The sequence below is a fragment of the Cavia porcellus genome, unplaced genomic scaffold, assembly GCF_034190915.1.
Source record: "Cavia porcellus strain 051 isolate PalLab524CR breed Dunkin Hartley unplaced genomic scaffold, mCavPor4.1 scaffold_13, whole genome shotgun sequence".
Classification (NCBI taxonomy): domain Eukaryota; kingdom Metazoa; phylum Chordata; class Mammalia; order Rodentia; family Caviidae; genus Cavia; species Cavia porcellus.
In genome coordinates this window covers 47,993,451-48,065,539 of record NW_026947496.1, presented here as the reverse complement: position 1 = coordinate 48,065,539, position 72,089 = coordinate 47,993,451, and the positions used below count along the sequence as shown (strand labels likewise).

General features: G+C 40.8%; 1 long non-coding RNA gene across 1 annotated transcript; it reads right to left on the bottom strand.

Annotated features, from left to right (window-relative positions):
• Window positions 1-40,937: 40,937 nt before the first annotated feature.
• Window positions 40,938-52,866, bottom strand: LOC134478557 (uncharacterized). Its single transcript, XR_010051266.1, has 3 exons — window positions 52,705-52,866; window positions 43,537-43,860; window positions 40,938-41,366 (listed from the first exon to the last, which is right to left on the bottom strand). It is a non-coding gene; the product is annotated as an uncharacterized LOC134478557 (long non-coding RNA).
• Between the last annotated feature and the right edge of the window lie 19,223 nt (window positions 52,867-72,089).

The following is a 72,089-nucleotide window of genomic DNA, read 5'->3' as shown; positions in this document are numbered from 1 at the left end:
GTGCCAAAATAAAGCTCTCAGAACAAATAGTATGGCCAATCTAACATAGATTGTCAGGATTGAAAGGGGGGCATCCACTGAGATCTCCAAAGGTAAGGTCCAAAAATGGGGTGCAGCTGCAAGGGACAATTTGTCTAGGCAGTTAAGAACTAGAGAAAGAAAATCAATGCTGGGAAATGTGTGGATGGTGCAGGACTAGTACTGTCAAGATATCACCTCCTTCACACTAGATCTGTCATCTTACTGGCTCCCTTAACCTGGCACCAAAGGTTATGCAGGTGCCTAGCTGCTGACCTGTGATAGAGGAGAGAATTCTGCAGTAGCCCGTGTCTTTGTGACAATGGATGCTGATCAACTCACAGTCCTGTGCAAGTACATCTCCCTGGACAAAATGGGGCAAAAGTCCCGGTCAAGCAATTGAGAGGTATCTGGGTTTCATCATTTCTGCAGTAGAAAGAGGACTCTGCTTTCCACCCAAACTCACATCACAGGTATGTAGAAAAAGGGAAACCAGAAAGACACATGTCCCATGTTTTTGGATTGACTTATGCCTCCCCAAAATTCATGTGTCAGACTCCTAGCTACTAATAACACAAAATGACGACCGTATTTGGAGATAGGATCTTTACAGAGCTAATTAAGTTAAAGTGAGGTCATTAGAATGATCTCTAATCTAGTATGATAGGTGTCCTTGTAAGAAAGAGAAATTTTGACAGACACACACACATCCAAGGAAGAAAATGTGCAGATACAAGGAGAATATGACATCCTATAGTCCAAGGAGAAAAGCTTGGGACAGATTCTCCATCACAGTATTTAGAAGGAACCTATTCTACCAATACCTTGATTTTGACTTTCAGGCTTTAGAAGCAAAAGACAATACATTTCTGTATTATAAGCCACTCTGTTTGTGTACTTTGCTACAACATCCTCAGCAAGCTAATGTACCCACTCTAAGGGGAGCTTAGAGTTCAAAGCCTGTCTCTTACTCTGAGGTTCAGACGGGTGACTGTGGACTTGGTCCAGAACTGTCCTTTCTCCTTTTCTAGTTCTGCTTTCTTATAAACAACATAGGGAGCCATAATCATAGATTCTAAAAAAGATTCAAGTATAAAAGAAGGAGGAAAGGATTGATCCCTACTACATTGGAAAAATCTTTTAACAAATTCTGATGTGACTTTCCAGACTCTAAACTTCCAGTTAGTATTTAAATCCTGGCCCTCATAAGAACCAGCCTAACAACTATAAAATAACTTGACCTCTTTCACCCTTACCACTTTCAAGGAAATATCATTTAAATCTGAAGAACAACACACAATGTGTAGAAGTTTGAGTGAGTTCATTCCTTTCTCACACATAAATGTAAACTGGCATTATTATCACAGGGCTTAAAGTTGGGTGAAAATCAGGTTGTGATAAAAATAAAGACTTCTACAATCTTGAATTTAAACAGCATCATGCAGTTTATTTGGCCTAGTTTTCCATCTTGGATGAAAAGCCAAAAGTTAAGTAATTTATATTTCATCCAATATAAGCTTTGTAACCATTTACAAACTACAGAGGAGGAGAACAAGAAGCCAGCAAGAAGCCAAGCCCTCCCTGTGAGTCGGCACCATGTACAGGCGGATGCAGGGAGATTCAGATGCCAGCATTTTCTTATGAGTCAGCACCATTAACAGACTGCAGGGGAGGAGAACAAGAAGCCAAGCCTTCTCTGTGAGTTGGCACCATGTGTGGGTTGGTGGGGGGAGATCCGGATGCCAGCCTTTTCTGGTGGGTGGGAGACAAGAAAAGCCAAGTGCCCACCCCTTCCACCTACCCCTGTAAGTGAACAGCTAGCTGATCCAGAGAAACACAGGCTGCGATGATAGCTATTGAGATAAAACACAACTTAGTACTTGTAGTATTTAATATTTCACTGACTTTGCAGGCCTAAAGCCAATAGTCTGATCATCTTATTCAGAGGTTAACAATATGCAATGTAGCACTTATGGGGGATCTCCTTCTGAAGATGTTAGCCATTGTTAATTCCCTATTATCTTGTTTTGAAGTCCTGTATTATTTTCATTGTTTTGTTTGTTTGGATTTTATTCTGTTTTATCTTGTTGATTTTACTATATCCAATGGCATGGGCAGTTATTTCAACGATAACAAGATATATTATAGTAGCCATGTTGGATTTATTATTATCTTATTTTGAAGCCCTTTACTGTATTCTTTGTTTTGTTTTTATTGGTTCTATTCTATACTGTTTTGTTTGATTTTTATTATTTCTGAAGTTATGAGTTGCTGTTTTGGAAACAAGAGGCATTATGGTAACCACTGTTGATTTCCTATTATCTTGCTTTGAAGTCCTGTATCATTTACACTGTTTTGGTTTGATTGGCTTTATTCTGTTTTATTTTTCTTGGTTTTATTCTCTTTAAAATAAAAAAATGACAATTTTAGGATGTTTGAGCCAATCATCCAATGGTTGGATAATTCTTATCCTAAGAAAAAATTTCCTTACATGGTCCTGAAATGTGATTTCATCTAATGGTTTCCTTCTTCTTTCTACATTCTCTAGATAGAATCTAGAGCACACACACATTCCGCTTTGAATAGTTGTACATGGCATCATGCCTCATACTGTGTTCTCTCTTCTCCAGGCTAAATAGCATTCATTCTCTCCAGAGTTTCTTATGTGACACATTCCCACATCCCTCGGGACACTGGTAAATCAGCTCTTGGCATATGGAAGCTTTTCAAATCTCTTGATGATATGTGCCTGGCCTCCGCACAGTAGGGTGACCAACACCCGGGGCAGGGAGATGACAAATTTCTGTTCTGAATACAGGACTTCTAAGAATTAAGCCAGTAGCCCAACAGACTTGTGCTCAAATAATTTGTTGTTTATTCAACAAAGATTGTTGCATACTCTATGTAGATTGCATACTTTGTGTTCAAGGAACACAAAGATGAATAAGACTCACAAGCAATGCAGAGAAGATCAAAAGGCAAATCATTATAAGTACATAGGAAGCTTAGGGGAGGAGACACTGATAACTGTTCAACATCCTGCAGGGGCAGAGTGGGTACCTGGAAATTCTTCCTAGAGAGGTGACAAGATGATAAATCTTTTTTCCAGTCTTTTCCATTATCTGGTTTTCAGGTAATGGAACTTACAAATAGAAGCATGAGTTTGGAACCAGGCTTAGTTGAAGATCTAGGGTGCCATCGGTACCCACAAAACCACAGGATTGATAAAGTAGCAGCATAGAGCAAGCAAAAATGGAATCCTAACTGAAGATCTACCTTGCTCTCCTGTAGCACATCCTCTGAGGAGCCTATGCTTCCTTTAAGACTCTACTGCTGTTATTCTGAAATTCTCAATTTTTTGGACAAGAGGCCCTATGTTTTCATTTTGGGATACATTGAAATATATAACCAGCCATGCTCACCTTCACATTTAGTTCCAGGCAACAGCTACACATAGGAATGGTCCACACCACACAGCCTTTGCTTCCATCAGAGCCTCCTACCATCTTTTACCACCAATCATAGAAGGATCTTTGTTAGGTTTGCACCAAGCAAATCTTTGGCCTCTTCTTTTGTTAGCTTCTTTGTCCAGGCAGCACTGCTGGTATTGTCAGGTCATAACCAGAATTAGAGGATGACTATTTTAGTGATACCAGAATATCAAGTGTGAACTTGAGTGAACCCGTATACCAAAGAATACTTTACTTCCCATATTGAGCACCTTTGGCTGGCTAGGCTAGGCTGAGCTAGTGCCTGGTCCCGAGATTCTCCCTGGTTACAGCAAACTTGAGGCTCCAGAGTTTTTTCTGTGGCAGTTCTAGCCAAGATGTGAGATATAGTTGGGAAAGAGGTCTTACTAAGCCAGACTATGAAATCAGTCTGGCTGGAGACTGTCAACCTTCCCCCAGAGCCCTGTCCTCCATACCCACCACTAGCAAAAGGAAGAACAGAACTCAAATGAAAGGATAATGATTTGGTTGCCTGAGAAAGGTAACACTCCATGGTGATTAGGTTAACTCCTTTCAATTCATCCAGGGGAGATTAGGCAGAAAGTGGTAGAGTTGTTCTTTTCCAGTAAGAATTAAATGGTTGTAAATAAACAAAAATTATTTTTAACATCAACAGAGAGGATTTTGATTTGATATGAAGAAGAATTTCACAACAGCTCAGATTTGGAGCTGTCTATATGGGAAACCAAACCAAAGATAATTTAACCTGCATAAGAGCTTTGTCTAGATGAAATAAAAAGTGCCTTTGTACGCTTGAGAATGGCAGTCCTCACTAAAGTTTCTTTCTATTGAGGCTAACAATGGGCAAGGCAATACCTGAACTTACACATGAAAGCTTTTTCAGGCTATCCCAGGAGATACCATCCACTTTTCCAAGAGCTAGGCTATCCCAGGAGATACCATCCACTTTTCCAAGAACTAGGCTATCCAAATAAAAATCTTGATCTAAATTCACCTACCTAATTTTAAAGAGAAATATTTAGTTCCTGATTCTGGAGTTTTGGTAGCCTTACACAAACAAGTGTAAGTTCTGCACAGTCATAAGTTAAAAAATAAAAAATAAAATGGTATTCCCAATGAGTCTCAGGGGAAAGAGTAAGACTTTATTTGTAATCCAAAACTTGTGAGGAAACTTTAGTTCTGCCTTCAAACAGAGGTTTCCACTGAAAAGGGAACAAAAACATGCAAAGTGGTTTTGCAACAAATAGGCCTCAGCTTGGGCGGGGGGAAAAACTGCAGAGATGTGAAGAAACTCCAAAGAACAGCTAAAAAGAGATTTTTCTAGCCTAGAACATAGGAAATTCAGCAAAGCAAGTGAAATGTGATGCTGTAATCTGTCCTCTCAACATTCTCATTTCTAACCCTTCATCGGCCCACTGGAAGAAGCCAGTGATAGGTAAAAACTGACAGTTCCCTCATATACAATGACTCTTTATTTCTGTATCTTCTTTGCCAAAACAAATACAAAACCATACTGATGGTGTTTGGAGAATGAACAATCAGCTAGTTATTCCGTGTTTCTCAGTCATTATTCACCGATGTAACAATTACTTGTTGACTGTGAGCTACGTGCCAGGTGCTATGCTGTTTATTAGGTGGCAGAACGCCTCTCACCTTCAGTAACTAGTGTAGAACACACACATAGGCATGCAATACACATCTTGGAATTAGAATATCTCTAATATTGGTCCTTGAGACTTAAGGGAGGAAAAAAGATATATGATACATTCATAATTACATAAACTCTATTATTGTACATATGCCTGACAGGCAAAAACTTCAGTTGTGATTATGCCTTAATAGGAACTAGATCCTCCACTTCCAGGCTTACATTTGATGATTATAAGAATTACACGTGGGCCTGCTTCTGGCTCTATACATTTCAAATCTCCTTTTTTCTTCCACTACTCCCACCCCACTCTGAGGCCCGTTATTATGGGATGCATTCATATGGCAAACTTTCCACAAGCTCTACACCCTCATGCCATAATACCAGAAAGTGGCACAAGCATCCATGAATCCATGTCTCCATAAGGACACATAATGCGTCTGTGTACAAAGTGACTGCAAACTCCCTAAGTTAGAGAGGAAATGGACAGCAATCTTCACTGAAGTTAAAATAGGTTAGTTTTACAGTTTCAGAGAGAGAAGAGAGAGACAGAGACAGACAGAGAGAGAGAGAGAGAGAGAGAGAGAGAGAGAGAGAGAGAGACTCTATAAACAAGTTATGAGCCCCTTCCAGGGATTTGGTGGCGATTCTACCAAAGGCCCTAAAACAGAAGCTTGAGCTTGATGAGCTTTATTTTCATCATGGTCAATACTTATCTACAACAAGACTGAATTCTGAGAATGTCTAACCATTCCTGGCTATCTGAGTAGCCCTGACTCACATTTTTCCCTGTGGAGAAAAAGTAAATCTCTCAATTGCCCTAGAGGTTGCACTGGCTTTATATCCAAGAATTATAAACATGCACTTAACTCAGGCTTCTTCATAAATGCCAATAAAGGATACTGTGACACTAAATTTTTCTTCTAATTTTAAATTTGACCTCCTTTCTTCTTCTATGGTCCTCCCCCATTTTTCCCACTGTTTGGGTTTTTTTCTCTCAGGCTTTTTATTCTGTGTATTTTCTACTTCTAATTTTTGCTGTCTTCAGTTCTCTTTGTGAGTCTTCTCACTGTTTTCTGTCTAGTCTTCGCTCTGTGGGAGTGGTGTGTGTGTGTGTGTGTGTGTGTGTGTGTGTGTGTGTTTTACTGACGGATATATCCCAGCCCTTTTTGACTTTTTATTTTGAGACAAACTTTTGCTAAATTGCCTGGGCTAGGCTTGACAATCTGCCTCAACATCCCAGAGTCCTGGGGTGGTAGGTGTGTACTTCCATACCTGGCCAGGCTTCACCCTTTTTAAGACCTTTTTTTTGCCATGTGTCTGCTCTCTTCTTCTGTCTTTTCTTTCCTTCTTTCCCTTTCTCCACACCTAGATCTCTGCCCCTCTCTTACTCCCCTCAAATTTTTTTTTGCTGTGAATCCTTATGTTATCATCTTTGTTAGACTTTGATTCTCTCCATCTTTCTCTAGTCCTTCCGTTTTTCCCCAACTACAACCCAGTATTCACTGCAGCCTTTTCCCCATTTACTTATGAACTACCTAAGAGTTTGTTAGACCTGACACATCTTTATTATATGTTGTTTTTCCTTCTTGTGGCTCTTTTCAAGGACCCTTTTATCTCCAAGTTGTACAAGGAAAAGCCACAATGAGGGAGTTTGTCCTGTGTCTCTAGCTTTTGTGCTATGGGCAGTGGCCCTGAGGGGAAAGTCCCTGGATATACCTTGTATCTCAAACTCAAGAGGAACAGAGACCACATGTTTGGGGATCTCACCTCACACTTTGTTTATTCTTTAATTCTATCTGGGGTTTTTTTCTGACTTCCTACAAATATGTTTATCACTCATTCAACAAATTCTACTGAACAACCTTGATGAGCTATGAAGAACAAAGCGAAGTTCCTGTCATCAACAAGCCAATTTTTCATGGCATATGGTTACAAACTGTCACTATAAAAAAAAGTGTGGGACATATAATATGCAAAATAGTGCTGACTATAAATGTACCAGATCAGAAAAGAAGGAGCCCAAGGCAGTGAAATATGCCTTCACAGAAGAGGGCTAGATAGCTTGTGGGGGAAGAATAAAGTTAAAGAACTAGAAGGGAAGGAGGACCTCTTAAGAGGAATAACAGGAGCAAAGCCAGAGTGATTCAAACCATAGCACTGAGAGAGTGTGTTCAGGAAAACAGAGCTCTGGTGGGTCTTAAAAAATGAGGACTGAGAATAAGTCCTGGATTTAGTGACATGTGGGTTATTGGTGTCCTTGATACAGGCAGATTTGATGGAATAAGAGGAACTAGAGTCTGAAAGACAGCCTCCAAGACAGTACGCAATGATAGCTTTCTTCTGTTCGTCATACCCTTTGGTGGTCTCTTTCCACATGGACTCGAGTTAGTCTACAGGACAAACACAACGTTACAGAAGTACAAGTATATGACATCTGAGATTAGATTATGAAAGACTACAGATTCCAACTTGGGCTCCCCTCCCCGCTCTCTCAGATCACTTGCTCCAGGGAAAGCCAGTTACCTTACTGAAGAGAACTTCAGGCTGCCTATGACAGTCCCTAGTGATGAGAAATGGAGATCGCTAAATAACAGCCTCCAAGTGGCTGAAAGTTGTCAACAACCACATGAGTGAGCTCGGACATGGACTACTAGCAATCAAGTGATGTCAGTTCCAGGCAATAGCACTGTCTCATCCCTGAGACAGGACATCCAATACCTACAACTTGAAAGAGGAGAGGTCTATTCTGGTTCATGGTTATAGCCCAGACTTAGCTGGCTCTAAGGCAGAATCCACAGTGGATGAGCCTGATGGAAGAAAGCTTCTCAGGTCATGGTAACCAAAAAGCAGAGAAAGAAGGCAAGAGCTGGGAGGGAGGCATACGCTATTAGGCCATATGCCCAGTGAACCACCTCTTCCAACCAGAACCCAATTCCAATCAGCGAGTCAGTTACATCACCCCCATCATTCAGTCACCTTCCAAAAGTCCCTCCTACAAGAAGAGTATGAGGCCTTTGGGGGACGTTCTTGATCTGTCACAGATCCTGAGCTACATTCACTCACTTAGCTGAGCCTTTCAGATTCCTAAAACACAGAGCAATAGCTGACCAAAGCAGAGTAAATGAGGCACAATACCTACATTGCCCATCTTCTACTCAGAAACTTACTGTTGTTCTCCTAAGACAGGGATTTTGTTTTATATCGAAGAGTTCTATATTTCATTTCCCTAACAAAAGTCCTTCTTTTTCTTTCAGATATATCTTTGAGATGACTGAAGCAGGAAATTCCTTTGATCTTGTCACCATAATTAAAATCATGATTTCTAATCCAAGGGCATGGAGGGACACTCCTATGACCTTCACCATACCAGGTTCTGAACACCTGCAGGAAGGGAATCTCATTGCTTTGGCTTTTATTAATTCAGATAGTTATCAACACCAGGTGAATTAAATTGATTTGAACACAACTGATGCCACTGATTGCAGCTTTTAGAGGTTCATGAAAATGAGACCACAGTGAAAATCAACACCTTTCCTTTTTAAATTTATAACTAAAGTATAAAGTATAACTAAAGTATGATATTTATATTTTTTTATACTGTATCTTCCTGGACTTGTGCAAGGCAGGATCTTCACACAAAAGAAGAGAGGCAGTAGATAGGATGTGGCTAAGGTGGCCTGGTGAAATCTGCCAACACATGCACAGAACCATTCCCAAAGCCCAGTATGTGGACCTCTCATGAGAACTTCAGCAGGTTTTTAATAGGACAACCTGAATGTGACTGCAGGACAGGAAATAATTTTTTATTAATCAATTTTATTCATTGAAATGTAGATTATCTTCCAAGAGAACATGGCGGATAGATAACAGCAGCTATGGAGGCTCTCTGAGATAGCCAGCTTAGATTCCAGGAATGGTGCGGTGTGGGGAGTCCTAAGCAGGGGGAGATGTACCCTGCCGACCCAGGAATGAACTAAGCTGAGAGAAACCAACTGGAAATGCAATCCTAGTGCTACGACTGGAACAGCTAAAGTCTCAGTGCCGAAGCTGGAACCCACATCTCTGGAAACCATGGCTTGAATTTCCTGCTGCTGCTGCTGCATCTGAATCGGTGAAAGCTCTGAGAGTGGGAATTGGCAAACCGAATTGATAGCAGAGCTGGCAGGGAGCCCTGCATTGTCCTGCAGTGAGTGAGAGGAACGGGAACCCTTCCATAGATTAGGAGGCTCTAACAGAGGACATTCTGGGACTGGGCAGACTAGTCAGAACAGGACGCTGCAGTGACTTCAGTCACATATTCCCTTCTCAAGCGGGATTAGTGGGGAGCACTTGACCTGGGTGACACCACGGACTAAGACCCAGTAGGCTAGCCCAAACCAGGTCCCTGAGCCTGGCAGTGCACCCTAATGCAGTGAAGCCTTCAGCAGGTTGACGGACCTGGAGGGGCGGGCCCAGCATAGGCTGCCCAGGTCTGTGTCTCCCTATTACACTGCAGTGGGCAGGAAGACATAGATTGTGTGATTCAAACAAACTGTAACTGACAAAGAAAGAAACTGGGCCTCCTATATGTGCTTATATGGAAGGAAAACAAATATGGGAAGAGGGAGCAACAAGAAAGGGTCCTCAGTCCCCAATCCTGAGAACACTGATCCAGGAAAGGTAAGTGCAAAGGAGAATGAGGATAGAAAACATGCAATATCAGGCACAGCACCAATAGACATAAAGCAATATCTCCGGGACCTCATAGATGAGTTCAAAAGTGAAGTATTTAACCAAGTAAAGCAAGATATAAGTACAATAGTTAAAGAAATGCTAAGAACCTCCCAAGAAAAAACAGATGGTGGAATGGAAGAACATAAAAAAAGAGGAGAATTGTTTGATGGAGAAAATAGAGAAAATGTAGACTCCATAAAGCAGGTTCAAAGAGATTACCAGGAAACTAAAAACTCTATTAAAAGCTAGCATAACAGCTTGAAAGAAACTAAGGATAGATTATCTGAACTGGAGGACAGATTTGTAGTGTAGGAGCATGAAAGGAAAAACTTCTTAAAAACAACAAGGAAACAAGCAGTAACAATACAAAGGCTAGAAGGTGATAAGAGGATCTATAACTTAAGAATTAAGAATGTAAAGGAAGAAGCAGGGATACAAACAAATGAACTGCAAAGGCTATTCACAGAAATAATCAAAGAAAACTTCCATAATATGGGAAAAGGTAAAGATACTCAGATCTAGGAGGCATACAGGACCCCAGTCACCTACAACCCAAACAGAACTACACCCAGGCATATAATCAAAATTCCAGAAATCCAATATAAGAAAAGAATATTAAAAGCTGTCAGAGACAAGAAACAGATCACGTACAAGGGAATACCCATCAGAATTACAGCAGACTTCTTGGCACAAACCATCAAATCACGAAGCATGTGGAGTAAAATAATTCAAGCTTTGAAAGACAATAAGCTCCAGCCAAGATTGATATATCCTGCACAACTGTCCCTAGAAATTAATGGAGAAATAAGGTACTTCCAGGATAAAGAGGATCTAGGGGAATTGGCAACCACCAATTCAACTGTGCAGAGAATACTGCAGGACATTCTAAAACAGAACAATGCCAAGATTCCAGAAACAGTGGCAGAGAGGCCACAATGAATGGAGCAGAAAGCGAAATGAAGAAGACAAACTGACAACTAATGACAGGAAAAGAGTTCAACAGAAATGAGGCAGAGAAGGTTGGATGGTAGGGACAGCTATTTTGGAGAAAATAAGACATCATAATAGCTAGTGCTGATTTAATATCATCTTGTTTTGAAGGCCCATCAAGCTTTTGTTCTTCTGTCTCCATCAGTATTAACATGTTGTATCTTATTGGATTTTATTATATGTGATAATATAAGCAAAAACTTTTATAGACAAGGAGATAATACAGAAACCATTGTTTATTTTCTGTTAGTTGGTTCTAAATACACTGTAATACTGTCATTCTCTTGAATGGTTTTACATTGTCTTGATATGTTTGATGCTGCAGTATACAAAGTTATACTCAAAGATTTCAAGGAAAGAGATACTATGGTAACTACTTTTATGTTGGGATATCTTGTGATGAAACACTATTTTGCTTAAATGGTTATATTCTGACATGTGCTGTTTTTTGTTATGTCCTCTTTTATCTCAATCTCTTTTTTTATTATTTATTATTTATTTTTATCTTTTTAATTAAGGAAAAAATAAAAAATAGCAGGATATATTATAGTAACCCACTTTGATTTCCTATTAACTTGATTTGAAACCCTGTATTGCTCTCACCCATCTTGTTTTCACTGATTTTACTCTATTCTGTTTTGCTTGGAAGTACCAGGTTTGAGAGTATAAGCAACAACTGTGAAGACAATAAGATTCATCATAGATGCCCATTCTGGTTTGACTATTATCTTCTTTTGAAGTCTTGTAATGTCTCCAATGTTTTGGTTTTATTGGTTTTGTTCTTTACTGTTTTGTTCAATTTTATTATAACTGATGATATAGGCAATGCTTTTTAAGGTAGCAAGAGACATTATGGTAACCATTGTTGCTCACCTTGTATTTGATTTTTACATTATATACTGTGTCCATCCTTTTGATTTGGCTGACTCTGTTCTATTATGTCACATTAGGTTTTATTCGCTTCAAAAAAAAGTAATAAGAACTGTGAGAGTAATAAAACCCAAAGCATGTAATTGTCATCGTAAAAAAGAGAGAAAAAGAAAGTGCTCTAAGGAATATAACTGCATGTGTATTTAAGCGTATAAGATAGATAACCATATTTTTGTTGGATCATTGAACAGAACTGTTTGTAGTCTGTTTGAATGCCCACTTTATATGCTTTAATTTTGTAACTTGAACAACTATTTCTAAGATGACAATATGTAATGTATTAACTAGTGATTTCCTACCTTTTTTTTGAAATTCTGTATAACGCACCCTTTTTCTGTTTTTTTCTTTTTGTCCTTAAATAAAATTTTAAAAAACCAATTTTATGGGTACACTTTAAATATGCATAACGACCACTTAAACCATAAGGACTTTATGCCCATACATGACTTACCTCAATTCCTCCTTTTATCCCATTCACTTATTCTCCCTTCAACCCCTATTCCTAATCCTTATGTACAAAATCTTTGTTTCCACTTTTTCTTTTTTTTTCTTTTCTCTTCCTTCTTTTCCCCCTCCCCACTCCCTTTTTCCCCTTGAGGATTTTCTTCCTATCTCATAATTAGTATATGTTCTAGTCCTTATTCAAACTTTTGGTTTCTCACATCAGAGAAACAATATGATATTTACACATGTGTTCTATTTATTTCACTTAAGAGTATGGTCTCTAGGTCCATCCATTTACCTATAAATGTCTCTTTTGCCCTTTTTATGGCTGAGTCATACTCCGTTGTATAAAAACCCCACATCTTCTTTAGCCATTTATTAGTTGATGTACATTTGGGTTGTTTTCAAGATTTAGCTATTCCAAACTGTGCTTCTATAAACATGGGTATGCATACAATGCTATGATGTGGTGCTTTTAATTCTTTTGGGAAAATAACAAGAGGGGAATAGCTGGGTCAAATGGGACCTGTAGTTTTAGTTTTTTGAAGAATCTCCACACTTATTTCCCCAGAGGTTGCACCAGTCTACATTCCCATCATCAGTAGAAAAGAGTTTCTTTTCCCCACAACTCTGACAGCACTTGTTTTTGGTTGACTTCTTGGTAATATCCATCCTTTCCAGGGTGAAATGGGAAATATGAAAGACAGACAATCACCATTAAGCGTTTGTAATTGTGTCTGTTCATGGTAGCCTGCCCTGTGCTATAGGAGATATATATATATATATTCCTTTTTTCCTTCCTTTACTTGGCCCAAATTCACCCTGCAGAGCCTATTTCTGCTACCTTTAATCTACTTTTACTTGGTCCAATTCACTCTGTAGAGCCTGTTTTTTCCTTTACTTTTAATGTATGTGAAAATTCGCCACCACTTGTGTTTGTTTCATTCAATTCTTTATTTGGGACAGAAAGTACCTAGAAGTCACTGCTAGAAGGAAACTGCAACATCCCAAAACCCAGTAATACAAGAAGAGTTGGAAATAAATGAGGCTGTTGTACAGTGTGTGCAGTGTTTCTGTCTGGGATGATAAAAAGTTCTGAAAATGAATAATGGTGAAGGTTGCAGAACAGAGAGGGTCTACTTAATACCACTGAATTGTACACTTAAAATTGTCAATTTTTACATTTACTGAAATGTAATTCAAAATTTTTACACATCTATTTATATCTGTTCAACTAAGTAAAGGAAAAATGGGCTTAAAAATTTATCAGCTTTACATTATTTGTTTATCATGAATTGAACAAAATCAACTGAACAAAGTCAAGCAATGCAGGAAGTCCTTGAACCAACAAGTTCACAGTCCTGTGTGGTAAAGAATATATAAAAATATAAGTCTGATGTATAAATACGCCTCAGTCCACCTAAGATCACAGAGAAAGGGCAACTAGTGAGCATAGGATGTTTATTTGTCAATAAATGCTATATTTAGAATTCAGAAGAAGCTTCGAGAAAGATAGCATTACACTGAGTCCTGAAGCATGGTTAAGAGTTCACTGACTGGACAGATCCTATGATCCTTTGAAACGTTATTAGAAAAGTTTAAAATGTGCCCCTTCTGGTTTAAAAGACACCACCAAGCTGGGTGTGGTGGCACATGCCTGTAATCCCAGCATTCAGAAGGCTGAAACAAGAGGATTGCTGTGAGTTTGAGGTCAGTTTGGGCTACAAAGTGAGTTCAAGAGCAGCCTGAACTGCATAGCGAGACCCTGTCTCAAAAAAAAAAAAAAAAAAAAAAAGAAAGAAAGAAGAAAGGAAAAAACACCAACCACAGAGGACAGAGTGGGTTTGGAGGAGAATACCATGTAAGTGGAAGAAGCGCTCGTAAAACCAAGAGACAGATTGCAAAGGAAGCAAAGGAAGGGGAGAGACCACAGAGACAGACTGTGAGTTACCAGGAAGAGCATGGGGAGTACCCATAAAGTCAGCTCAGCAGTGGCCTGCGAATCATAAACAGCCAGATCTCAAAGTTAAGTAATATGGGAGGGAACCCAGTCACCTAGAAGCTCTCGAGCCTTCCTTACACATCCTGTGGCCTCATTCTCTTCCAACCTTGGGGAACGTGGACTTATAAAACTGATAGCCAGGTTGTTGGCAATTTGATCCAATCACCTGTTTCGGGAAACAATCACAAGGCTAACAAAAAGGCAAGTTTCTAGTAAAGCAGACATCCAAGAATTTTTTTTCATCTTCCAGTTGAATCTTTGAATCTAATATCTGTATTTTCACACTAAAAATGAAATTATATGGTATAATAAGTATTCTTGTACTGAGGAAGCCACGAGACAGGAGAATATTTGAAGCTGGAACTTTGCTGAACAATCCAAATTTGTTATGTCCAATGCTACTCACAGGCTCCCACAAATATCTGAGAAAGAGCCATTTATGGAGAGTTCTATCAATAGGAACATTATTCCTTAGGAAAAATATAAATTAAAAGACAGTGAAATCTCACCCCACAGCCCTAGAATGACTGACACGATGATAATAGTACGAAATGCTGGTGAGGCTCGGGGGAACTGGATCATTCATAGGTCACTGGTGGGGATGTAAAATGATGCAGCCATTCCAGAGAATGCGGCAATTACACTCCTAGGCAGCTAAAATATTTCAAAAACATGTACAAGAATGTTTATCCTTTTTTTTTGCTACCAGGCTACTATAAATTAAGCTATTAAATGTTCATAGGTCCAGAAATATAGTTCAGTGGCACAGTGCCTGCCTGGCAAGCACAAGGTCCTGAGTTTCATTGCCGGTAACAAAAAATAAAATAACGTAAAATAAAAATTAAATTAAATTAAAAATTCAGCCAGGTGTGATGTTGCATGTCTGTAGTTTCAGCACTTGGGAGGATTACTATAATTTTCAGGACAGCCTAGGTTCCATAGAGAGTTCAAAGCCAGTCTGAATTACATAGCGAGACCCTATATCAAAAAGCAAAAATAAATTAAAAAAATAAAATTCAATGTTATTAGTATATTTACAACCCGATATAACAGTAGCTACTATAATGTCTCTTTGAAATAGTTGAGCATACCTTCATATACAATAGTATCAAACATAACAAAGTAGTATAAAACCATTCAAGAGAATGAAAGTGTGACAGGGCATTCAAAACCAAGTAATAGAAAGTGAACATTGGCTACTGTATTATCTCATTGCACAGGACATAGTTGTGTTCCAGAGAGTCTTAAGTGGTCTGACCCACAGTCATTGGTCTCCATCAGGACTTGTGAAGCTCACAAAGCACCCCACTTCTTTTCCAAACAAAAATTCATAGAAGGAGCCAGAAGATCTAGGCTCTTCCCCCAGGCCTTGAGCCAGGTATTTTCAGTTTTGCAAAAGTCAGATAAAACTCTGTTTCCTACTTCACTCTGTTGTCCTGGATGCCCCAATGTAGGCACACCCAGATAGAAGTAAGTCTTGTTCAGGACATCATCTTTTGGTCTTGATAGGTGTTGCTGAGCATCCAATCTGTAGGCTGGAGACAAGATGCCACCACACAACAGACACAAAACCCCAGGTGAGAGGTGGGACTATTGTACAGACCAAGCTGATCAGATGCTTTCTCAATCCCCAAGAAGCTGCATATGTCCACTGAAGAAGGCCTGAGTTCTACTTGGCTTCCTTTGACTAGACTTTAAGGCTTATATGAGAGATAAAGATACTTTATTAAATATGATTAGCTGCTAGGTGATTTGTCTCATTCAGTATTGTATGTATATCATGTTATTCTTCATAGCAATCTTCCAGGTAGGCTTTGCCCCCATTTTGCAGATGAAAAAACTGAGATTAAGTGAAGCAAAGGAATTTGCTTAAAACCATGAAGCTAGCAAGCTGTAAAGCATCCAGGTCTCTCTGACTCCAAAGCCCATACTGTTCTTGTTTCATGATGACATCAGGGTATGTGTGACCTAAACCACTACACCCAGGACTACCTAGTTATATAAAACAGTGTGGCCAGATGAGCCCCTGGTCCAGGAAGAACCATGCCTAGCACTGACTTTAATGGCTACTGCAGGGAAAGAGCAGCCAGTGTGTTAAAAGCTTCTGTTCCAGCAGAGGTGGGCATGAGTTGGCCCTCCTGAGTGTGTGTTCCTCCCCCATGCCTGTCACTGGATCCTCCTCTGTTTACTTTAGATTCTCTCCTTTCCTCTTCCCCATAAATCCTTTTGTGTAATGGATTTTCTCTTCCAGTTCAATTTAAGAATTGTGCAGTAACAGAGAGCCCTGGGACTTCTCTCTGGCTGTTCGTTTTTGTTTACAGGAAGCATTTCTTACGAATCATTCCAACAGAAGTGTACCAAAGAGCAGGCCAGATATGCTGTCAGGGGACTGCAAAGATCTGGAGGCATCTAGGGTTATGTGAGCTTCACCTGCAGCTAATAGTTCACTGGTCCTTGCTTTTTCGGGGTGGGTCTTGAGTAGTGGGTAGCCAGTAATGGTACCCTTTTAGTGTGAGACAGAAAGAACAACTTTGTGGGAAGACTGCTCCTCCTTAGATTGGGAGGAGTCTAAGGACAGACCACAGCGGTACAGAAGTGAGAAACACAGGCTGATGAATAGCCTGCAATCATATTCCCAGGAGCCCAACACATCATTGCCAAGGGAGAATGGCAGAAGGACTGTGCTGGCCAGTGGATGGATGACCAGAACACCGAAAGAAGGGGGCCAGCTAGGTAAAGTCACTGGTGGGCTCAGTCACTTGAGGGCCTTTTTGCAAGGATAGCAGAATCAAAGCAATAGCAATTTTTAGCGTTCCTAGAGGACAGACTAAAGCTTTTTCAAGTAGAAAGGTAAAGCAGCCTCACCACACAACACACAAGTACCTTCCCTCTGTCATTAAGCTCTCCCCACAGTGTGTTGACCATCAGGATTGATTTTGACTGCTGGGTGATTCCCTACCTTCCACTTAACACCATCCTAAAGATGCGACTCAAGGCATAAAGAAGTACAAGACAGAATTTCTGCTTTTAAGAAACGTGTGCAAACTGAGCATCCAGGTACAGATAAGCACAGCAGGAAATAGCACAAAGCTCTACACTCTCAGTTGCAAGGTTTTGTGGTTAAAACTGACATAGTATAAGGGGCTTAGAAGTAGGAGAAACTAATGGATGGTGAGGTAAGTTGGTTAAAACATGATGATAGTAAAAGGAGGAAAATATCTCAGCATTTAACAGTCCTGATCGTGGTAATCAGCCAAGGCTTCCTGAAGGTGCCAAGTGAGAGATGAGTGAATCCCCAAGACAATACTGAATACGTGGCTAGCTCCAGGCACTCTAGGTTATTCACATCCTGGGCCCACCACCATGCTCCAATCAAAGTGAAGAGCAGAAATTTCCAAATCCTTGAAGGAGTAGAGATATATGTTTTAGAGAGATCTCTATGTTTAACATTCAATGCAAGTATAACAAATATGACTTCTCAAATGCTGACTTTGTACCAGTCAATCATACATGAATTTATGTAGTTTTTGCAACAAATGTATAGGAGCACCATTATTAGGCCCACTTTACATATTAAAAACCTGAGGCTTATAGAGGTTAGGGAGCATACCTAAGATCACACAGCAGAATGGTAGAGACAGAATTCTGATGTGGGCTTGCGGACCAGAGTTGTACGCATTCCACTGGGCTCATTGCTTTCCTATGCAGGTGGTGGCTGACTGGACTTTACTCAAGGCCAAGTCATTGCAAACCAGCACCTAAGGGTAAATGCTTTTACGCTTACCCAGTCACCATGAGCTCAGATGCTACTTGAACACTGACTTTTTTTTAACCCCTCCTCACCTGGAGTTACTTCTGCCTCCATAAAGACCCTTTGATCCCAGCGAAATCTTTACCAATTGCTATCCTATACCAGGCACCCCAGGGAAGAACAAGACAAAATGCTACCCTCACAGAGTTTATATCCTGGTGCCTAATTCCAAATTGTATTATGAATCTCTAGGATTTCTGTTGGCATGTTTCAGTTTCCCTGATTTCCATCCCTCAGCCAATACACATTCAGGGATCTGGGAAATTTTCTGGAAGGGCTCTTAGTCCTGAGACTGTCTCTCACTACCATACAGACTAGCTCATTGAAGGATTGCTGAAGTCCATGATTTCACTGAACTTGGTTAACAAAATTCATTTGTGCTCACATGAGTAGGAGTCCTGGAACTCAAAAGACATGAACAAAAGACATGGAACTCAAAAGCTGCTCACATCAAAGCAGCTTATCTGGGTAATGCTATGATCCTGCCCAGGCTTTGGCTCTCAGTATATAGTCATAAGTTAAAGACATTCACTCATTATAATGCTCAGACAACCTAATGTTATAGATTCCAAGACACACCTTTTTATATTTTCATATTTAAAAATCTGAAGATACAATACTTTCAACAATTGAAAATATCTTTAAATTAACATTGACTGTGGTTGCCTAGGACGCAGAATGGGAGGAAGAGGAAGGGAGGAACTACAAAAGGGCAACTGAAATCTTCTTGGGTGATGCCTCTGCTTATGTTATTTTCAATGATAGCGTCACTGTGTTTCACATGTGGAAACATCGAATTGTCAGCTGTATATTACATATATGGTTTATTACATATTAATTATATTTCAGCAAAAGACTCTGTCCTGGTATATCACATTTGGTTTTACTTTCTTAAAAAAAAAAAAAAAAAGTAATAAGAAGTGTGGGAGTAATAAAACCCAAAATGTGTAATTGTCATTGTACAAAAGAAAGGAAAAGAAAGTTCTCTAAAAGATATAACTGCATATATATTTAAGTGTATAAGATAGATAACCATATTACTGAGTTTTGTTGGATCATTGAACAAAACTGTTTGCAGTCTCACTGTTTGAAAGTCCCCTCTATATGTTTTAATTTTGTAACTTGAACAACTATTTCTAAGATGACAATATGTAATTAACTAGTGATTTCCTACTGCTTATTTTTTCTGAAATTCTGTATAACTTGTACCCTTTTTCTGTTTTTTTTTTTTCTCCTTAAATAAAATTTTAAAAAAAATGAATTCAAGCTCAGGGCTAGTTAAGGAAAAAAGTTATGATGGCTGGTATATTTTCATGCACTCAACCTGGCAAAGGGCATCTCTTTGCTAGATTACAAAGAACTTTTTCCTTTATCTGAACACCCCTCCCCCAGGAAGGCCTGGGTATCATGCCACAGCCAGAGTCCTGATACCACACAATGTCTTGGTGATTTCACACTCACTGAGCTTTTTTTTGCTCTGTCTGTCCTTACAGGCAGGTAGGGGCTGGGCCTGCTGTGTTTGTTTCTAACAGATAAGGAAATGTAACCAGAGGGAGAAAAATCTCATAAATGTTCACGTCACTTGCTGAGTCAAGGAAGAAATATCTGACCCTCTTCCTTCTCCAGATGCCTGACGACAAGTTCCAGGCCTGGCTTCCTAGCTCCAGAAATGTTCTACCGAGGATCAGTTCCCCCCGTCCAAATGCCCATAACCTCCCTAGAACACACAGGTCTCCTCCTGCAGCTAATGTGTCTGGCAGGGAAGGACACTTCTTTCTGGCTCACTTGCTGGTTTCTTTCCACACAGCTGGGCTCAGTTATACCAGACTGTGGGCATTAGTATTCAGTTAGCTCTGGAAGCAGGACTGCCATGTTCCGTCTCACAGGGTACACACTGCACAAGTGCACAGTCACAGAGTGACCTGCCAGGGAGGTCACAATAACCCTTATGGGACAAATAAATCACAATACAGCTCTCTCTGTACTATTTACAAAAGGCTTAAAAACAAGCATATTTGTCTGTAGTCATTCCTAAGGATCATGGTGTGTGACAACAGGCTAATCCTGATTTGAGAAGCAAGTGACCTGATTCTAGGCTGTTCAACAAGTAACTAGCGGTTTGAACTTTGCACCAAGAGCCTGAGTTGCACCACTCCCAATAATATAAACCATGTGGAAATGTTACAGAAAGGTAGTACGTGTACCACTTAAATACTATGTGTCATTGTTTGAAAAAGTGGTTAAACTTGATATCATTACAGGTCTCTGGGAGGCTGAGGCAGGAGAATCAATTTCAAGCCCAGCCTGGGCAACCTAGAAACTTGGTGAGAACTTATCTTAAAAACATTTTTGGGGGAGAGGGCTGGGGATTTAGCTCAGCTGCGTAAGCGCCTGCCTTGCAGGCACATGATCGTGAGTTCGATCCCCGGTACTGCTAAAAAAAAACACACACACCCTTTTTTCCCAAAGGCTAAGGATGTAGCTCAGTGTGAAGACTCCAGTTTCAGTCACCACTACCACCACCACCACCACCACTATTACTACCACTACTATCCACACTCACACACACACACACACACACGCACGCACACATGCACACATGCACACAAAAAGTACTTTGAGCAAAAAATCACAGAAGTCCCTTCTGACTGGACCATTCTACCCCTCCCGGATATAATTGTTAGGATTAGACGGTGGGGGACGCATAGGTCTGCAGGAAGAGCAAGAGTGGGTGAGGCTTACCCAAACATCTCTAAGAACACGGAAGCAAACACACACCCTTCTGCCGTGTCTGGTGTTTTTTATACCATTTCAGGCCAGGATAAAGAGTCTTTTTGTGCATTTAATGGGGCCTGACTTAGCAAACTGTTCTGTCTCCTTCTTCTGTGTGAGGAAAAAAAAGCCATCTTTCTGTGTGGGACTGCTGGGCTCCTTTGAAGGGCTCACACTCACGATTTAGGCAAACAGGAACCTGGCTGGAACCACCCTGGTAAACCAACTTTCTGGAAGACTTCCCCAAGGCCTGGTCTGTGTGCGGACTGAGGAGGGGGCAGGTGGAAGAGGCCAGTGTGGAATGGGAAGGACAGGAAAGCACTGTATGGCAGGCACTGTGCCCAGCACTTACAGAGCAGGTATTATGGATGGCCCTCTAAGTGCCCGGGGGACCCCTCCCCTACACACACACCTCTGAGCCTTGCACTCTAGAAGCTAATGAAGCTAACCTACATTCACTCATCAAATCCTCCTCTTAAGCGTGTAAAGACCATGTCTCGTCTTCTGGATCAGGAAACCGAGACAGCTGACACCAAGGACTGTGCCTGTGGTCACGTCTGATTCAAAAACCTTTGCCCTTACCATCAGGTTCTGTTCACTCCCCAAAGAGCTTCCAGCCCCAGCTTGTCCCTGCCCCACCTCCAGCCCAGAGTCTGCCAACAGGCAGTTTATTAGCCACGCCTGAAGTCATGATCTAATTACTAGAGGCAGAGTGTCAGCTCTCCACCCCCATACCCACCACGCACTCACACCAAGACAAGGAGCCAGTGAAAATCCCAGCTCCAGCACTTCCGACTCTGGAACCTCAGCTCCAACTCCACACAAAGCTACAGGTTTCACTTTAGTGGAGCCGAAGTAAGTTCAGCCCCCTTCTCCTTGCCCATACTCCATACAGGTACACACACACACACACACACACACACACACACACACACACATACACACACACACACACACACACACACACACACACATGTGCTCCACATAGAAATGTATGCACATGCTCATACACATGGGGAGTTAGCACACACAAGCACCTCCCAGGGGTGGAGAGATCTACCTAAGGGTAATATCTCACCTTGTATCCAACTTCCGATTCACTCAGTGTGACTAATAATGGGTGTAAACTCTGAGGGTGGATGGGGGTGTCAGGGCAGAGGAATGAAGTCAACTTAATGCAACTTCCTATCAATAAATTTCCCAGAAGTAAGGGGGAGGGAAGAAAGATCAGTATATGCTTGAGCCAGTAGCTTGTGGCTTTCCCTCATAGGAAAGAATCTTTGGCAGTGAGTAGTTGTCAAAGGCGCCATCCTGTCCTGAACCTACCAATTTCATGCTGTGTTAAAAGCACACATTCACATATACTTACACACACTCACACACACAGCAGCACTGCCGTACTGGCTCCCATATGCCTTACTGCTGAACAGACAATGACAATACTATCATCGTTACAATCAACACTTACAGATGACATAGTATGTTCTACATTATGCTAAGCTCTTTCCAAGCAAAAATAAAATTTCCACTGAATTTTCATGATGACTCAGAAAAGAAAAACTTTAGAAGGATTACATTTCACAGAGTTTAATGGAGCAAACAGTTGGCCAATCAGTCAACCAACAGTATCAGAAAAGGCTCAGAGAGTGCTGCTGGACACTATGAACCGGAAATAGATATAGACCAGACAAGGCACAGGAAATGAGGCCCAGAAACAGTTTGTTTGGTTACAGCTCCCCATTTGCTTTATTTGAACATGGCACATTAAATGCCTCCTATGTTGGGCTGAAGTTTAGCTGCTTTGATTATCTGAGGCTCAGCCACTTGTTATAAATTTAGACTCCTAGGTAGCCTTTAGTAAGCTTAATACTAAGTTAGGTTGCAGCTCCTTATACAGAAATGCAAAGTATGGAGATGTCCTCAGGCCCAAATTAGTTTAAATTAGCAGTACCACTATTCCCATTTTCTAGGTGAGGAAGTCAAGGCTCAAAGCTTGAGTAACTCCTCCAAGCTCCCACATCTAGGAAGTAGCTGCATTTCCTGGCTGACTTCTGATTTTCCAGGCAGCTTCTTCTGAGGCTGCACAGTTAGGAATGGGATGAGAAATGGAGCAGGACTGTGATTAGCTAAATAATAGCATCCTCCAAGAAGCCTGGGAATGTGTGACCATACACGAAAAAAGAAATTTTGATGATGTGATTACATGAAGGATCCAGAGGTGGATCTCATTTGACAACAAGGATCATTATAAAAGGCAGACAAGGGTCACAGGAATCGGGGTGGGGGGAGAAATGTGAAGAAGGGGCCAGGACCCTAGGAATGCCAGCACCCTGTAGAAGCCAAGCAAGGTAAGGGGACAGATTCTCCCGGAGGTCCTCAGAAGGAAGCGGTCCTGACCATGCCTTCATTGGAGAGTTCTACGCTCTGGACCATAAGAGGGTACACTTGTTTCAAGTCTCTAAATTTGTGGTCATTCCTTACAGCAGCCACAGCAAATGAATCCAGATAGAAAACCCACAAAGCAGGATGCACTCAGGTGGAGAAGACAGCAAGAATTGTAATCCAGGGCTGCCATAGCAAAATAGACTGGATGGCATATACAGCAGAGACTTATTTTCTTACGATTCTGGAACCCAGAAGTCTAAGATCAAAGGTTAACAGGCTTGGGTTCCTCCGAGGCTTCTCTTCTTGATTTGTAAGCAGCCACTCTCTTGCTGCCTCCTCTTATGACTGTCCCTTTGTGCACCTGTATCCAGAGGCTCTCTCTAGATGTTTTCATTTCTTCTGGTAGAGACACCAGTGGAATTGGATTGAGGCCTCTCCTCCTGGCCTCATTTTAATTTAATGATCTTCACAAAGACCTTGTCTCCAAAGGTCCTAGGGGTAGGACTTTGACATAGAATTTGGGGGGATAAGTTAAGTCCATCCTGCTTGCCTTGTGCCATGCTAATCTTGTTTCTAGGAGGCTCTCTCTGCTATTCCAGCAGCTTCTAGACCTCATGAAGGACCCAGCTCAAAACCAAGCATCTTTAGCCAGCTGGAACTGGTTTGGGCTTGCCCAAGGAACTGGTAGAAACAGGCAAGAGAGAAGGTTACTTGCAGAGGAGTCTGAGGATCCCTTGGAACCAGACTCAACCTCCAAGGCAGAAGGATTTAGATACTGGGCAAATCTGCCTGGCTAGTGGTAACTCACTTTGGTGTCTCTTTCAGGCAGATGAGATACCAGACAATTAGCCCTGCTTTCCTGCAGAAGGGACACAGCTGCCCTGAAGAAGCTCAGCAATTGAGACCTAACCCTGTGTGGGTAACACACCAGGGCTTTGTACCCTGGTGAAATGGTTCTCTGCAGTGACATTAGCCAAGCAGAAAGGATCCAGAGATGAGAATTCTCATATTAGTGGTTGCCCAGAACTCTGCAGCTCCAGGAGAGTTGCCTTCCCAATTCCTCTGTCCCCCAACACCACCCAGGTTCCCAGATGTATATTTGGTCCCAGACCAAATTTCCAAGTCAGCTAAGTGACTCAGGGTGCCCTCAGAGTCCCCTCACCTCTCGGCCATCTCTCTACTTCCCTCACACATGCTTGCTCCACACTGACCTCCTGCCTCCACATACCAACACAGCTTTCTCTCTCCCCAAACAGATGCAGAAGCAGGAGTCAGAGCTCAGACAAAAGACAAAGTCACACCAGTCAAGAAAACTTCATGCAAATGCCTGTATAGGTACAAAATTGTTCACTTGTACTGGACATAGTGAGACTTTCTTTAATCCAAGCTACTCCAGAGGCTGAGGCTGGAAGATCAAAGATTTGAAGCCAGTACAGGGCAATTTAGTGGGATATTGTCTTGAAATAAACATTCAAAGGGCTGGAGATGAAGCTCAGTGATAGAATGACACTGGATCCTATTCCCTGGTTTCACCCCGTCCCTCAAATCACTAATTTGTAACTGAAAGGGATTAAAAAACAAAGCATCACCCCCCCCCAAGGTTAAAGAAACAAAAGGAAGAGGGTAAAATAATTAAAAGTTGGAAACTTAGGATCAGGGATACAGCTCAGGCACCTGCCTGGCAAATATGAGGTCCTGAGTTTCAGTCCAGGTGCTGCCCCCCGCCAAAAAGTTGGAAACTTGGAGAAAGTGATGTGGGACCCCAGCATGGAAGAAGTGCCTGATTACTGGTATCTGAAATGGGTTCAAGGAAGTTGCATGTTGGAGAGTGTTGGAAAGTCACAGGTAGCAGGAAAAGTAGTGTGGCTAGCTGGTTCTCACTGGAGCAGAGACAGCAAAACCCCAAGATCTGGGTTTCTATTTAATTTTTTTTATCTGAAAGTGTACAAGTATCTCTATAGGAGTGACTTACAGAGTCTCTCCAAAGTGACCAACCAAAGCTACCCATTGGAGCTTCTGAGCTACCTAGTTCTTGTGATTTTTCCCTCTTCTCTGAACTCAGCACACCAGCCCTCATTCCTGAGACCATGCAAGGACAAGTTTCTCCCTGAAATCGCTCTGTCTTCCCTGCGGAGACCTCTGTCTAAAACAAGGGTTGTAGAAATCCTCACAGAAATTGTAATTCACTGGACACCCTACTCTGGCCCTCTGCCTCTCTGATTCTGACTCTCCACAAATATAAAACTTATATTCATGGTGAAAGACCAGCATCTTACCCTGTGTCCTTCATCCTGTGTGCACACTAGAGCTTTTCCTGATCACCTGCAGAATGTCAGCCTGGTCCCCTTTACTTAAAGCTAAGGGCAGAGGGTGGAAATATCAATAGGATAATAAAAGACTTGAAATGTAGTAAACACAATAATCAAAATCAGGTCCCCAAGAGGACAGAATTTAATGCTGGTATTTAATGAAGGATCGTAACCCACCCCTGAGATCAGCCATTAGTACAAGATCACTCAACCTGGTTACTGCATATCTCAGAGCCCTGACCAACCAGCCAAGCACAGGCCTTAGTATTATAAGCACAGACAGCTGTTTTGGTTTGTATCTAGATGTCCCCCCAAAGTCTCATGCAGTCATAGAGGTTTTTTAAAGATGGCTGAATATAGAGTGTATGATTGATTTGTAGTACAATACAAGGATTAAGAATGTTAGAATTAAGCACTGACTGGATTCCCTAATACCAGTATCCTCCATGCAGTATAAGGGACAGAAAGGATTGCTCACTTCTCCTCTCTTGTTTCATTTAGTATCTTCTGCCACCATAAATTGTAGCTTCTGTGCCATGTGCCACCCTGCCTTGAAGCCAGCCAGTCATGGACTGAAATCTCTACAAACTTTGAGCTAAATAAGCCTTTCCTCCTTTAACTTTGGATGTTGGGTATTTTGTCCCAGCAATGAGACAGCAGCTTTGCACTCTAGGACTTATTTTTTTGTTTGGAGATTAAAAAAAAATTTAAAAAACCTTTTCCATCATGTGTTTGTCTGTGATATACATCTTGGGGGAGATTTACGCTCAGAAAACAAGGTTATCAAAGTCTAGAAAAGCCCAGAAAAGACAATTTCCTGCTTCATGAATCAGGAACCCATCAGGAGACCATGCCAGCTCTAATCAGGATAATTCTAGGAAAGTATAACAAGGGGGCAAATTATGAAGGGAGAAAGAGTTCAGAGAAGCCAACAGAGTCCGGCAGCCTGGCACATACTGAATGCAGAGACCTGGAGAAGTGAAGGGAGAGACCAGACCAGACCTAGAAGAGGAGAAAACAAATGGAAAGAATGCTAAGAAAGGAAGGGGTGTAGGGTGGAGTAGATGCTGACACCTTGCCTCCTGTTTCTGAGCCCTCTGGGTTCCCCATTTATTGAGTCAACCAGAAGCCAGAGTGCAGAGTTATTGCCTATGTGGGACAGTCTCCTGAGGGAATTTTGATACTTGGTAGATATGGAGGGGCAACCAGAAGGCTCTCAAGACACCCCAAAGAAACCTGGACAGCCCCTGGCTTCTGGAGGAGACCCTCCTTTCTGTAAAAAAAAAAAAAAAGTCTCTTTGGAACTGGCAAATCTACCTCCTCAGTGACACAAAGTGTTCTTACTCAAAATGGTCTCAATGAACCTAAGGACAGCTTAAAAAGAGTCTTAAAAAGAATTCTAGAGATACCAGGTGAGTCTGAAGAGCCAGAGAGTGATTAGGGGCCATTCAGTGGAGATTCAAGTAACCTCAGAGTGATCCTGACTTCGAGGCTGAAAACAGCTTCAGGTTTGTCTGGACTTGTCTCCTCTCTCGGCAGATTCATGATTCATCCTTGTGATTTCTACAGGCCACTTTGACATAAAGCCAAACTGAGGTGGTTCCACAGGGCCAGCCACGTGTTTGCTCCCTATCACTGTGTACCAGCAGACTCTTGCAGACCATGAGGCCGCTCTCTAAGATCCCTTTCCTGCAACACATTCAGATACATAAATTACACAGCCCTTTTATTTATGGGGTTCAGCTGCCCTCTAGCCATTTCTTTGAGACCACCTTGCCACTTGCTTCCAAGCTCCCACACACATCACAAAGCAAGCAACATGCCTTCCCTCTCACTGAAGAACTAGCCGTGATGACTGTTATGGATTAAAAACTGGTGGTCAACTTAATGCCAGCAGAATTAAATCACCATGCTGCTGAGCATAGATGTTCCACTTGAGGAAGGTTGCCAGCATAAATGGAGATGTGGAGAAAGAGAAGGAGATGTGTTGAAGCGTTGGTGCGTTGAGAATTGAGGCATTGTGGGTTCTCCTGTGTGCTGCTGTTTGAGCCATTCCAGCTTCTCCTGGAGAAGCTCTGGTCCTCACATCGAGCATTGATTTCTGGATCTGGAGAGGAAGACATGTGCCACTTGGTCTCCAGGATGAACTCGTCATGCTGGCTTCCTGGCATATACTTGACTGTGCTTGTGGTCAGAGGAGCGTAGGGCCTCCATGTTGCTGAGCATGGCTGTGGTGCTTTTCAGGACAGCCCTGGTCTTTGTTGTGAGTATAACTTCTCGGCTCCAGTGAAGAATCCTCAACCTACCAGTACAGCTCCTTCACCCTGCTGGCATAGACTTTCTGGCTTCCACCGCTGACCTTCAGGCCTTCTCAGCATGGATCCGTAAAAAAGACTGGTGTGAGTCCTTCTTGAGGGCTCTAGACCTCCAGATGGACTCATGGGAGGCATTGTCATGAGCTCTGGGTCTTCCTCTGGACTCGTGGGACATTGCTGTGGGATTCAGGCCCTTGGCTAAATATTCTATGTCTTTAGCATTGTAGATAAATTTCCTGCATTTTCTTGTGTTAACTCTGGGTGATCATCATAAAACAATATTATAAACTTCATGTCCTGATTCTAATTGTCCTCATAACCCCTGACTACAACAGTGGCAGAGCCAGGTCCTCATGGCATTGCCTGGTGGCTGAAACAAACCAGCACACCCCCACCATGATTTCCTTAGTGTGTGTTTGACAGGAAAAGACCCCTGATCTGATCAAACTTGAGTGTCTGCCTTCCTCAGTATGCAGGTTGGACCTTCTTAGTTCAAAACCAAAAACAGCTCTGAAGGAAAATTCATCAGGCGTGGCACCAGGCCAGGGAGTTAAACATGGATTCTGATCACAGATCATTTCTGCTAATTAAACAAATATTTTTCCAGAGCTGTCTCAGTTTCCGCTGTTGTCGTTGGCCCAAGTTACTGGCTCATGCAGGGCCAAAGCCAAGCCCTGGAAGGCCATGCAGATCGGAAAGCAACAAGCAAAGCCTTTGAAGCAACAGTAAATGCAGGTCTTCAAACCAGAGAGGTTCCTTGTCCAAATAGAAAGAAGGAAGAGGAAAGAAAACACGCTCTGACTGTCACTGCACCACACACACACACACACACACACACACACACACACACACGGAATGCATAGTCTTTTACCCTCTTCCCTCCCTGAGTCCTCCCACAGACACACAAATGAGGAATCTAGCAGTAGAATAGCAATTCCAAATTTGGAGACTTGTGCAGCTTTTGTTCTTACCGCAGAGGAAGTATAGGGCAAGCCAAAGAAGTTACTTGGAGGAAAGAGCCAGCCAGTCTGGGCACAAGGTTTCCAAGAGACGTTGATTTATAGTGGCCCTTAACCCCTTTGAGAATGTAAGAACTATAAAATCCCTCTTTCTCTAGACTCTGGGTACAGAGTAAAGCCCAGACACACAATGTTTTGGTACAGGTTGAGGAAGTTTGTGGTCTCTAAAATCTGCCATGGGCAGACCACAGGTTCCATGGGTAGACCACCCATCCTTGAGAAGTCAGGAAGTAAACAGTCTCTGAACTGCAAGCAGAATTGTACAGCTTACACTTTATCTCTCTTGGCAGTCCTAAAAGCCCCTGGACTGGAAGTACTTAGCACCTAGAGCTTCACACCACCTTCCCCTCACCTCTGTCTTATCCTTTTAAATCTGAGACCCTCTGGCCTTTCTCAGAAAGTGTTTTGCATCACATTCTCCTCTGGTAGCACTGGAACAGTAGAGCTATCTTGATATCCATCAGGCCTGGCTACAGAAGGGCAATGAGTCCTGATCCAAGCTGGTGCTAACAATCCCACAACCACGAACTCCTCTCCTGTCTTGAGCCCCAGACCCTTCATCTACAGTATGAGACATGTGGATAGCATCAGTGGATTTTTACTGTCCTCAGCTAACATCCCTCTAGAGAAAAATCTCATGACCAGGCTAGTCTACAAAGCAGAGCAGAGAAGTACAGATATCCTGTGCTGAAAGAGAGGAGAAGAGAAGATTTTCATCCATCCCAAGTTCTCTGAGAAGCACAGACTAATAATGCAAGAGTAAGATTCTTACAGTGCCCTGCAGCCTAGGTGGGTCATGATCCTGAGATTTCTCTGGACCTTGGATCTAAACATCCCCTCCCACCAACCTGGCACTCATCACACAGAAAACCAACATATTTGTGGACAAGTTATGCATCCCTTCTTTCTAGATTAGTCTGTTCTAGGTAATCTAATAGATTAAGAATTCAGAGGGTGCTATAGAGTTAAGGAGTCTACTCCTAAGAGTTACATTTGTATGGAAATTGTCTTTCTCCAAGGGGATAATGTTCAAATGTATTTTCTGCATTCTTTTAGGTTTTAACTTTTTTAAGCAATTGCACTGCCACAAAAGCACACCACTTGTAGATGAAAAGTGGTCCTTGCCTCCTCCTTCAAATGCAAGCTTTTGAGATAAAGCAAAATTTGAATAATAAGCATGGTAGTGTCTATATACATAGAAAATTCTGGACAACTTCAAGTCTCAGCTGGATAAGTGCCTGCTCCCCATAGCTCTGGTGTATTCAGACACAGCCATGAATCCACCCCAGTGCGGAATGGAGGGAAATGAACGGTTGCATGGATTCCAGCCCTGGTTCCCTGATCAGGTACAACTCTGACATCTTTAGTTCCTGATAAATTCCCAAGATAAAAGGTCAAAACTCAACTTAACCTACAAGGTAAGAATTAAACAGTAAGTCTAGGTAACCCAAGACTAGATAGGAGTCAGAGTGTCCAAATCATCAGGGTTTCCAAGTCAGAGTGTCCAAATCATCAGGCCTCTTGGATGTCAGCAACAACATTCTTTCCATATGATTCTAGAGAGGAAGGAAATAAAAACCAACACTTGAAGGAGATTTCAGTTTAATAGAACTGACAAGAAATAGGTCTTGGAGTTTGAAGATTGTGATACTGTGGAGTCCTGACTATGTAATTATGCAGTCTCTGCTGAAACATCTTTAGTGATGAAGCTCTCTACCCTGTGTGGCAGGCGGCTGATAATTAAGAAGTCCTTCTTTAGGGGATTCCAGCCCCGGCCCTGCTGCACATGCTCTGGGGGCTTCTACTGAGCTGCCAAGGTATGGAAGCCCACTGTAGACACCCAGATATTCCTGGCTCCAAGCCCTGTGCCTTAACATTGTACCCAATTAAAAACAAAACAAAACAAAAAAAAAACCTCTCATCAAAGAAGGTTTTCGCGTTATGAGGAACTCAGCGTCCTTCCGGAGGGACATTTGCTCTTTAATGACCAGGATTTCCCTTGGAGCTCAGCTCAGCCAAGCTTTTCATCTCCTTGGTGTGTCCTGTTTTCTGGATCAAGGGACGCTGTAGGCACATAGATCTTAAGAGTTGTGGAACAGCCACCAAACAATAGAACAAAGGCAACTTCTTGTGAAGGTAGAGATCATCTTGTTACAATTCAGGAGCAAAGTCAACCTAACATCTCAGAAGGGAATCCCAGTTTGTAGGAGCCTCTTCCTCCTTGAGCTTTTTTTAGTCACCTAAATAAATACTCATACAGTGCTTCAGGTGCTTCATGAAATGTTTTATAGTACCTTTTCTCTTGGGAGAGAGTCTAGGAGTGGATACCCTAGAGGGAGTTCCTTTCCCAGTCCTATACTCTCAGGCTAAGGAAGAGAATCTCAACATGCCCCAGTGATCTGATGGCTGGGAGATGTGTGACCTGTTCTTGATGCTGTGTTGGAGGTTACTGGACATATCATGACCCTGGAAGTTGGGTCCTTTGGGACCTGGATTCTGCCGGCAGAATCAGGACACCCAGCCAGCATCAGTCCAATGGCTCTTCTGCCTTTTGGTATCTCAGAGTGTCTTGAGTGTCCAGTGTACTCAGTAGATGCTGCAGAAGGGGTCAGGAGTCATTTGGAAAGGAGGCAGTTCAAGCAGATCCTGCTGATGTAGAGGATTTGACCTAAAGAACAAGGAATGCAAGAAGAGGACATCAGCCCATTGGGAAATGCTGTAGTGTTGAGGACCTTGAGGTGAGGAATAGGGACACCAGAGAGCCTTCCAATATGCAAATGCACCTCCTAGAGAAGCCAGCACCAGCTGCCTGGAGTGAAGATGGTACCCCAAAGCCAATCTCACCACTGTGTCTTGCATCCTTCTTCTTAGATCTGACTTCAGAGGAAACTGGGCTGAGGCATCCCAGAAGCTAGACAGAGCTAGACACTGGTTGCTCCTAAGCTATCATCCTGAATGTTGGGTTTCTACTGTTGCCCCTGCTCATGACAAGCCCCCCAAGTCTCTTCCACTGTGGGAAAGAAAGCCCTGTCATCTGCCATCTACTTGTGAGTGCTTAAAGGTAGGACAAGGATATTGCCCCACCAAAACCCAAGACAGAGACTGCCTTCACACTCTCGGGCTTCCACAGATCACAGGAAGAGCACACATTTTCCTGCATGTTTACCGGGAAGGCCATTTTCTACCGAGTCCTCTACATCATCACTGGAGGTCACATTCTCTCAGGAGATCTTACAGTAAGTGGGCTGCTCCTAAGAACCTTGAGCTCAAGTGTATTAAGTTCTATTTATCTTCAAATCCCCAATTTGCCCTGGATGGAGCATCCAGAACACAGAAAGTGCTCCCAGATATTTACTGAATAGAGTTTAAAACAAGGAGCACACTCTCTGGTAATAGCAAGGTAGAATTACCAGTTGTCTGTCTATTTCACAATTTAGAAATGATGAAGGTGTCTGATTTATAAATGATGAAGGTATTTATAAATGATGAAGAAATCCTCATCTCAGAATAGGGGAGACCATGGAGGATATAGTAGTTGAAAACTCAAGATTATTGCTTATTTCTGCACATTTAGATCCAGGTAAATTGCAGATGATACAATCCGTGATTCTCTCCCAAGTGTTTGTTATGGGGAGACTCATTCTGAGCCATAATTCCATTTTATACAGATACATAGTTTTAAATGAACAAATTTTTTGTAGTTCTCCTTTCCACTGGCTGTGCTTAATGTATTGTTTCATAAACTGGAGATAATACGTCAGCAAATATTTTATGGTATTAACTCTTCATGCAAGAATGCACCTCTCAGTGCCATCTCTGAACTTTTATCTTTGATCAAGTGATTTGGATAACTTTTACTCTTCCCTGAGAAGAACAATGCCTGGGGAGCATTAACTATCTGGGTAGCTGAGGGTAACTTGGGCTATATAAACATTTAATCAAACTGTATCACATGGGAATTCCAAGTATGAATGATGCAATCTCTCTCATAACAAAAATCTATTATTCCCTGATCCTACAATCAATCCTCCTTCCCCCATCCAGACCCCTTTTTACTTACCACACACATGGTGTCTGGAGATGAAGCCAAGAGTTCTCTCAGGGAGGAAACTGTGAAGAAATTGAATGTCTAAATAAAGTCAAGTCTTCTCTGAGCACCTTGCAGTCATTACTCAAAGAACATTTCACACATACCCTCTGGTGCTATATAAAGCACACCTTCACTGGTGGCTCAAAAAAGCTGCAAGCAGCCAAGCATAATCAGGAGGCACAAATACATAAATAACAAGTCCTTTTGGCCACTTTCTAATTTAATTGCAATCTTTGGTGGGGATGCAAAGAATATTTAAACATCAACCCATAACCAAAACAGGCAGGGCTTCAAGGATTTAGTTTCTCCCCTAGCCCCAACTAAAATTGAATTCAACATTTTTTGTGAAATTTTGATTCAGTCACTTTGTTCTTGTTTGAAATATTTGAACCTCTGTTTCTCTTACTCTTAGTTTTTAAGTGTGTGTGTGTGTGTGTGTGTGTGTGTGTGTGTGTGTTAAGAAAAGATCAGTGTGGGGTCCTGGGAGGGGGAGATGACCACAAGATTGGAAAGTAGTGGATTTCTATTGCTCAGAGATTCTCTAGAAACAAGTTGGAAATTTTCTTCTAAGGAATTTGGACACCTTAAAAGAAACGTTCTATTTTGTTTAAAATAATCTTGAGGGTCAAGCAGGCAATCAATCAGTGGCTGTGTTGAGCACAGCAGAAAAACTGAATTATAACATTGGCTTTCAAAGAGCTTACTCTATAGTTCCTAGAGATAAGAAAGCCAAACTTGCTAGTTCATGACTGATGAGAGCTCAAAGTCCAGCTTCACTGCTTGTTACCAGCTGCTTAACTTTGGGCAAGTTATATACTATCTATTAAAGCATTGATTTCCTCACCTATAAAGTAGGGATAATAACAGTTCTTGCTTCTGAGTTTTGTCATCAAAATTAAATATTATTTGTAAAGATCCTAGTACATAGCATATTCTCTATAAGCATGGAATATTACTAGTACCTTTAAAATAACAACCTCACAGCAACATGTCATATGATAAATAAGTGGCATAATCACTAGGCTCAGATAAGTTCAAGGGATGGACAGTGTCATGGACTGGGATCAAGATCATAAAGATCATGGATATAACATTACTGCTACAGTTCAGATATGGTTCAAGTGTTCTCCAGGCTTCATGTACTAGAAAAATGGTCCTCCATGTGGTAAAGTTGAGAGGTAGTAGAAACTAAGATGTGGGACCTAGCAGAAAGAAATTAGATCACTGGGGTTACTGTGCTCAGAAGGGACTAATGTAGTTCTCAAAGAACCCCAGTTTGTTCTCTTGAGTATGAGTTGTCATTGTAAGTTGAAACCACCCCTTGCAGTTGACCTGTTCCCCAGGTGGCAATTTCTCTTTTTGCTTCTCTAACACTTTGTGATTCAGGCAAAGGGTCCCTCATGAGGGGCTAGAGAGACATGGGAAGCCTGATTTCAGACCTTCAGCCTCCAAAAGCATGAGCTATATAATCCTCTTTTCTTTATAAAGTACCCAGTCACTAGTATTTTGTTATAACTATAAAAATGGAAATGCATTATCGACCAAAGAAAATTTTAGCAGTGACTAAGACTTCATAAACACCTTGTTAAGATTTGTTTGCTGACTATCCTAATTCTAGCCTTGCTTTTCTTCAGTCTTGGCCAGATAGGACTGCTTTCTCAGAAAGGGTGAAGGTCAGGACATGACTGACTTATTTTCATTAGTCTCATGTCTTCCCATCCTTGTCAGTTACATCATAGTGAGCAACTCTAAGCTAAGACACTGAAGAATATCTTCTGTGCTCCAATATAGGACATCTTAGGACCAGTCCAACCAGACAACTATGATGTTTCTATTTTCCCAGTTAAGACAGATCCAGAAACACAGAAGGAAGAGTGGAAAAAATATAGACCACATCCTACATTCAGAGTTCATCACATCCACTCCCTCTACAACAGTATTGGCAAACCTTTTAGAACTTTCAATGATACAAACAGCCTGGAGCACCCCACTCAGGCCATAGGTTTCTCACTACTGTTTTACAGTGAGGCAGGAGGTTAGGGGATGACCAGCCAGCTGGGTCAATGAGTGTGAGCTGTCAGCGGTGGAGATCCAGGAGACACGCACCCAAGCCCTGCACCTGGATCCCATCAGAAAATGCTATCTTCAGTTCTTCTCATAAAAACTCAAACAGATTTTTGATAGGACAATTTAAATCTGACATCAGCCTGAGGAGTTCAAGATAAAAAGAGGATCACAACCAATAAGCCTGTGTTCTCTCTTTCACAGTGGCTCACTCACACTCTGTAGACCATCCTTCTTTTTCTACTTTAAATTGGTCTCCATTCACCCTGCAGAGCATATTTCTTTTTCTGCCTTTAATATATGTAAAACTTCACTACATTTTCCACTTGTTTTGTCCAATTCTTTGTTCAGAACAAAAAGAACCTAAAAAGAGTCTCTGAAAGGAGTTCCTGACACCCACAAACCCAGTAACAATAGGATTGTTCTTGATCCAGACCTGGAAAAAGAATGCCAAGTGGACTCTTCTCAGAGCTATAAATCTTGAATGAAGTGTTAGAGGAGGTCACAAGGCACAGAAGTCAAGAGAGAGTCAAATTATGTATACTTCGGTTAATTGTCTCTTCCATTCAGCCGTGTTTTGTGTTTTGTTTTGGTTCCTTGAGCATCTGTTAGGGTATGATAGTGTGCACTGTGGAGGGTATGAAAATGAATTAGCAGTTCATTCCCTGGGGTTCCCAGAGAACTTTGGTAATATCTGATTATGGCCTAATTACCTTGCATGCTATCTGTTTACTTATCAGTTTCTCCCCCTGGACCTTTAGATATGGCTGTGTCTTTCTCTCACTGAATCCCCAGCAGCCCATAAGGGCCCATCCTATTCAGGAGTAGCTAAATTAAATAAGATGGAGCTCATGGCTTCAAGAGTCATAATCCTGCCACATGGGAAGGCACGGCATTGAGCAATGGGATCTGTCAACCACTAGCACAAGAGCCTTGAGCATTCAGGAAAGGGTGAATTTTTGCTGAGGGTGCATACTGAGATGCTCAGTAGAGAATGTCACCTCTCAGGATGCCCTTGGGAAAGGTTTAGAGTCTCAATAGGCAGCCAGCAGTGAGTGCTGGGAAAGGAAAAGCTGGACAGGAAACAAGTACATATGGAAAACAAGTGGTAATCAAGCACTGACTGGTACCATTGCTTAGTAGGCTGGACTTTACCCAGTGGACCACACTTCTACTCTTCACCGTCATCTGTGGACCACCAGTGATAACAATAAGAATAATAGTAGATAGTACATTATGTCCCTAACATGGAAAAAGAATTGTTTTAAGCATTTTACATGAATTAAATAGTCCTCCATAAAGAAAGTGTCTTCTATTTTACAAATGAGAAAGTATTTATTAGCTTTTCAAATTCGAAGAGTTCAAAATAGCAAAGGGAGGATGGAAAGCCAGGCAGGATGCCCGCCGGTTGATCCTGACCACAATCACCACGTCTTTGTTCTGCCTCTACCTGATTTTATCTCCACTCTGGATCTCAGTTCAGCACAGTTAGTTCTCAGGGCTGGAAAGAAATTTAACTACCTCATTTCTTCTAGGGAAAGTGTATCTTGGAAATGTCTTAAAGGTGTTTTTAAATCAGTATGTCAGCTCCTAGCAGAAAAGTGCAGGCAATATTTTTGTTCTCTTGTTCCTTCATTGCCTCTCTCCATGGCCATTCCCATTGGTGTAAGAAAATCACAATCTCTTGTCTCCCAAGATTCTCAAAACCCAAACCTCTGGGGGCCATATGGGTGTGCATGCTGTCTCACCCTCAGGGACTCATGCATCACTCACTGTTTAGTTGAGCTTTTACCTACAACTTTTTCACATGGGGTTCAAAAATCTTTTTTGGGAAGCCAGGCGTGTGGTGCACATCTATAATCCCAGGATGCTGAAGCAAGAGGTTCATCACAAGTTTGAGGCCGGGTTACATAGTGAAACCTGTCTCAAAAATAAACAAAAGAAACTTATTTATGGGGCTGGGCATAGTGGCACACATCTATTATTCTGGTGGCTTGTAAAGCTAAGGAAAGGAGATTGAAAATCTAAGAACAGTCTAGGCAGTTAAGCAAGATTCCTGTCTCAAAATAATAAAAATAAAAATGACTGAGAATATAGCTCAGTACAAAAAGTCTGGATTCAATACCTAGTAGCTATATATATATATATATATATATATATATATATATCTCCAGAAATCGATCAGCTGGCTTGCTACTCTCCATCGCTACCCTAGGAACTGATACACAAAACTTCCCTCTCATTGTTCCCCCTATCCAAACACAAATTCCTCGTAACAGCCAGAAAAGAATAGATAAGGCTATTTCAGATCCCAGTCTCAATTTATTCTTGTGCAATTATTGAATATCAACTGCCAATATCTATATCTCCTTTTTCTTTTCAAACTTGTAGAAAAAGAACATAACTTAATTTCCTCCTTATCCAGTAATTAGAGAAATGCTTTGATCAGGATCACACATGAATTTTTTAAAAGTCACTCCCTATATCTTTGTCCTTCAAAGAGATGTATAATCCAACTCATTCCTCAAACTTCCTGCCTACCAGAATGTTTCTGCAAAGGAATAACAAGGCCCTGAAAAGATAATGCTTCACGTGGCAACAAAATAATATTGTCGTCACCACCTTCATGGCCCTAGACTGCTATCTTTAAGAAAAGATATGAAGTCTGGATTTGTTTAAAAATAGTATAGGGGGATAAGAAAACATAGTTAAAATAGGTTTGTTCTGAATAGATACTGGTCAATGATGATGGTATATTATGATGGTAAGTAGTGGCTTTTATTACCATATTGTATTTCCTTTTGTAAATTTGTAACATTTTCCATTAAAAAGTTGAAGGCAATCAAAAACCTAAAAAAGGTTGCTGGAATACTGGGACTGGAAAGACCCAACAAGAAGCCAACTAGCCAGCCTTGCTGGTAAGCCTCACAAGCCACAAGCCATGGGGATTTCAGGAAGAGAAAAGTCAGATAGCACCTCCCGTGAGTCTCCCAGCATGTGGGCTAAAAATTAACTTCCCTTTCTCCCCATAAGCAACCGCTCCTATTCAATATAGTACTGTAAATACTAGCCAGGGCAATTAAACAAGAGAGAGAAATAAAAGAGTCAAAGATAGGAAAAGAGTAAGTTAAATTATCATTATTTGCAGATGACATGATATTCTACATAGAAGATCCCCAAACCTCCATTGAAAGACTCCTAGATATAATAAATAAATTCAGCAATGTAGCTGGATACAAAATCAATATTCAAAAATCAATAGCATTTCTATACACTAACAAGAAAATCACGGAGACAGAAATCAGAGAAGCTACATCCTTTACACTAGCATCCAAGAAAATGAAATGCTTAGAAATTAATCTCACAAATGAAGTAAAAGATCTATAAAGGGAAATTATAATACCCTGAAAAAAGAAATTGAAGAGGATCTCAGAAAATGGAAAGACATCCCTTGTTCATGGATAGGAAGAATAAATGTGAAAATGGCCATTCTCCCAAAACTGTTACTCAGATTCAATGCAATCCCAATGAAAATACCATCAACATACCTCATAGATCTAGAGAAATCACTCCTAAAATTCATCTGGAACCAGAAAGGACCTAGAATAGCAAAGACAATTCTAAGCAGCAAAATCAAGGCAGGAGACATCATAATCCCTGACTTGAAGTTATACTACAAAACTACTGTAATAAAGTCAACATGGTACAGGAATAAAAACAGATCTGAAGATCAATGGAATAGATTAGAAGATACAACCACAACTACCAACACACTCAACCACCTTATCTCTGATAAAGGGGCCAAACATGTTCACTGGAAGAATGACAGTCTCTTTAATAAATGGTGTTTGAAAAACTGGCTCTCCATATGCCGAAAACTAAAACTAGACTCATGCCTATCATCATGTACTAAACTAAAATCTAAATGGATCAAAGATCTGAATATTAAAGCAGAAACACTAAATCTGTTAGAAGACAAAATAGGTAAAAATCTTGAAGACATAAGGATAGGTAGAGAATTCATGAACAGCAATCAAACTGCACGGGAACTACTTCCCAGAATCAATAGCTGGGATTACGTCTTATTAAAAAGTTTCTGCATGTCAAAAGAAATCTCCAGTATAGTGAAAAGAAAACCCATAAATCGGGAAAAAATCTTAGTGAACTGTCCCTCAGACAAAGGACTTCTGTCTAAAACATATAAAGAATTTTAAAAAATCAGACCCCCGAAACTCAAGGACCCAATCCAAAAATGGGCATCTGAGATGAATACACAGTTCTCAGATGAAGAAATACAAATAGCAAATAAATACATGAAAAAATGTTTATAATCATTAGTCATTAGAGAAATACAAATTAAAACAACACTGAGATTCCATCTCACTCCATAAAGAATGGCCAGGACCAAGAAAACTACCAACAACAAATACTGGAGAGACTGTGGTGAAAAAGGAACTCTCCTACACTGTTGGTGAGAGTGTCAACTGGTACAACCACTGTGGAGGTCAGTCTGGAGATTCGTCAAAAAGCTGGGATTGGAAGTCCCATGTGTTCCAGCTATTCCACTGTTAGGCATATTCCCAGAAGAACTGAAAACATCATACCACAGTGATATATGTGCACTCATGTATATAGCAGCACAGTTTGTAATAGCCAGATCTTGGAAACAACCTAAGTGTCCATCAATTGCAGAATGGGTAAAAAAGTTGTGGTATTTTTATGTAATGGAGTACTACTCAGCTATAAAGAATGGTCACACTGAGATATTTCTAAATAAATGGGTGCAACTTCAGACCATACTCTTAAGTGAAATAAATCAAACTCACATGTATAAATACTATATAGTCTCCCTAGTGTAAGAAATGGTAAGAGTATATTAAGAGTTTATGGTAATCATGATTCCCCATTACATTGCTTTGAAGCCTTATAATGATTGCTTTCATTAGTGGAATGGGTTTTTTGGATTTTATTATCTGTGATGGTATGAACAGCTATTTTGAAGAAAACAAGTCATTATAATAGCCAGTGCTGATTTATAATATCATCTTACTCTGAAGTCCTACCATGCTTTTGTTCTTCTGTTTCCATTGGTTCTATCATGTTGTATCTTATTGGATTGTATTATGTATGATAGTATAAACAAATTTTCTATGTAAAATGAAATAATAGAGTAGCCATTGTTCGTTTTCTGTTATTTGGTTCTGAATGCCCTGTAATACTTTCATTCTCTTGAATGGTTTTATACTATTTTGTTATGTTTGATACTATTGTATATGAAGTTATGCTCAACTATTTCAAAGAAAGAGACATTATAGTAGTTACTGTTAATTATGGGTTGTCTTCTGGTGAAGTACTGTGTTGCTCACATTGTTCTGTTCTGATCTCCTCTGTTATGTCCTCTTTTGTCTTAATCTTTTTAAAACAAAAAATAAAAAATTTTTAAAAAGCAACCAGTGGGTTCTGAGGACAGGCTGAGTTGATAGCAACTAAGGTGTATAAAGCAACTAAATGCTTGTATTATTTTGTTGATTTTGTAGGCTTGGGACCAGCAGCCTGGGCTTCTCTTGGGAGGATGATACTATGCAATATAGCAAATATGGGGGATTTCCTTCTAGCTTGTCTTTGAAATCCAATACTGTTTTTGCTTTGTTCTTGTTTTCCTTTATTCAATATTCTGTTCTGATTGGTTTTATTCTGTTTAGTTTTTGGTTTGATTTTGCTATACCTGATGGAATGGACAACTATTGTGAAAATAACAAGATATACTATGTTAGCTATTGTTGTTTTCCTGGTGTCCTGCTTTGAAGTTCTGTACCAAATTTTGCTGCTGTTTGTTTGTTTGTTTTGTTTTGTTGGTGCCCGGGATGAAACTCACGACGGCACACTTGCAAGGCAGGCACTTATGCCACTGAGCTGAATCCCTGGCCCTGATGCTTTGTTTTAATTGGCTTTGTTATATTTTGTTTTATTGGAGTTTACTATCTTTAAAATTTAAAAAATAAAATGAAAGGTTTCTAAAGCAAGAAATTCAACCTCAATGACAATATTTTTGATTTCTCTTTTATTTCATTTTTTCTTACAATTTCCAGCATCCTATTAAACAAGAATAAGTGAGATTTGGCTGGTTGTATGTTCCTAGTTCAACAAATTCAGACAGAGCTGGCACTGAAATTAGCAGTGTTGACTGCTCACCAGTGAGCCAGCCAAGACTGTTCAGTCAGGGCCACCCTAGGACCTACCTATGGCAGAAACTTTTTCAGTCACTGCTCTGGTCTAGACACAGGTTGGAAGTTCATAGCTCCAGCTTCTCTGAGTCAGCAAAATGATGCTGTCACCAGCGAGGTCTGAAGTGCCTCTCATTGGAGCAACATCCTGGAGGTGTCCTGCCAAGTGAAAATGCCAGAAATAACAGATTGTTGGAGGGTGTTGAGATGGGATGTTGAGAAAACGGTGTCATGGGAATTCTCTTCTGGAACTTAGACAGCAGAGTCCAGAAGAACATCTGAAGACTTAGTTGTAAGGAATTTTAGGCCCCCAACAAGCCCAAGGCATTGTAATTCTGTAGCAGTTTATGGTCCAGTCTTGGCCTTTTGTTCATAAATCTGTCAGGGATGCTTCCCATGAAGGATACTGCTGGCCTGGGGCAGCCTCAGGAGTGCATGAAGACTGTTTAGCTCTAAAGATGAGGTGCTCGCAGCCATGTTCCACCTGGGCCAGAAGTCTCCTTCCCTCTTCCCCTTTCCACACCCTCATTCTTCCTACCATCCTCAAGAGGTTCTACAGTTCTGAGACAGCCCCGTGGTTCAAAGGGCTCCAGTGGCTAAGCCCTCCAACAAGTGTCAGAACCATATTCTGAAAGCCAGAGCAACCCCGCAGTGCCACAGTCACCTACCTGTGCCGGAGCCCTCACCCAGGACCAAAGGTTTCCTGACACCTCTGCATCCAGCCCAGTAAGTACCTCTCCTTTGATTTCTTAGGGAGATTCAGAGACATGACCTCACTTGTGCATGGATGCCTATCTAAGGGGAACAGGCCAGACTGCCCCCGTTCTGTGCCACACAGATTGAAAGAGATGATGGGTTAAGAAGAGCAGCCTCAGTCAGGTCCATGCCCAGGCTAAGCCCTATAGGGGCTTAGCAGAGATGTGGGTGAAGAGATGCTACCTGCTTCTCTCTCCCCATCCTCTTCCCCAGTTCACAGTGCTGCACAGTTGGATTCACTGTGACAATCTCTGCAAGCCTCCATTCTTGGTACCACCAGCTCACACCATCCCTGCTAGCAAGCTCCAGTGACTGTCATCCTCAGTGCCCTAACACAGTGCTACACTGTCAATCTCACTTCTCCACTCTGCCTCTCACTGTCCTCCCTAGCACACTTGGCTCTCAGCAGGGTAAAAAGCCTCCATGGTTCCTGGGATATCTCTGTGACCTCAGGATGACTTCCTAAACCCTAAGGTCTAGTAGAGTGTCATTCCTCAGTGAGGGCTTCAAAGGCAGCTTGGACAGCATTCATAGCATTGCATTGTAATTGCTGGGTTACTTCCCTGGTCACCCAAGCAAAACTCAGAGATCTTGCAGTGTTCTCCCTACCGCTGTGTCTGGCACACAGCAAGTACTCAAATCCTGAGAATATTGTTTGATGCAGGCCTCCAGATGCTTGCTTGGTATAGACCATGTGCTCAGTTGAGAAGACCTGCCCAAGATGACCTGGTTCTATCTTTATGTTCCCTTCCTTAAAAACATCAAACATTCTCCACTTCTCCCACATTTCTGTCCCTCAACAATCTGTTTCCTCCAGATCAGTCCTCAGAATTTTCCCCTCCTGGAATGTTCCTGTAAAGGAATAAGGATGTCCTCCAGAAATAATGGCCCAGCAGCAAAAGGACACTGTCACCTGTCTTCTTCATGGTCCCAGACTACAGCCAGCTGAACTCACAAACAATGGATCCTGGGGGAAGTGGGCCCTACACCAAATTCAGTATGGTTCTGTTGCTTTCTAATGAACACTAATGAAAGAATCTTGAATATAGTAGCTGAGAGACCTCAAAACGGTGTGAACTCTAAAATGGGGAAAATTTGAATTTAAGCACTGTTTTGCCTTTCATTCTTTCTGTGCCATTTTGGTCATATGCTAAATGCATATAACACCTACTGTGTCAAATTTCCCTCTATAACAAATAATACTAAATCTTAGTAATTCAGTGCACTAAAATGTTTGTTTCTCCCTCACATGAAGTTGAATATGACATTCAAGTGGTGCAGTTCTCTTGAGTGGCCATCCAGCTCAGTAATGCACGCTCCTCCCTACCCATGGCTCTACTGAACCACATACTTTGGGGCCCCACTGTGATCATCTCACTCAGCTAGTCATCTGGAGAAAAAACAGGGTATTGAGGGTTGCTTAGAGTTTTGGGGGAAAGTCCAGAAGAACAATCTGTATCACCCAAGCTCCAGTCAACATGTAATAACTCCCAAGTGGAAATAAGAGGAGCCAGGACAGGAGATGTAGAAAAGTGTTAAGCTCTAAAAAATATAAGGCATCCCTTCCACTCACCTGTAGAATTGTTACATTTAATGTAACATTTAAAGGCATGGAAAAGAGTCCTAGCCCAAGGATGAATGCTAAATTAATAATAATTTCATTTTTGTTTTTGCCTTTGGTGATGCTTCTGGGTGGACAGTTTCTAGAATGATCTCTGTCTATAAATGAGTCTCCCTTCCCTGTCTTCTTCTCCTTTTCCTCCTGCTCCTCCTTCTTCTTCCTCTTGTCTTCTTCCTTGCCTCTTTGGTCTTCTCTTCTTCTTTTAATGGAGTTGCTGAACAATCTTTTCAGACGTGAAGATAGTCAAAATCAAGATGGAATCACTTGTATAAAATCCTAACAACAAATAAATAAAACCAAAGATTACAAAGGGGAGCTCTCATGCACCATTCATGCTTAATAACAGGAAGTTTCAGCAGCTCTGCCAGAGCCTTGCCTAAAAGCTACTGCTGTTTTACACAAGGAGCAATTCCACAGGACATCTGTCCAGCAGTCCCATCTCCCACCTTGGGCTGATGCCACCCTTGTCATTGATCCCAGGACCAAGAATGATTATTCTAAGATAACTTACATAATCCTCCTCATTCTACCTTTAAAAACTTTACCTTGCCTCAACCTCCTTAAGTACAGTCATAGTTTATGCAATGCTTATTCCCATTCATCATGACTCCAGGCTAAATCTTATTTTTGGAGAACCTCTGTTAATAATTTAGATTGACAGGCACCTGCCAGTCATCAGACCCCCACGAGAACTGAGAGATCCTCCTCCCTTTCTTTCTTCTTCCTCTTCCTCCTCCCAGCTTTCCAGAACATTTGGGAAGCTCTGCACTAAGCATGATAACAAATGTGTCCTCTTGACTGTCGCCATCACACGTATTAATCCATAAACACACATTCTGTCCTGCCCTGAGAGAAGACTGGTCCAAGATGACTGGACTTCTGAATCTCTTTGAGGTGTAAGGAGTCTCCCTGCAGAAACATGACTCAGGGCACAGTCATTGGCTACTCAGACAGGCTTTGCTAGCAATTGGATGAGACATGTGGGAGGGGACAGGCAGAAGCCCAGACACATTTCAAGGTGCTAGAGAGGATTATGAGGATGATGACAGGTGATGAATTCAGATCCTTCCTTACCTTGACCTAGTATTTTTTTTTTTTTTTTTTTTGTCTTTTTCATTTTTATCGGTACCGGGGATCGAACTCATGACTGCCTGCTTGCAAGGCAGGTGCTTATGCCGCTGAGCTAAATCCCCAGCCCCTACCTTGACCTAGTATTTAGTTGTATCTGAGATGGTTTCCTCAAGGATGAAGAGATTTTCTGTGAGATTCATGCATTCTTGCTTGCCTTTCCATTGAGCCCCCAATACTTTCTCATCTGGATTTCAGAGACCCTGTTGCTAACATTGCTCCTTAAGGTAGAACCAGCATCTGATCTTTGAGTGGTGATTGAGCTGTCAACTAGTCACCCTCCTTCCTATAGTTCCATGCTCACAAGGACACTCCACCTTCCCATCCCAAGATCCATGACTTGCTTGTGGCCTTGTTCATCCACCCTGGACCCCTCTCTAGTGGCTGCTTGCCACACCTGTTTACCACTCCTCAGTTCCTCTGGGGAGAAGAGCGCAGAAACAAGGCCATGAGAATCTATTGTTTTCACTTTACTTTCAAGGCTTGGAAGGCAAGGATGCCAGACACTTTATGCCTAAGAAATGATGCAGAATATGAAGCCTTTGACCATGAGAATCTAGGAGATCTCATCTCTCATTGATGATCTATGCTTTGTCACATCTCCGGGAAACCACAAGATGGAAACACGCACATGTGTGCTCAAACACACACACACACACACACACACACACACACACACACACACACAAAACCACATACACAATTCCAACAAAATTGTCCAAGCCCCTAATACAGATGTGGGAAACACACCAACCAATTTCTCATCCAGCTTCAGGACACCATGTCACGTTCAGTCACTTTGATCTTCACAGCAACTGGTTACAGTTTCTGGCTTATTGTCAATCATTGTAAAGACTAAATCTCCATGTCTTGCTCAACAGGACTTCAAACACTATCACTGGCTTCCTTTTCCATTTTTTTCTTTTGACGTGCATAATGCTTTTCTCCTTCTTTTCTTTTGCCTTCTTTCCTTTTAAGAATACTTCATTTAAAACCAAATAAGTCTCTTTTTTCTATCATTATATTGATGGGTCATCATTACAGTAATCCTCCCCACTCCAAACTCCCTCTTAGCAACAAACTATATGCAAATGTTTTTACCTATCAGCCTTTATTAGGGTGGAGATGAGCTCAACTTCCCTCGTATCAGTGATGAGTATTTCTTCTATTTGTTTTTTTGTAACTAGGGCAACTCTATAACTGTAAACATTTCTTAGGGCAAAAAAAATCTCCCTGGGAGGACAAAGCAGGTTATTTTGCTTTTAGAGACAGATTTGCCCGTGGATAAAGCCAGGTCTGCTCAAGATCTTTGCATAGCAAAAACTCCATAATGCAGTATCCAAAACTCTCTCTTTAAAAAAAGTTGCACACTACCTATAACAAAAACTACCTTGAAGATGTTTCTCACACTCAGAATCACAAACTACGCTAGTGAGACATTTTTCTCAGAAATAAAGCAATCCACAAAATTTGCAGAAGACAGGTATGAATGAAAAACCATCTCACAAACCTTGCTATATCTTGTGGGAAACACATACTTGGCACATCTGATTCCTTGAGATATTATTGAAACATTTGTAAGCCAAAAAATTATTTCAAGAGCATTGATTTAAATAAATTTTGTTGAACTATCTATAAATATTTTCCCAGTGATAAGAAATACTACCTTGTTCAAAACTTTTATCCCTGAAATAATAGTTTTTAAAGATTTAGTTAATCATGTAATATCAATATTATTTTTCACTATAGTGTGTGAGAATAATCATTCTTTTCCTATAAATGCACCTATTTGGTTTTACGATATGAATATTATCCTGTATATTTTATTATTACATGGCCATGTTAGTCATCCTAAATCGAAAACTCATACCCTGAGAGCTCAGAGTATGACTTAGTGGTATGCACTTGCCCTAGCAGGCAAGAGGTTCTGATTGTCCCCAGGACCACAACCCAAACACACACACACACACACACACACCTGCACATGTGCACACATGTGCACACACACAAAGAGAAAAGCCATGCCTCTGGGTATGGAAGATGATATCTCTCTTAAGGGTGAGATCATTCTTTATATCACTCAACAGTTGGGAGTGTCTCTCACAACTAAAATGATGTGTTCTAAACCTTGATCCAGGTGATCATTCCATGGTTGTATATATGTGTAAAAATTTAGCAAATGGTATGGATTTGTGCACATTTCTTTGTTAGGATATTTCCCTATAAAAGCAGAATAAAATCATCAGAAGGAAGGCTGAAAGTAAACTTTAGAGGGAATTTCTGGTTTCTCTTGGTTTTGACCAACTGCCAAAATATTTCCCAAATTGTAAAAGAAAGAAAATAATAGGAGACTAGGCAAAACATCTGTGAACTTTTGCCAACCATTTAAAGGATAAGGGTTACATTTCTAAGTAAATAGTACATGCTAATACTTCTCAAATTTAATTTGTTTTATGTTTTTGAATTTTCTGTATTTATACCCTTCCTTCCCATTTCTGAGACAAAGTACAGTTGATTCTTGTTATTCACAGCAGTTATGCTCTCTAAAGTTGCCAAGAACACTGAATCAGCAAACACTGAACCTTTGCTCCTAAGGGAAATAGAGGGTAGGTTCTTGTCAGCCTCTGGTTACATTTTCACCCACCAATCAATATATAGCCTTGTTGTAAGTGTGTTTCTGCTTAAAGGCTCCTTATTTAAACCTTGTTGATTCATTGACACAGAGCTCACTGCCAGTGCCTGAACTAAGCTTTGTGTGCTGTAAGGCACATTCTCCCTCTACTCAGGAGCACTAGGCAGCTCTTTCATACTAGGTCTGAGAGCCAGTTTGAAAAGGAAAAAAGAAAAAAAAATCATCAAAATGCAAAAAAAAAAGTGACACTAAATAGATCATGTAAAAAGTAGTCACAGAATGGAATCTGAAATAAGAAAGCAGAGTGTTACCTTCTTCAGCCTCAGCTAGAAATGTATATCAAGTGACTCAAGATTTTTGCCACTCTACACATATCCATGAATAAGCGTAGAAGCTTTGCATGTACAATACTGACTTTGAGGTTACAAATAAACTTTACCAAGTAGGTGAGTTGACAAACACAGAAGCCATGAATCCTAAGGACCAATAGTATAGTATTTTGAAAATCTGAGCTTAGTTTAGTTGTGGAAAGTGAAACTAGGAGAAGGAGCTATTGTCTTCAGCAACAATTATCAAACTACTACCTGTTAGAATCTCCTGGGAAGCTTTATAAATGCTCATGTCCAGACTGAACTCTACCAATTATCTAAGACTCTCTGGAGCAGTTACATGAGAATTAGGTACCAGTATTTTAAGTCCTTGGGGATGATTACAGTCATTAGGAAAATTTGAAAGCCAATGGTCTTTATTTTGACCAATGGGCATAGCTCATGTTGCGGGCTAGGATGGTGTCACTGGCAGCAGCAGTTAAAAGGACTAAAAACCTCAAGTGGTGGTTAGATCATCACATGTGTTAATTATCTGTTGTTTTGCAGCAATATCTATCATCTCAGAGGGTCTGTGGGTTGGGGATGATGCAGGTCTGACCTCCTTGGGTCCCTGAGCTCGGCGTCTATCACAAAGCTGAAATTAAAGTGTCACAGGGTCCTACAGTCTCTTTTAAAGATATTACTAATGAAGAGAAGGATCTGGTTCTAGGTTCAGTCCAACAGTTGCTGGTACAATACAGTTCTTCATGGGCTGTGGGTCCCAGAGCCCAAATTTCGCTCCTCATTGGCTGTTAGCTGGAGGCTGCCCCCATGTCATGCCAGGAGGAAGCCTCCACAGGGGAGCAACAATGTGGCAACTGGCTTTTATGAATGTGAATAAGTGAGAAAGCAACAGAGAATGTCCATGAGGGAAGCCATAGTCTTTTTGCAATTCAAATTAGAAGCAATATTCCATTCTATTCATTAGGATCACGGGGTCCAGCCAACACTCAAGTGGAAGGAGTTACACCAGAGTATGAATATCAAGAGGTAAAATCATGGGTGACATGTTCAAAGCTGTCTACCACACCACACTTCCTACTTTGGGAATACCAGTTTGGTTTTAGGTAAAGAGTTTAGTATTTCCTTGTATCTACACTTTCAAATAAAATACCCATTTGGGAATTTTTTCATCTCCTGAATTATATGCAGATATATTGACACACCCCAGGATTTCTTTCTCTTGTTCTTAATTTTACCTGTTCATTGCTGGTGGCCACCACACAATTGGGAAGACATATAAGATGTGATTAAAATATATCTTGAATGTTTAATTTTAAACATTTACTACAGTAAAAGACATTGCCATTACTCTCCCTCAAAATACTCCCCCTTACTTCAAACACACTTGGTACGCTGTTCTTTCTACCTTCTAGTGCAGTTCTGAGAGTCTTCTTTCATGAGTGTTTTTATGAGGTGTAATCAAAAATACAATGAATGTTACTGCCAAGTGCTGTCAAACGAAAAATAAGCTCATAAAAATATGGGGTGTCCTCATCCAACTTATTGCCTGGATGTAGCATCATGTAACTTTTGGCTTTTCCTTAAAGTCAAAATGACATTAGAGTTAAACATTTTGAATCAATTCAGGACATTGAGGAAGCCATGGCAGCATAACTAAAAGTACTCATGAAAGAGAACTGCCAGAACGCTTCAGAAAGCAGCAAAAAAAAATAAGTGTGTTTGAAAGGAGAGCAAGTAATTCAAATTATTGTAATACTTTTTATTTACACCTATACAAAATTTTTGGTCATACTTCATATCTTCAACCAAAAACTACTTACTTTCTTTCAAGAGGTGAACCAGAACATCAAACCAGAAAGTGAAGCCATAGGATGATATGCTATCAAGCTGGTCCCTCCTGGCCTATTGAGACTGTCTTGGGATAAATGATGGATCTTCTTCAGAACTGTCTGCCCAAGGATTAGAAAGGTACAGCATTCCTCTAACTCCCATTCCCTTGGCTACAAATGGCCTGTATATTGCTCCTGAGTGTGCTCTGAGATGGTGTCCCCGTGGCACAGGAGCTGCAGGACAGAAAAGCACATATCCAGAGCGCACCAGACTGGGAACAGGGCTGGAGGGAGTCCACAGGAGAGGCTGGGTTAGTCAGGAAGGAGAAAATCTGAAAGAATTACTTGGATAACCAAAAATAATTAAGAGAAAGAGTAGTGAATTAAAAAGGAATAAAGGAAGGACAGAGGGAAGAAGGAAGGAAAATTGAACAGTGCTCCTGGCAGCTGTATTTCTCGCAACTCTTCGCCTCTGCTTAGCTGAGTCGCTGTCAACTCCTGCCACCTGGCAGCTTCCAACTCTGTTGCTCCATTGCAAAGGAGGGGTACTGGCTCTGAAGTGCCCTCAAAGGCAGGATGAAAAGGGCCATTTACAGTTCCTTCACAAGGCTTTCACTTAACCTACTTCATTTTACCCTTGCAATCAAGTGTGAAGTAAACAAGAGAGAGCTTTTAATCTTTGTTTTACAGAGGAGGAAATGGGAGCCCTGAGAGGTTAAGTGATTTGTGATTTGCTCAAGGTCACTCAGTTGATAAGTGGCTGCCGCCAAAGCCTGGCCTCAGTCCCAGCCATGTGACCTCAAGAGCAAATATGTTTTTCTTCACAGAGATCTGGCTTCTAAGCTCCACAACCTGATGACTAGCACAGAGGTCTCCAAACCTCCTAAATTCTGCAGATATTGGGCAACAGTTTATTGTAACTTGAGTATATATCAAGTCTTTTACTAAGTATTTTACATGCCTTACCTTGTTTAATCCATATTGTAGTCAGGGTTTGCAGGAAAAACAAGACAATCCAGGACACATAATTTATAGAATTATTTTATAATAGTCACCCAAAGAGTTAAATACAAAAAGTGCAGGAAACCTGTCCACACACTAAGACCCAAGGTCCTGGATCTCACAGCAATGTCCTGCATGAGACCAGATGAAGACCTAGAGCCCAAGACAATGCCCACCATGAGTCCAACTGGAGGCCTAGTGCCTGTGACAATGTCTCATGCAAGTCTGTTTTATTGATCTGTACTGGAAAGGTCCAAAGGTCAGTGGTGGAAGCTAGAAAGTTGGTACCATTGGGAGGAAGGTTCTGTGCCAGAGTCGAGGGCTCTGGACTGGAACCAGGAAGCATATTCAAGGTAAGGACCAGAGCTCCACCGATAAGCACCACAGCCATCCTCAGCAACCATGAGGTCCAAGCTCCTCAGACATGAGAACAGCTGAATTCATATCAGGAAGCTTGACAGGCTTCCCCTGGAGACTGAACAGCACATCATCATCCCCTCCAGAGCCAGGAAGCGATGCTCAAAATAAGGACCAGAGCACCCCCAAAGTGCACCACAGCCACACTCAGCAACAACAAGGTCCCAAGCTGCTCTGATGATTAGAATAGCTCAGTTCATATCGGAAAAGAAGCTCTATAAACTCCTTCAGGAGAACCAACAACGCCACAAAACCAACCCTAAACTCTTCCTGTCCAATTCTCCTTTTTATCTTGGCAAATATCCTTGGGTGGGCCATCCACACTCGGCACCACACTGATTCAGTTCAGCTGGTATTACAAGTTGACCACCAGTTATCAATCCACCACAATCCACATAACAATCCTATTACAAATGACACTGTGGTATGTGAAGTGTAATGACTTTTCTGGGCACAAAAATGCAAACCTAGCATGCAAATGTGAAGGTTTGTTTCCAGAAGCCATAACAACTATATTATTAGATGCCTCTTTTTAAAATAGGCCCATTTGAGATGCCTTAGAATGGAATCTTTAGAGGGAGATTTTAACCAATGTGAACCAACTTTTAAGTAATGATGAGTATTGATTTTCTCCTTTTTCCTGAACTTAATACCATAACAAACATCTTCAGCTTCTAATCCATTTGCACTCCAGGGTCTCACCAAAAGAAGTGTGATCTTGAGCCAGTGCCCTGAACCTTTCTGTAAAACAGTAGTCAGTAAGTATTAGTTAGTTGGTTGACTGATTGGTTGAATATATTAATGAATTACGTTCCATCAGTAGTCTAGCTTCCCCTCAATCCCTTCTTCACAAAGTCACAAGACCTGACATTTCCATGTTATGCTAACCAATTAGAAAGCTTAATGAAAATAGTAAGTAGCTAACTTGGATCACAGAGTTGTTTGACAAAGGAGGCGGGAACTCATTAACAGGTTAAGGAAGTATCCAGCATTCATTTCTCTAGTCACTCTTCCCCTAAGACCCGGTGGCACCCTTCAGAAGAACAAGTACAAGATGATGGAAAAGGGGGAGAAAGTAAGAAAAGGTCTAGAATCAAACTTCCTATTCAGTTCCAGTAAAAAGACTGTTGTGATCATAGGAAAAATTCACTTTCTCCTCAAAGGAGCTTGTTACTCATTTTCAAACAACAGTATTTTGTTTAAAGAATATCATGTTTAAGGTCCTTTAACATGTTACCATGACCACAAGTCTCCCAAAGGGGAACTTTATAGGCAGTTTCTTAAAAACATTTTCCCCAGAGCACTGCGGTCTGACACGGTGAAGCTCTTCCCCTCAGACAGAAATTGAAACCAGAGTGATGATGCTCATGTGAAGCTCTGAAAAAGAGAGAGAGAGAGAGAGAGAGAGAGAGAGAGAATCCTAGACCCACTATTAATTTTTCATTAGGGATGAGACCAGGAGTAGATATTTCTAAAAGCCACAAATTTGAAGATGAGCCAGCTTTGGGAATCTCAGTCAAGGGCCCCGGATATTGTTTGAAAGGCATAGAGAAAGCCATGGGAGGCAAATAGCTGTTTGGGATCCCAGCTGAAAAACTGAGAAGAAAATACTCAAAAGATGGGCAAGTACAATCAGAGGTCAAGATCTACTCAGTTACCGTTTTCTAGGCCCCCTCCAGTGAGGAGCAGGAGGAGGCAGGTTGCTTTTAGAAGAGGACACTCTTTGCCTCTAAAGCAGAGGGAGGGAGGTACAGAGAAGCCTCAGTGTTTTGATACCAACCTTAGACTTGGCATCTCAAAGCTCCAGGCTGCCTGGCAGCACTACACAGCTGGCTGGCCCTGGAGGAAAGGGTGGGCCTTGGGCTTTGAAGTTAGCTGGGCATACTTCCCCTGTTGCCGCTGGGTGCTCAGGACAGGATGCAGAGGCATGAGACAGAGCCTGCTCACCAAGATCTTTGTATCACATACAGTGGGGCGGAAGTACAGGCCTGGAAGGGGCCCAGACTTGGCTTGAAGATTTTTAAGAGCTGCTCTCAGCTGCACTACAGAACATACCCAGTACAGGGAGGCCCGGGGCATGTGTCACGAGGAAGCCAAAATGTTCAGGGCTTTGACTACTAATTCTTCATTCTCAATGTTGCCAGTTCCCTTCATTTGGCATTGATCATCCAGAGCCAAGAGCCTTTCTTAATTTTTTTTCCTGCCTTAATTTTTGGAGGGTACAGGGCTTAGCATCAAGCCTGGCCCAAAGTAAGAATGTAATAAATATTTGTTAAATTGCCCTGGGTTCTCCTTTTTAAGGGACCTGAAAGTTCTCTGTGTCTCTCATTATGAGTTAACATCAGTTGAGTGTTCACCTGAATGAAGAACTATTGTCCAGCCAATAACCTGCACATGGGAAATGTGCAGTAGAAGCTTGATTTGTTGGTTTGCAACAAATATCTGCAAAACTGTTTCATTTATCTGAGTGTTCATTTGATTCTTGCGTGTCCATGTGAATTTAAACACTGTCATTAATTCTAGACACTCTTCAGTGATCTCCCTCCCCATCATCTTTCTTCAACTTCTGCTGTCAATATTTTTAAAAAAGAAAAGAAAAGAAGAAGAAGAAGAAAAAGAAGAAGAAGAAGAAAAAGAAGAAGAAGAAGAAAAAGAAGAAGAAGAAAAGAAGAAGAAGAAGAAGAAGAAGAAGAAGAAGAAGGAGGAGGAGGAGGAGGAGGAGGAGGAGGAGGAGGAGGAGGATGAGGAGGAGGAGGACGAGGAGGAGGAGGACGAGGAGGAGGAGGAGGAGGAGGAGGAGGAGGAGGAGGAGGAGGAGAAGAAGAAGAAGAAGAAGAAGAAGAAGAAGAAGAAGAAGAAGAAGAAGAAGAAGAAGAAGAAGAAGAAGAAGAAGATGATGATGATCATGATGATTTGGGGTTATTCTCACCTCTCTGGTCCAGACAAAGACAATAAGACACCTACATTCTAGCAGCTGTGTGATCTCAGACAACTAATTCCTCTGAATGTCAGTTATCCCACCTGTTACCATGCAACATAATTAGCAGGATTAAGGTAACCAAAGCATGTGGAACAGAGGCAGTGCTTGGTATATAGGAGAAACTCTTATCATAGTCTCCATCTGAGAATCTCCTAGCCCTGAGGTCTGGGTCTCAAGATCAAGATTCCCAGAATTGCAGAGCCTTTGACTTGTCACTGGCTCTGCAATTCTGGGAGACAAGGAGAGAGACTGAACAGCAGGGGCAGGGCTCAAATGCTCATCAAGTCCAAGGGCTGTTTAAGAATGTGACACTTTACATATAAAGTTCTATTTATTAATAATGGCAGGACTTAAGCCTTCTTGATTTTTGTTCACTCGTGTACCCAAACATTTTTAGAAGGCTTTGTTTGTGAGTATGAGCAGCAGGCTTGCTAAATGAGGATGTGCATACTTCATACTTGAACAAAGAGCTGCCAGGTCCCAGTACAAAAGCACAAGTCCCCGTCCTTGCGGATCCTGTGTTCCTGAATTACAGCCTTTGTTCTCAGGACCTGGGAGGAGGTAGCTCACTGGTAGCCACCACTGCTCAGGTGGTAGAGTTAGAGGGAAAGAGTTTTGAAGCCAGATATATCCCACAAATACGTCTGAGCACCTACTGTGAGCTACGTATGCACTGGGCTCATCTTGGGTGAATGGGAGCCAAATTTATCAATGCTTTTTATCACTTGAAATAAGTTTGTTGATACTTATTAATGCAATATATTTTACACTAGCTTTGTCTGGGATCTGCAGGAAGCGAAACTCATGTGGGCTTTGGTTGGGGCCCAAGTTCTCAAAGCCCCAGAGGATCCAGGTACAAAAAAAAAAAAAATTGCTCCCCTGGACAGCTGAAATTTGAAGGAGACTCATGAGCCAACTCACTTCTTTTTTACTGTCACTGTCATCTCTCATGTATAAGTACAAACATGTGTGTAAGTCTGTAAGCAAAGAGCCAGCAGCTCTCTGGGTTAGGCTGCTCTCAAATCAATCAGGATCTCAAATCCACAAGTTCTGCTCAGGCCTGACATTAGAAAGGGTCACCCTTTACATCTCTGTTGATTGGCTCCTGTGGACTAACATGCATTCCCCATGATTCCATTCATCTGTTCTCAGGACAAGCACTAAAATGCTTCCTTATGTTTCGCCTTGGAACATGCTCATGGAACACTTACTCACGTGCCTTTTGATGCCCACAGAGTCTGGAGCTGATTAGTTTTGTTGTGCCTGCCTGCATTACAGCATAAGGAATTTAAAGTTCAGAGAGATTAAATACATTTCTGAGGACAAACACAATGACAAGCCTGAGCCTCTCTCATAAAATTTATTTAACCCAGTGCCGACCAGAACCTTAATAGAAACTAGATGTAAGAAAAGAAAAACCATGAAATGGGCAAGTGAAGAGTGTAGCCAAAGAATAATCTGAGGCTCATAACATGGACTTTGTCTCTTTTCTAAATGGGAATATTTGCTTTCAGGTTTTTGCCATGTGACTGCTATTTTAGAAAATGGATGTGGCTATTTAAGAAGCACAAGAGGAGGGATTTGGATGCCAGTGAAATGTGTAGATACATGAATCAGCATAGTCAGCTATCCCTGGTTGGAAAGATGGAGAGCATAACATGAGTGCTCAATAGCTCATCCCATATAGAAGCAGCTGCAATGTAACACAACTTACTGAGATCTTCCCATGCATCAACAACAGTGCTAAAAGTTTTGCATGTGTTATCTCAGAAAATTTTTCACAATAGCTTTTTGGTGTGGACATTGTTATTGGAGGACCCTAGGCCAGGTTGGAGTCACCCATCAGATCCATTAAGTTGCTCATGAAGGTAAATCTGGCCTGTATGGCCCCTCAGAAACTTCTATCATTGGGTGATGTGCTGGTTCTGTGACTATCACATGTAAGAATATCACCATGTCTCTGAGCTCCCTGTGCCTTCCTGTGATCATTTACCTACAGATTGTTCATCTCCCTCCAGCCTTGAAATCGATCTAGAAAAGGCTCAAGACAACAGAGAGCTGCTCCCCAAAGGCATGCTGTAACTGATAAATTTATAAGCCATTCAACAATCAGGAGAGGAAAAGCATCCAGGTTGTCCACGCCTGCTGTATTACCCTGAAAGGAGAGTGAATCTGGTTCTAAGGCTTCATGAGCTCAAAACCCAGGGACAAGCACAATTTCATTTCTCAGGGTCAATGAGTGTGATTTTCTCTGGACCTGTCCCAGTCTTATAGCATAAAGGACCAAGGAATACTAAACAGAAGAGTGACGCTATGGAGCTATGGGAGGTAACACCCAGCTAGATAAGATCAGAAGCCTGGTGCAATACTCCTGATCTTGGTGCAACAGTAAGGGTGACATCATGCAGAACTTAGGGACAATACTCTGTGTGGCAAGTGTTATTCGTTCATTAAGTATTACTATTCTCTTAGCCATCTGTGAGACCTTGTGTGACAGAAGAGGCAGCTGAGTGCTGTGGTTTGGACCTGAAATGTCCCCAAAGGCCTAGTGCAAAAGTCTTGCTTGCCAGCCCATAGCGCTACTGGGGAGTAATGGAACTCTGAGGAAATGAGCCTAGTGGGAAGAAGTTAAAGGTATTAGACCACACTCTTAAATGGGATACTGGGACACTGACCCCTCCTCTCTTCTTTGTTGCTCAATCATGGTGAAGTAAGCAGATCTGCTCTATCATGAGCTCTCCACCTTGACGTTCTGTCCTACTACAAGCCCAAAACAACAGGGCCTGAACCCCAACCATGTACTTAAACCTCTGAAACCATGACCCAAAATAAGTTTCCTCCTTCTAAGCTGATGTCAGGTACTTTTTCATACCAGTGGAAAGCTAACACACTGGTACAGAGAAGTTAGCAAGCTGGATCTTCTCATCAGGGTACCACCTACTTTTGTGAAGGTTCCAACTTCCCAGAACCTGGTTAATCATTGAACATATTCTCAAGAATCCTCGGGGCACAGTGCAGTGTGCTCAGCCTTTTGGTTCACAGGGCATCTGCTATTTTATGGACAGGAATAAATAAACATGCTATATCAGAACTTTCAAAGGCAAGTCCACAAGATGTTCGGCCAACCCATGTGGACACTTGCATATTCTCTGCTCCTGTTCAACCTTCTCTGGTGGTATAAGAGTCCCAGTGCAACCTCTATCCACCATGCTCACACACACACACACACACACACACACACACACACACACACAACAGATGGCCCTCTCTGGCACACCCAGCTTCAGAAAGCTTTCTCTGACCTACTCCAAGCCCCACAATGCTATACTGGGCTATGGTAGGACTATAGCTCAGTTTGAATCTAGTTTACTAGTTGTGTAACTTTAGGTGTGGTGTTTTCCTCTTCTGTGCTTCAGTTTCCCAATCAGAAGAGCTCTTTGTGTACAGGAGTACAAGAGTGAGTACAAGGGAGGCAGTCAGCAGCCCTCTGTTATTCCCACAGCTAGACGATCCTTGGCCTCATCAGGTACTACTGCAACAGCAAGCAGAAACACCAAAACGACACCCAGGATTTGGAAGCAGATTTATTTTTGAGTAACACACACTGATAGGAATCATTCCCAGAATATCAGTCCCCAATCTCCAGTGGTCTAGGGCTTATATGAAATAAGTAAACAGGAAGTACAGAGGCAGAATGACTTTTCAATTGGGGATTGGTTTATACAATGTGCATCATAGAGACCAGTTATGCATCACAGTGACCAGCAGTTTCTAAGAGACAGGAGCAACTGGACCTGGAACAGGAAATATTACCTGGGCAATTAACAAACTGAAGTATATCAGCTGGTGGGGTTGATACTTTCTGCTACACAATAGTGGTGTCTGCTCCATCATGGGGACCCCCAGAGAACAAGGCCAGATCCTCTATCTCTCCAGTACCTACTCAGAGTAGGGTGCTTTGTAAGTGATAGCTCTTCTGTAACAAGACAATTCTTGATGATTTGTGTATAGTAAGGAGGAAAGCATAAATAACCCAAAATAGAAAGCCTTACTTCTCAATTACATGATCATGCAAGTTGGTCACACTCAAAAAGCCAAACAGAGAACTGACTGCATTCCAAAGTTAAAAGAAACATCTTTTCAATTTTCTTCTGGTATGAGTTTATCCTTGGGACATTGTTTTTACTCAACTCCCTTGTAAACTTGTGGGGTAAATGATTCATACACAGATTCTGTGCATAATTCCTTAAAGGGGAAGTTACTCCTGTTTCTCATTGTTAGATTAACTGCATTCTGGACTTAACAGAAACCAGCTCCCTGCCTTGGCAAGTGGGATATAGTGACCCCAAAGAGGGAACTGGATAGAGAGAATCTGGAGGTGCTTAAGCAGAGCTGTAATGGATTCACACAAGGTCACCAAGCCAGCATTTCTCCTGGTGGCCGGTACTGATCCTTGCCTGAGGAAACATAGACTTCCTTGCCTGTTTTGTGGCCTAGTTAAAAGGCACAGCTATCCCTGTCTGGCACCAGCCTCCAGCCTAAATCCTGCTCTCCCCAGAAGTTCCTCTGCTTTGTCACTCAGAAACAAGCTCAGGAGTAGGGTCCTGCATGGACAGGAAGTGGAACTCAGCACAAACCCAAGACCAGTTCAAGGCAAAAGCCAGTCTCCCTCCTGGGTACTGTTGCCTGCCCTCAAATTTATTTACTCCTTCCCTCCCTATCTCTCTTTTATCTTGTGTCTGTCTGTCGGTTTCTCTCTTGTCTGAAGAGGCCACAGTTCATCCCTTGCCCCACCCCACCCTGCTCTTGGCCTCCCTCCAGATATTTGTTTCCACTTTACCTTTGTGAGTATGAGTAAGAGAAGTCAGGCACTGAGAAGAGAAGAGAAGAGAAGAGAAGAGAAGAGAAGAGAAGAGAAGAGAAGAGAAGAGAAGAGAAGAGAAGAGAAGAGAAGATATATATATATATATATCTCAAGCAAGCCAACCTAAATAAATGGAAAATATGTACAATAAAACATGCAATTTAATGCAAATCACAAGAAACCAACATTTGTGCATGTCTAAATAACAGTGGTCTGAAGTATCAGGTGCCCCTGATTATTCTTTGTCACTCTTCCAGCATCTCTGGCCCCTTACTTACTTCAGTATATGCTTGATTTTAAAGGTCCTTTAGCTCTGAATGGGATTCACACATAACAATCATCTCTACTGGGATTTGAGCAAAGATGGCAGATAGATAACAGCTGGCTCCAGAGGCTCCCTGAGATAGTCAACTTAGAATTCAACATAATATAGCATGGGGAGCCCTGAACAGAGGGAGATGAATTCTCTTGTCCCAAGAAGAAACTAAGGTGAGAAGAACCAATCAAACATACAGTCCCAGTGCTATTAATGGAACAGCTAAAGGTTCAGTGCTCCCGTCACAGCAGGCAACTTGCCGAGCCATTCGAGGTCTCACCGCTTCGACTCACTGGAGGCACAGTCACACTGAGGTTGGGGGTCGGCCAGACAAAGGGAGAGCTGAGCTGGCGGGGAGCCTACATCAACCTGTGGTGAGTGACAGGAGTGGAGCCATTCCACAGAAAGGGGAGCTCTGGCGGATGACATCCTGGGACCGGGCAGGACTGGCAAGTACAAGGGGCAGCAGTGACTTCAGTCAGTTATTCCCTTCCCAAACGGGATTGGTGGAGTGAGCTAGGCCTGGGTCACCCACCTGGCTGAGACCCAATAGGTTATCCAAAATCAATTCCCTACAGCAGTGGCACACACTAACGCAGTGAAGCCTCAGAAGTTTGACTGACCCAGAGGGGAGGTGGCACACAGTAATGCAATGCAGGCCTCAGTAGCTTGACTGATCTGGAGGGGAGGGGCCAGCATACACTGCCCTTGTTTGCAACTCACTAGCACACTGCAGTGGGAAGGGTCACCTAGCCAGCCTGCTTCAGAAGAATTGTAACCAACAAAGAAAGAAATTGGGGCCTCCTGGAAGAAACAAAAAAGATGGGAAGAGGAAGCAACAAGAAAAAGTCCCCAGGACAGGTAAATACAAAAGTCTCAGTCCCCTGAGAACACTGACCCAGGACAGGTAAATACAAAGGAGAATGAAAACAGCAAACATGTAATATCAGACACGGCATCAGTGGACATAAAGAGATGTCTTCGGAACCTTATAGAAGAGTTCAAAAGTGAAATATTTAGCCAAGTAAAGCAAGATATAAGAAGATTAATAAAAGAGAATGCTAAGCACCCCTCAATAAGACACAGACAAAAGAAGGAAGGAACTCAAACAAAGGAGAGACCCATTTGATGAAGAATATAAAGGAAATACAGAATACATGAGGCAGATTGAAAGAGATTACCAGGAAATTAAAAACTCTATGGAAACATGGCAAATCTGCTTGAAAGAAACTAAGGATATAGTATCCAAACTGGAGGACAGGTTTGCAATGTGAGATTATAAAAGGAAAAACTTTTTAAAAATAACAAGGAAACAAGCACTAACAATACAAAGGCTAGAAGATGACAAGAGGATCTACAACTTAAGAATAAAGAATGTGAATGAGAGGCTGGGGATTTAGCTCAGTGGCATAAGCGCCTGCCTTGCAAGCAGGCAGTCATGAGTTCGATCCCTGGTACCGATAAAAAGGAAAAAGACAAAAAAAAAAAAAAAAAAAAAAAAGAATGTGAATGAAGAAGCAGGGGTACAAACAAAGGAATTACAAAGGCTATTCACAGAAATAATTAAGGAAAACTTCCCAAACATAGGAAAAGGAAATGATATTCAGATCTATGAGGCATACAGAACTCCAGCCATCTCCAACCAAAACAGAGCTACCCCTAGGCATATAATAATCAAGATCTCAGAAATTCAATATAAGAACAGAATATTAAAAGCTGTTAGAGACAAGAAACAGATAATCTATAAAAGAAGGCCCATCAGAATAATGGCAGACTTCTCGACACAAACCATCAAGTCAAGAAGAGCCTGGAGCAAAATATTCCAAGCCCTGAAAGAAAATAACCTCCATCCCGGATTGACATACCCTGCCAAACTGTCTCTAGAAATTAATGGAGAAACAAGATGCTTCCAAAACAAAGAGGAACTTGGGAAATTCATGACCACCAATCCAGCTCTACAGAGAATAATGCTAAGCATTCTAGAGAGAAAGAAAAGTACTAGGACTCCAGGAACAGGGGCAGAGAGGCCTCAATGAATGGAGCAGAAAACAGAATGAAGAAGACAAGCAAACAACTGATGGCAAAAAGGAACATAACAGAAATGAGGCAGAGAAGGTTGGTTATAATCTCTAATATAGATGGCCTTGATACACTAAATTAAAAAAAAAAAAAGAACTACACGTGGAGTAGATCAGGAAGTAGGATCCATCGACATGCTATTTATAGGAAATGTAATTAACATGAAAAAGAGTACATGGACTGAAAATCAAATATGAGAAAACAATGCTCAATGTGACAGAGTACCAGACAGTAATAGGGGCAACTAGACCAATTGGTGGGTAGATTAGAAAGACAGGCTTTAATAGGTAAAAGAATACAATTAGAGATCAAGTCCAGGAGAGAGAAGGTTCAGAACCACTTAGGCAAAAAGCAGGTTGCCCCCCACCCAATTTAAAATCGAGGGTCTTGGTCAGACCCAAAAATGCACAGTGTACCCTGGGGAAGTGAAAGGGGAGGGAAGAGTCTTTTTAAAAAGATGGCAGAAGATATTGTTAATAGTGTATCAAGATTTAAAACTCACATTACTCACACCACTCTGCTTAAATAGATTTTATTTTGTCCCAGTTTGTCTACCTGCATTAGATTTGAGCACAAAGACAGCTATCCCATAAACATCAGGATATAGAACAATAATCATCTTTAATTTCCTAATAACTTAATCTGGAGCCCTTTATGACTTATACCGTTTTATCATGACTGATCTTAGTTAAATCTGGTTTGTTTCATTGTTGTTTGGTATCGACAGATTTTATGCAAAATTGATATGATTGATAGTATCAAGTCTGAGAGTATAGGCAACCACACTGAAGATGACAAGACTCTACGATACATATACTGGTTTGATAACTGCCTGTTTTTGAAGTTTCATACTATATACAAAGTTGTGTTTTTATTAATACTGTTATATACTGATATATTCAATTATACTATGTCTGATGATATAACCAATTTTATTGAAGATAACGAGACAACACAGGAACTACGGTAGAACTCCTTGTATGACGGTCTTATATGTCTTTTTTGTTTCATGTATTTATAGGAATATGTTTCGTTTTGTCTTGCTTTGTTGTTTCTCCCTCTAATATAGAAAAGATACAAATACATGTTAAGATTCATACATGTGTAGAATCTATAAACAGTTTATGAGAACTGATCTTATGGCACATGATGAAATGAACGATACTTGGAAGAAAAAGAGACACTAAAGTACCCAGTGCTGATCTTGGAGTGCCATAATGTAAAACCCAGCAATAGTATTATTCTTTGTTCAGAGTGATATTAGCCTGCTTGGGTTTGTTCAATCTCAACATAATTGAAGATCTGGATAACTGCATGTATGTTTAAGTGTATAGGATTGATAAGTGTATTTCTAAGACTTGTTGGATAGTTGAACAGAACTGGTTGCAGTCTCACTGTTTGAATACCCACTTTATATGCTCTACTTTAGTATCTTGAATAACTATTTGTAAAAGGACAATCTATAATCATCAACTAGTGATTTATTACTATTTATTTTTTTCTTTGAAAGTATGTATTATTTCTACTCATTTTCTGTTTTGTTTAGTCTTTCTTTAAATAAAAATTTTAAAAAAGACACTACAGTACCCAGTGCTGATCCCAGAGTGTCAGGATGTGAAATCCAGCAACTATTATTCTTTGTTCAGAATGATTTTAGCCTGCTTTAGTTTGTTTAATTTCAACATAAATGAAAATATGGATAACTGCATGTATGTTTAAGTGTATAGGACTGACAACCATATTACTAAGTTTTTGTTGGATAGTTGAACAGAACTGTTTTCAGTCTTACTGTTTGAATTCCCACTTTATATGCTCCACTTTTGTATCTTGAACAACTATTTGTGAAAGGACAGTATGTCAACATCAACTAGTGATTTCTTACTGTTTATTTTTCACCGAATGTATGTATTATTTCTACCCATTTTCTGTTTTGTTTAGCCTTTCTTTAAATAAAATTTTTAAAAAATCATCTCTACCACCATGCCCTCCTGGGGAGTTGCAGAAACTCTTGGATGAGACTCTCTGACAGTTGAAGTACTAACTCAGAGAGAGGAATCAAGAGACAGACTCAAGGGCCAGTCACAAAGTGCACCATCTTCCCACATCATAGGCCTTTGCTTCTCTGGGTCCTGCATGGTTAAAAGCAGTCAAAAGCCCACTCAAATAGAAAATGTTTTAAATTTCCTCTATGACTAAAGAGCCATGACAACTAAATGCAATGTATGGACCTGGGGTGGATCCTGGACCAAGACATAAACTATGTCTGGGAATCGTTATTGGAACAGCCAAAGAACTTTGAATACAGACCATAGATTATATAATAGTATCATATCAATGTTGAATTTCTTGATTTTGATAGCTTTACTGTGATTGTGAGAAACATACAGACACATAAAATGTATACAAAGTGTGATCAACAAATATAATAAATGTAAATCTTTAAAATTTAGTATAGTAAAAGATGTACTGCCATTAATCCCCCTCTAAAAGCTCACCCTCACTTCAAACACACTTATCCTGTCATTCTCATGACTTTCTGAAGCATTTCTGGAAGTTTTATTTCATGAATGTCTTTATTCATGCTGTCATGGCTGCCTCAATGTTCTGAATTAATTAAAAATGTTTTCCTTTTATAGTCATTTTGACTTTGGAGAAGAGCCAGAAGTCACAGTGCCACCTCCAGTGAACAAGGTAGATGAGGACCCACTGTAATGCTCCTCTGAGCCCATCTTTCCACTGGCCAGTATTCAGCAACAGCATTCACCATATTATTGTAACCACTAAAGACACTCATGAGAGGAGTTTCATACATAGTTGGGGTTTTTTTTGGCTGCCATAGTTATTTATCTGACCCTTGCTTCTTATTTTTCTTATGCTTTGTTGCATTTTGTTTTGTTTTTCCCTCTAACACAGAAAGGATAGATGTACATGTATAGGTTTATACGAACTTTACCTAAAGAGTTTACAAGAATTGATTTTAGTATGTGTGATGGTATGAACAGCTACACTGAAGAAAACAAGACATCATGCTATTGCTAATTTCCTATCATTTTTTTGAAGTCTAATAATGCTTTTATTCTTGGTTTTGATTGGTTTATATATATATGTTTATATGTTTTCAATTAATTGATTTCAATATGTGTGAAGGTATGGACAGCTATTTTGAAGAAAATAGACATTATGGTAACCATTATTGATTTCCTATTGTCTAGTTTTGAAGACTTGTAAGATCCTCATTCTCTTGCTTTGATTGCTTTTGCACTATTTTGTTTTGTATTAACTAATTGTATGTGAAGGTATGGACAACTATTTCGAAGGAAACAAGAGACATTATGGTAGCCACTGTTGATTTCCTGTTGTCTTGTTTTGAAGTCCTATATTATTTGCACTGTTTTACTCTGATCTGTTTTGTTTTGTTTTGGTTTATTCTTTTTAAAATAAAAAAAATAAAACATTTTTTTTAGAAAGAGGACTTTCAGAGCTGTTTCAAAAAGTGACAAGGACAATGGGATAAATGTTTCGAGGCAAGGTGGAGTATTTTATGGGGTTAGTGTGATGTGTCTTTAATAGTAATAGGTTTTTAAAAATTTAATATTCGCCATATCTTTTGATCACATTTCATATATGGAGAGAAGGTTCATTGTTATGGTTCTTTGGTTCCAGGTCCTCCAGTGGTCAGAGCTAGGAATGCACACATATGCACATACCTATACTTGTATTTATTTCTATGGCTATAATTATATCCTCATCCTACATCTGTGTAAAAACAACTAAAACTTAGAGCATACTAATTCCTCTGCTGACAATCCAATACCCCAGAGCTACATTCTAGTTTTCTCTCCATGTTTCTAACTACTTTCTTCAAAAATGGGACTCCTGGCTGCCATTATAGTTATATATTTTCTTGTTAGCTCAAGCCTAAGTAAAGAGAAAGTGGTTGCAGAATTGCCAGTCCACACTGCTGTGAAAAAGCAAACCTACTAAGTAGGGTCCACACCTTTTTATAGTTCTTTAAGATAACGCAATGAATGAATAGATTTTAACCCTTCAGTGCCTACTGATTCACTTTAGGAACCCCCATAACAGTGGAGCATAATGAAATATGTTCTCTTAAAATTCTTGTTCATTAAAGTTTTTTAGATAGCATATATGAATTTCATGCAAAAATTAAAAAAACTTTCAATCTTCAGTGTAACTGAGTTAATTGTACAACTCAATGATTTTTTGATAAACGAGTATATCTATGTAACCCAAAACACATAGTATAAAATTCTAAAATACATAGTATATCTCTGTTATTGGATTTTCCTTACATACCTTGCTATTCAAGCCTTTACCCAGAGGCAGTTGTGTATTTATTCCCATCACTACAGATTAGCTTTGCCTGAATAGGAGCTTCATATAAATGAAATCAAACACATATATATGCTCTTCGTAGGTCTTTTCTTTTGCAAAACCTAACATTTAAGGGTTAATTATCTATGTCATTGCATGTATCAGTAGTTGATCCCTTTTATCATATATAATATTCCATTATATGAATACACCAAAATCTATTTATCCATTCTCTTTCTGATGGAATTTGTAATGCTTCCAGTTTTTAATTGCCTGTGAATAAAGCTGCTATGAATATTCTTTCACATACTTTTTGTAAACATTTGTTTCCATTTCCCTTTACTAGATATCTAGTAGTAGTATCACTGTGTCGTACAGCACTATCTATTTAACATAATAATGAAGTTCCAAAGTGATAACACAGTTTTATACTCTTATCAGCTACATATGAAAATTCAGGTTGATTCACTTACAGCACTTGATTTTGTAAGTCATTTTAATTTTAGCCAGTCTAGTAGGTAAAATGGTATTGCATTATGATTTTAATGCAATTGCTTTCATGAGTAATGATGCTGAGCATTTTTTTTTCATGTGCTTATCGGCCAATTGAATATATTCTTTTGTGAAGAAGTTATACAAGTGCACCATCGATTTCTAATCGGGTTATGTTAGAGAAGCAGTGAACATACAGTAAGACTCAAATAAATATATAAAAGAAATCTAATTGGGTTATGTTTTGGTTATAAGTTGTAATTCTTCATATATTGTTACTATAGGACCATTGCCAGACATGTTTTTTTTTTATTTAAGGAGAAAAAGAAAAAAACAGAAAAAGGATACAAGTAATACAAAATTTAAAAAATAAACAGTAAGAAATCACTAGTTAATAGATTACATATTCTCATCTTAGAAATAGTTCTTCAAGTTACAAAATTAAAGCATATAAAGTGGACTTTCAAACAGTGAGAGTGCAAACAGTTTTGTTCAATGATCCAAAAAAACTCAGTAATATGGTTATCCATCTTATACACTTAAACATATATGCAGTTATAACCTTTAGAGCACCTTCTTTTCTTTTCTTTTGTACAATGACAATTACATATCTTGGGTTTTATTACTTCCACAGTTCTTATTACTTTTTTTGAAGAGAGTAAAACCAAATGCAACATATCAGAACAGAGTCAGTCAAATCAAAAGGGTGGACATAATAGATAATGTAAAAACAAAATACAAGGTGATCAACAATGGTTACCATACTGCCTCTTGCTATCTTAAGAAGAATTGCCTATATCATCAGTTATAATAAAATTGAACAAAATGGTAGAGAATGCAACCAAAACATTAGAGACTTTACAGGACTTTAAAAGAAGATAATAGTCAACCAGAATAGGCGTCATAATGAATCTTATTGTCTTTACAGTTGTTGCCTATACTTTCAAACTTGGTACTAGATAGCAAAGCAGAATAGAGGAAAATCAGTCAAAGCAAGATGGTGAGGGCAATACAGGGTTTCAAATCAAGTTAATAGGAAATCAAAGTGGGTTACTATAATGCATCCTGCTATTTTTAAAATTTATTTTTCCCTTAATTAAAAAGATAAAAATAAAGAAGTAAATAATTTTTTAAAAAGACAAAAAGGGGATTGAGAGAAAAGAGGGCATAACAACAGAACAGTACAGGTCAAAACATAACCATTTAAGCAAAATAGTGTTTCACCTCAAGATATCCTGACATAAAAGTAGTTACCATAGTGACTCTTTCCTTGAAATCTTTGAATATAACTTCGTATACTGTAGCACCAAACATATCAAGACACTGTAAAACCATTCAAGAGAATGACATTATTACAGGGTATTTAGAACCAGCTAACAGAAAATAAGCCATGATTTCTGTATAATATCTTTGTCTATAAAAGTTTTTGCTTATATTATCACATATAATAAAATTCAATAAGATACAACCTGTTAAGACCAATGGAGACAGAAGAATACAAGCTTGATGGGACTTCAAAACAAGATGATACTAAATCAGCACTAGCTATTATGATGTCTTGTTTTCTCCAAAATAGCTGTTCCTACCATCTGATCTTCTCTGCCTCATTTCTGTTGAGCTCTTTTTCTTTGTTTGTTGTCAGTTTGTCTTCTTTATTTCGCTTTCTGCTCCATTCATTGTGACCTCTCTGCCATTATTTCTGGAATCTTGGTATTTTCCTTTTTTAGAATATCCTGCAGTATTCTCTGTAGAGTTGAATTGGTGGTTACAAATTCCCCTAGTTCCTCTTTATCCTGGAAGCACCTTGTTTTTCCATCAATTTCCAGGGATAGTTGTGCAGGATATATCAATCTTGGCTGGAGGTTATTATCTTTCAAAGCTTGAATTATTTCCCCCCATGTTCTTCGTGATTTGATGGTTTGTGCTGAGAAGTCTGCTGTAATTCTGATGGGTGTTCCCTTGTAAGTGATCTGTTTCTTGTCTCTGTTGGCTTTTAATATTCTGTTCTTATATTGGATTTCTGGAATTTTGATTATTATATGCCTGGGTGTAGCTCTGTTTGGGTTGTAGGTGGCTGGGGTCCTGTATGCCTCATACATCTGAGTATCTTTAACTTTTGCTAAATTAGGGAAATTGTCCTGGATTATTTCTGTGAATAGCTTTTGTAGTCCATTTGTTTGTGTCCCTACTTCTTCTTTTATGTTCTTAATTCTTAAGTTATAGATCCTCTTATAATCTTCTAGTCTTTGTATTATTGCTGTTTGTTTTTTTGTTATTTTTAAGAAGCTTTTCATTTCATGCTCCCATATTACAAATCTGCCCTCCAGTTCAGATAATCTATTCTTAGTTTCTTTCAAGCTGTTATGCTAGCTTTCAATAGGGTTTTTAGTTTCCTGGTAATCTCTTTGAACCTGCTTCATGTATTCTATGTTTTCTCTATTTTCTCCATCAAACAATTCTCCTCTTTTTTTCTGTTCTTCCATTCACCACCTGTTTTTTCTTGGGAGGTGCTTAGCATTTCTTTAACTATTCTACTTATATCTTGCTTTACTTGGTTAAATACTTCACTTTTGAACTCGTCTATGAGGTCCCGGAGATATCACTTTATGTCTATTGGTGCCGTGCCTGATATTGCATGTTTTTTGTCCTCATTCTCCTTTGTATTTACCTTTCTTGGATCAGTGTTATCAGGATTGGGGACTGAGGACCCTTTCTTGTTGCTCCCTCTTCCCATACTTTTTGTTCTTTCCATACAAGCGTATATAGGAGGCCCAGTTTCTTTCTTTGTTGTTTACCATATGTTTGAATCACACCGGCTAGGTGTTCCTGCCCACTGCAGTGTACTAGGAAGACACAGACCTGGGCAGCCTATGCTGGGCCTGCCCCTCCAGGTCAGTCAACCTGCTGAAGGCTTCACTGTATTAGCGTGCATTGCCAGGCACAGGGACCTGGTTTGGGCTAGCCTACTGGGTCTTAGTCCACGGCATCACCCAGGCCAAGTGCTCCCCACCAATCCCACTTGAGAGGGGAATATGTGACTGAAGTCACTGCAGCGTCCTATTCTCACTAGTCTGCCCAGTCCCAGAATGTCCTCTGATGGAGCCTCCTAGTCTATGGAAGGGTCCCCATTCCTCTCACTCACTGCAGGTCGATGCAGAGCTCCCTGCCAGCTCCGCTCTCAATTTGGTTTGCCAATTCCTGCTCTCAGAGGTTTTGCATCTCTATCCCTGCTGTACCGATTCAGATACAGCGGCGGCGGCAGCAAATTCAAACCGCAGTTTCCAGAGGCACAGATTCCAGCTTTGGCACTGAGACTTTAGCTGTTCTAGTTGTAGCACTGGGATTGCATTTCCAGTTGGTTTCTCTCAGCTTAGTTTGTTCCTGGGTCGGCAGGGTATCTCACCTTGCTTAGGACTCCTCACACCACACCATTCCCAGAATCTAAGCTGGCTATCTCAGAGAGCCTCAGTAGCTGCTGTTATCTATTCGCCATGCTCTCCCAGAAGTCCTCTACTGTTGGTTCTTTCCCTTCTGTTTAATTGTTTGCTCTCCCTGGTGGTTTTTTTGTTGTTGGTGGTGGTGGTGTTCTTGAAGTCTTAGTTATTTTTATGTCTTTCTAGAATACCCTTCAAATTCTTTGCACGGTTGTTTTGGTGGTCATGAAGCTCTTCAGCTGTTCTTTGTCATGGAAGTATCTTATTTCTCCATTGATTCTGAAGGATAGTTTTTCAGAGTACATTAGTCTGGGTTGGAAGTCTTTTTGCTTTAGGATTTGAAATATTTCACTCCATGCTCTTCTTGACTTGATTGTGCTGAGAAGCCCACCATGATTCTGATAGACTTTCCTTTATAGGTGATTTATTTATTTTCTCTACCAGTTTTTTTTTTTTTTTTTTTTTTTTTTGTCTTTTTACTTTTTATCGGTACCAGGGATCAAACTCACGACTGCCTGCTTGCAAGGCAGGTGCTTATGCCGCTGAGCTAAATCCCCAGCCCCACTCTCTACCAGTTTTTAATATTCTGTTCTTATGTTGAATTTCTGGAATGTCAATTATTATATGTCTGGGTGTGGCTAATTGGAGTTTTGTATGTTTCACTTATCTGTATGTCAGTTTCCCTTCCTGTGTTTGGGAAATTTTCTGCTATTACTTCTGTAAATAGTCTTTATATAATTTGTGCTGTCATCTTCTTTTTCATTATACCTGTCAATCTTATATTGTTTTCTTTGCATCATCTTGTAACTGTTGAATTATTATTTCCTGATGATTTGTTATTTTTTAAAAAATCTTTCCTTTGTTGTTCACTAGCTTTAGTCTTGTTTTCCAGGTCTGAAAGTCTATCTGCACATTCATTCAAGTGGTTTTGCCAGCTTTCAATAGAGTTTTTGATTTCCTGGATATCTCTTTGAATCTGTTTCATGCATTCTAATTCTTTCTTATACTGTTCATTCAGGGGTTCCATCATTTTGCAGTGATCCTCTATTTTTTTAACTATGTCTTCTTTAGATGTGTTCAGCATTTCTTTCACTATGTTTATCATTTCTTGTTTTACCTGGGAGATTATTTCTGATCTTACTTACTTTACAGCTTCATGGAGTTGTTTCTTTACTTCAATTGTTGTCATTTCAGAAGTTTCAGGTGTGTGGCTTACACTTTCTTCTATGTCCATGTCTGCTAGGCTTGTTGGGGATGGGCTAGAGGTTTGAGATTACATTTTGCTGTTTCATTTTGACATTTTCTGTATTTTCCTGGGGCACCTGAATGCAAAGTCTCAGTTGTTTCCTGTGTTGAGGATGGCTGTCTGTACTGGAGGGTGTTTCCCCAGCTGAGTGGAGGTGCTTAGGCAGGCTTTACCAGACCCCTGGAAACACTCAGGGACTTCCAGAATGGGAAGAGTATGCTGAGTGGACCTTCAGCATGCCCTACACAGTGCATCAAAGCTCCTCAGCTGACTGGGCTCACTAGGTGGGCCCCACTAAGTCCCAAGTGGCCTCTAAAGGTGCAAGGCTAGGCAGAGTATGTTGTGTAGGCCTTGAGCTCATGCCACATAGTACACCAAGGCTCTCCAGCTGCTTGGGGTTGACGGGGCTCTACCAGGTTCTAAGCAGCAGAGCAAGGCTGCACAGCTAGGTGGAATATGTTGTGCAGGCCTTAAGCTCACACTACATGGTCCATAGATGCTCTTGGCTGCCTGGGGTTGCTGGGCAAGGCCCTACAAAGACCCAAAGGGTGCACCAAGGCACCCTGGCTGCTTGAGGTTGCTGAGCAGGGCCCTCCAGAATTGTTTTTTTAAACATCAGTTCCCAGTTTGGTACAAATACATAGAAGTAAATTGATTTTTTAACTTGACCTTTTCGCAGAAGCATTTCAGTGTAATCAGAAGAAAGCAGTGTAACAAAGGTATAATGAATCAGCCTCCTCCTAAACAGGAAAAGGGGAAATGAACAGAAAGAAAATTGACATGTGTTGAGATCTGTATCTGCAAAGCACTCTACTGAATATTTTCCACATTTAATTTTCACAGGAACCATGTAAAGTCAGTTGTGATCCATGTTTTACAGATAAGGGCACTGATGTCCTGGGACATCACAGATAGGGTCATCTCGTGGGCCATCTCATTGTGATGACGCAGTGCCATAAAAAGCCAATATATTGAGTGCTCACAAGGCTAATCCATAGAAAGGTGGCAGCTGTATCAAAGCTGTTGTCACCTCTATCTCCTACCCAGCTCCTACAGCCAGGAGATGTGTGACATCTGGTAGTCAGCACATGGCTAAAGTTTTCCTATCTATGCCTTCTGAGGTCCAAGCTTCTGTGAACCCATAGACACAGGCACAATATCCAAAGCACAGCAGGCCAACAACACAAGGGGATGACCTTGGGTCTGACCACATTGTGAAGGCTCAAGGAGACCCAGCAGTATCAATGTGAGACCAGTTGTGACTTCCCTAGGGCCTCCCTGGCCAAGGCAGTTTACAGCTGAAAATGTGCACTTAAGGCCAGAGAGGATGATACACAGAGCTAAAACTGAGAACGGAGAGGCACCCCTGAACCTAGGTTCCTCACACCTGCCCAATGTGAGTATCATTTTGGGGCCATT